The sequence below is a fragment of the Sander lucioperca genome, chromosome 18 (genome assembly GCF_008315115.2).
Source record: "Sander lucioperca isolate FBNREF2018 chromosome 18, SLUC_FBN_1.2, whole genome shotgun sequence".
NCBI lineage: Eukaryota > Metazoa > Chordata > Actinopteri > Perciformes > Percidae > Sander > Sander lucioperca.
The window spans coordinates 28,579,703-28,651,791 of record NC_050190.1 but is presented as its reverse complement, the minus strand read 5'-3'; the positions used below and the strand labels follow the sequence as shown (position 1 = coordinate 28,651,791).

General features: G+C 41.3%; 1 protein-coding gene and 2 long non-coding RNA genes across 3 annotated transcripts; all 3 read left to right on the top strand.

Annotated features, from left to right (window-relative positions):
* The first annotated feature begins 28,302 nt into the window (after positions 1 to 28,302).
* LOC116065822 lies at positions 28,303 to 30,658 on the top strand. The gene is made up of 3 exons (XR_004108824.2): positions 28,303 to 28,482; positions 28,964 to 29,126; positions 29,865 to 30,658. It is a non-coding gene; the product is annotated as an uncharacterized LOC116065822 (long non-coding RNA).
* A 3,197-nt stretch (positions 30,659 to 33,855) lies between these two features.
* si:dkey-87k14.1 (leucine-rich repeat transmembrane protein FLRT2) lies at positions 33,856 to 40,983 on the top strand. Its single transcript, XM_031321457.2, has 2 exons — positions 33,856 to 34,393; positions 37,492 to 40,983. Exon 2 carries the CDS (start codon positions 37,944 to 37,946, stop codon positions 39,963 to 39,965), a length of 2,022 nt encoding a protein of 673 aa, XP_031177317.1. The 5' UTR covers positions 33,856 to 34,393; positions 37,492 to 37,943; the 3' UTR covers positions 39,966 to 40,983.
* Positions 40,984 to 43,324: 2,341 nt separating this feature from the next.
* Positions 43,325 to 54,633, top strand: LOC118493787. The gene is made up of 3 exons (XR_004895797.1): positions 43,325 to 43,338; positions 48,511 to 48,512; positions 54,553 to 54,633. It is a non-coding gene; the product is annotated as an uncharacterized LOC118493787 (long non-coding RNA).
* The last annotated feature ends 17,456 nt before the right edge of the window (positions 54,634 to 72,089 follow it).

Below are 72,089 nucleotides of genomic sequence, written 5' to 3'. Positions count from 1 at the left end.
CTTCATTATAAGGAGCAAAATTTACTACAATATGTTCTTGTGTGAGCAGCAGTGTTAGACAGCAAGAATGTTAGCAGCAAGGTGTAGACATTAGGTGTTCCTACATAATGTGTTGTGCTGCTGTGGCTGGAAATAACATTAGCACCAAGACAGAGTGGGATGAGGTGAAAACAGGAATGAGACTAATTGCCTTTCTTCCCTGTGTGTCCCCTGTGTCTCTGGATCAGAATGGCAGGCAACTGGTGGGTTATGTATGAAAAGACGCTGCCAAGAAACAAAGCAAAAACAGTGGAAGCAGTGAGGTCTGCCAACGGCTGGGCTGCATCGGATCTTTAATGAAAGCTTAAGTTCCAATCAGCAAGGCTTTGCTTATGCCAGCTAAATTATTGTCCCTCTATTAGCAGCCTAGCAATCAGCTGCTACCTTAGATATAGATGCCAAAATAACTCTTTTATTATTCATCTGTGAAATAAAATGATGCAGAGACTTGTAAACAGCTCTTCCATTTGCTCGTTCCACTCAGCAAATGAATAAATAGCATTTTTTTGTCTCATAATTTACAGAAAATCAAAATGAGAAAGTTTAATTATCCTTCTGCATGAACAACGCTGACATTCTGGTAACCAGAGTTAGATGGTGATAGTAGTTGTACTTGCAAGTGTCACAGAGGGATTACTGAACAGGGCTACCCTTTACAAGCCCAGGAGAACCTGCACCAAAACCGCTGTATGAAGTCACCGTGAACATTTCTTCCATCAAGTCCATCAAACGACTACCAGGAAACACAAAATCACCATGAATAGGCGCAAAACCACGACAAAGAGACAAACCGACTACAAAGACACACAAAACGACAACAAATAGATGCAAAACCATCACAAAGAGACTCAAAACAAACCACAACAGACGCAGAACAACTACAAAGAAACGCTAAACGACTACAAAGAAACACTATATACGCAAAACCACCATATGAGACGTTAAGGGATTACAAGAGATGCAAAACCACCACAAAGAGACTACAAAGAAACACAAAACGACTACAAAGAAAGGCAAAACGACCACAAAGAGATGATCAAAACTACAATGACACAAAACCACCATAACGAAACACAAAATCACTTTAAAGAGACTCAAAGCCACCACAAAAGACGCAAAACTACCACCGCAAAACGACTACAAAGACAAAAAACAACTACATAGACACAAAACGACTACAAAGAAACGTAAAACGACTACAAAGACAAAACAACTACATAGAGACACAAAACGACTACAAAGACACAAAACAACTACATAGAGACACAAAACGACTACAAAGAAACAAAACGACTACAAAGGGACTAAAAACGAGTACAAAGAGACATGACTACAAAGAGACACAAAACGACTACAAAGAAATGCAAAACCACCACAATAATTGTTTGTAAGATTATTTCAACAATAATGTTAAATCTTTTATACCGGTACAATTTGAGATTGTGTAACTGTTTCATGTATTGGATGAATGTTCTATCTTCCACGGGACGCCATATGCATAGAGTAAAGATCTTAATTGTTGAGTAATAAAGAACCTAAAAAGGCTTTCCACCAATTCATAATTGTTGAACAGAGATAACTGACAATAATATCTTGATTGGCATTTTGTTATTTGGGTTTGACAGGTTGAACCAAATGTGATAGGGACATGAAATAAGTCTACAAATTTCAAAGTCCCAGGTGTGACATTTGTTACAGTTTAGTAGTTCACTGACAAAGTAAGGATGATGGTTGTTTTTTATACAGTAGGTCTAGTATAATACTGCAAAAATAAGACAAGACAAAAAAGTCAACAATTAAAATTTGCACCCTGGGGTTGACGGGTGTTGGGTCAAACTTTAAAACCCTGTCAGAGACTGAAGAACATACTTTATTGACTACAGTCATTATGCTGAAGGTCCTACACACAGTATAAACCAAGGGCACAGGTTGGGTTTCAACATTGGTCGGGGGGTCCTCCCTCATAAAATCTTGAGCGTCAAATACTTTTTTTTCTGCATTTTGGTGAATTTCTATGCATCAATTTACGGTGCAAATGTCTTTATTTATGTTTTTTTAACAAATGTATTTTCATATGGCAATATAAGCCTGAGTAATGTTTTAATGGATTTTTCCCAAATGTCATTATCTTTATATGTATGAGTTGTGTTTGATTGTCCATTGGCTTAAATAAAAGCCTAATACAGCCAAAGGACATTTCTTGAAGTCATTTTTATATTAAGCATTTTTCAGAGGGTTTTCATTTTGAAATGTACACATTTTAAATCATAAGCTTTAGCCATGTTATACTGTGAAGATCACATTCAGTAGTACTTTTAAAATGCATTTTACAGTAATAAGTAGATAATGGAGATAGGAACACTAAAATAGCAGTATAATGGCAAACAGATGACATCATCTTACCATAAAACTTTCTATTTATTCTATTTATGCAGCACAGTACCATAAAAAAATGTACAGTAATAAACTGTCATTATAATTGACAGTAGGTACACTGTAGAATTACAGTAAAGAGCAGGTAAATGTAGCTGGCAGTATTTTACTGTAAAGCTTATTTATACAGCACAGTACCGTAAAAGTTTTTACAGTAATAAACTTTTGTTATAAATTACAGTTTTGTTATAAGTTACACATGGATGCGTCATGGCTCCCAGCAACATTTGCAAATATAATTCTAGCTGTCAATTGCTTAAAATACTTAATCACAATGAATTGCATGATGGTCCATAGTTAACGTGCGATTGATCGCAAATTTACATTCACATTTTTTTTATCTGTTCTAAATGTACTTTAAAAAGGGATATTTTCCAAGTTTTAAATGCTGAAGTGGTATTTGAGACTCGACGTACACCGCACGTACAACTGAGTTCACATCGACAGTACATGCAACTTTAGTCTTTGGAAAGAACCATCTGGAAGGGCTTCAAAACTGAACTTGCCATTCAAAAGACCCTTTCCATTATCCATTTCTGCTCAAGGAGGTATGTTTCCTTTTACCAAATACTACTTTCTGTCCAAGTATAGTTTTAAAATTTTTTTTTTTTCCACGCAAAAACTACTTTCTGTCAAAGTACTTAGTTTTAAAAGGGGGTTTGCAACCAGACACTTCTCTGTCCTGCAATTCAACTTGGTTGCTAAAAATAAATAAATGTATATTGTTTTCCAGTGATTACCTGTCTCTGTGTTAGGGGTCAAATTAAGGTATGTCCAACAGGACAACACTGGTGTTTGATTGATGACAGCTCGTCACTCTGTGCTGCTGTCAGAGTGTTAGTAAGGGCCGCAGCCTCCTGACTTATGGCCACCATCTCCTGCTTTAATGGATATTGTTTTAGTGGCATATTTGCTTAAGAAGGCTTATACTGGCTTCTCCAGTTAATATGAGGAAGTGTGTGTGTGTGTGTGTGTGTGTGTGTGTGGTGGGGCTGACCTGGAGGATGTAGCAGAGCCTTGCCAACACAAACTGACTCACTTCTTGGAATCTTTCAATTTGCCGTAATAAATCAGAGCAAAGAGCAGAGGCCAGCCAATCAACTGAAACACCAGCCTGTGTGTGTGATAGTATATATTTATGTGTGTGTGTGTGTGTGTGTGTGTGTGTGTGTGTGTTTGTGTTCTTATTTGGTAAATTCACCATGTATACAGCACGCAGCTGCAGATACAGACTGTGTTTTGTAGCCTTGCTTTTAGCTTTATGGTTTGATTTAATATTTTCTGGGCTGCTGCCAGAAAGCTGCAGTAAATGTTTACTAGCATGTTTTGAGTCCCATTTTCATTGACTTTTATCTTACACTGCATCAAGCAGCTGGGTATTCAAGTACACAAGCACCAGCCAGCCAGCCTACGTCAGAAAAAGTACCTAAACAAGACAATATTTAGCCCTGACTAACATGGGGACAAGAAACCAGTAGTCTATATCGACGACGTTTCATTTCCGGCTTTCTTTGCTTTCTTTGTTTTGGCGTTCTAAACTCCGGTGGATTTATGAGGACTATGGTTAACTGCTCCTCAGATCTCAGTTTTCTCTCGCACAACTAAAACAACTTTTGAACGTACACGTTCCACCAAAACAAGTTCCTTCTCGAGGCTATTTTGCAGAGGCATCGTTGCTCCGTCCGGCACTTAGCACCACCCAAGACGATTGTGATTGGTTTAAAGAAATGCCAATAAACCAGAGCACGTTTTTCTCCCATCCCAGAATGCTGTGTGGACTAGCCAGACCCTCTTCCGCAGCGCTGTGGAGGAAGATCTGGCAATGTGAGACTAAGAAACCATTAATACAAAGAGTCAGTCCTCCCCCGAACAATGCTCCCAGATTGGGTGTTCAAGCAGCAGTTACGACTCAATGTTACATTTCTAGTGGCGGCGCCCTCTAGTGGCTGTAATAGTTATGACAGATGCAAAACAGGAAGTAAGGCGACGAAGTATAAGAGCGTCACATTTCTGCGTAAGGAGGCAGGTTGGAGTAGTGGATGGGTCAAACAAACAGAACTTTCACCGGGCAGAACAGCAACTCGACGTAGTATTTAGAGCTACGACGGAAGCAAGTAGTATAAAAGACCGAAAATCTGCGTAAGGATGTTGGTTGGGGTGGTGGATGGGCCAAACAACTCGGGGGTTTGTGTCCCGTTCTTGTCCCACTTGTCGAAGAAACGTACATATTGTAACCCCACCCACGATCTCTTTTTGTAAAACTAACTGGCCCGTTTTTGTCAGTTAAACATACATTATTTAACCCAGCACGTTGAAAGATTATGCCAAATCGGTCCCGACCCAGAGCGTCAAAGAGTGACACCAAAGGCACCTGACAAAGCATCTATTTTAACGCTCCGGGACTGAGAATGTGTTGGCGTAACATTCGGTAAGTAACATTTGCAACTGCTGGCCCAATATAGGGCTGTGTAGAATTTACAGAAAATCTGTCATACACACTGGAAAACATGTCTGGACATGGTCTGAAACAAAGACAGCAGTGAGTGTATACTGTGTCTGACAGGTCCCAGTGGAACAGGATTATTATCAGCAGTCCCAATATGGCAGAATGAGGGGAAACTCTCACATTATTATTACCTAGCTGAAGGCTACAGTTGCATGTTTTGGCTGCAGGCGGTGGGGGAGCTGGCCTCTGGCCTGGAAGCTACAAATTCCAAGTTACAAGCTGCTGTCAGTCATGTCCAGGTTCAGTAAAAGTCTGAAACCTGCGGGGAAATACTCCAACCTGCGTTTTACCACTAAAGGAAAGTGCTCCTGTTAATGACAGCTGGGAGCCTGTGGCTCTTTACACAAGTGGTGTGTGTGTGTGTGTGTGTGTGTGTGTGTGTGTGTGTGTAAGCCAACCGCTGTACACCAACAGAATGATGTACAGGTGTCATTGTGAGAAGGCCTCTCCCATTAACCAAGCTTTAATGGGTACATAACCTTGAGAAGGAGCTGAAACTGTATGGGAAGCATCCAGGTTTGTCCGCCACATGTTGGATGAGACAAACACAAATAGGGCTAGTATTAGATAGATTAATGAACTGGAATCCCTCGGAGTTACTTTGATATTAGTCTAAATTAACCGAAGTATATTTTCAGGATAATTTCCTGACATGTCGCTCAACTTCAGCTGTCTGTGTGTTGCCGTTCTCAAACTCTTCGGGAAACACCACAACCTTAGAGCTAACAAGCTACACGCTGAAAAGGCCATGTTTTGAAGAAAATTTGGATCATTCAACAAGGCAGGCCTGCTTGGTTCTTTCGGGGAATGATTGTAAAGATTTACAAAGAATATGTTCACGGCATTTCCTCTCTAAGTGGGACGTTTTGGGACCGATTGGTGGGATTGCTGTGGACGAAGTGCACACGGAGATACACTGGTAAGAGCTAATGAGGTTTAACCATGTATTCAGATCATTTAAATAGCTCACGTTACTGTATTGTGTGAACAGTTAACTTTATTTAATATTGTATGTGGCGTTTTCTTTTGCGGCGTGCAAATCTTCCACCAAAACAAGTTCCTTCCAGAGACTATTTTGCAGAGCCACCGTCGCTGCGTCCGGAGCTTAGCGCCGCCCAAGACAATTGTGATTGGTTTAAGGAAATGCAAACAACTGAGAGCGTTTCTTTTTCCTATCCCAGAATGTATGTGTGGAGTAGCCAGACCTTATACTCCACAGCGCTGTGGAGTATAAGGTCTGTATAAGGTCTGGCAATGCGAGACTATCTCAAGACAGATAGCGTATTTTATGTGTGTTTTACTTGACTCAAGTTTGCGTAATCCATAAAACATCAATAATGTAACCTTTACTGTATTTTTATTCCTTAAATGTTCTGTTTCCTTTTTGGAAGCTTCCTCTTTGAGCTCTTCAACCGTCAGAAGAATCAGTGAGTTGTGGTGGACTCCAGTTAGGAATCCAACAGCTAGCTTTACTCAGTAAACAACACAATAATCAGTCTTTTACCAAAGACTGGGCACACTCTATAACAGTCTGCATGTGCACTGAGTGTGGAAATCAGAGCAGTGTAATGTATGTGTGGAGCGGCAGGCGTGGTGTGTGGGTATTTTTTTTTCCGTGCTGTTTGCTTTAGAGTGGGTAATGTGGTCGTCAATCTCAGGGCCAGAGCAAAAACAAATGTAGGCCAATAAATTCTTTTTAAGAACTTCCTGGGCAGCAGGGACTGCAGACTCAGATTCTATTGAATGTGAATCATTTTAAGTCCATGCTTTTTGAAAGTCACTTCAACAGTGCATAAATGTTTTGAGCCTATGGCTTTTTTTTGAGAAGGTAACGTAGAATCACGGTATTCCAGACACTTACATATTTTTGCAAATTCTAGCAATAAATACTTAATTTTATGGGCAATATATACATATAGGTCATCCTTGTCTTCTCCGCTTTCAACTCTGACCAACCTCCAGTTTCCAGAGGCAATCATTTAGGTAAAATCAATGTGAGCGCCTATGAGCGTTCAGAAAATGGCGAGGGGAGGGTCTACAGCCAGGACGACAGGCCGAAGGGAAAGACCTAAGATTGCAAAGTACTGTTTTAAAGCATGATCACCCATTATGAAAATGACGGTCTTTATGAGTTACTCTTTGCAAATATTTTGAAGCGATACACACATTTACTGCGGTGCAGAGGAGGGTCTGGCTAGTCCACACAGCATTCCTGGATGGGAGAAATGGTTTATTGGCATTTCTTTAAATCAATCACAATCGTCTTGGACGGTGCTAAGCACTGGACAGAGCCACGGTGCCGCTGCAAAATAACCTCGGGAAGGAACTTGTTTTGGTGGAATGTGTACGTTTAAAGGTAGTTTTAGTCGTGCAACAGAAAACTCAGATTCGACAGATAGTCTAGCTAGCTGTCTGGATTTACCCTGCAGAGATCTGAGGAGTGGTTAAGCATAGTCCTCATAAATCCACCAGAGTTTAAAATTCTAACACAAAGAAAGCGGAAAGTAACTGACATCCGGCCATAAAGAGTGACATCCGGTGGAATTTCCAGCGGCAACAGACCAATCCCAGAAGTGAAACGTCGTGAATATAGACTACAGACAACCTAAGGGGTCTAGATGCCTCATAGGGAACTAATACATCTAATAAGATGTCATAAGATCTCTGAACTTTGCATCAAACCTTGTCTGCTGTAGTTCTTGATCATTACGAGTCAAGGGAGAAATGCAGCACACAGTTAATGGTCGAGGGAGCCACCTAACTCCTGACAGTGTTTATATGAACCCAAGCAGAGTGCAGATATGGAGGTGCAGGGCGTTGACAGCTGTCGGGTCCACAGGGCTTTCTGTGATAAGAGCACTCAGTGTGGGAAGGAGGGAGGACTGTACTGTACCAAGCACCGACAAGCGTGCACTGGAAGAACCTGAGGGGATTAGAAACCATTCAGTAGAGAGAGACTCTCAACCCACATGGAAAGCAACTATCTAGAGAGCAGGTTCTGGTGGTTTTTTTTCTTTTGAGGAGTTTTATTAATCAAGGATTTTTGAGCTTTCATTTTAGTTTGGAATATAATAATTCATGTGGCAAAATAGTCAGGAAAGTGCAATCACAAACATCGAAGAGTAACAGAACATCCATAAGGACATAAATGCTCAATTTGTCACTCCAATTCAGCTTTGTATTATGTCTGTGCAGTTATGTGTCAATGTATTGTATAAGCTCAACTGGAAATATATTGAAGAAGTATACACACACACAACTCATTAAACTAAAGGCAGACATGTTTGCTCCTTTTGACTCATTTATCCCATTCTGAATTACATAACCTCAAGTATTTTCAGCAAATCACAACAGTAGACAAAGAGGTAGTCTCTATCTTAGTAAACTAAACTCTTTAACTCACTCTACAAACTCTACAATGTTTCTCTATATTACAAGAACCAACAAATATCATAATTGGCGGAGACTTTCAGGCAGTATAGTTAACCCTGCAATAGATCGGTCCAGCACAGCTGGCCATTTAAGAAACTGGCATTCTATCGCTGCAACAACTAACTGTTAAACGTTAACTGTAGTGATGTGCAGTTTACTCCAACATTATCTCAAATCTGCAGTATAGGCTGTAGATGCAAAGCAAAGGAACAGTTTGTAGCCCTATTTGCACCGGTCTAGTATAACCTGGGGACCTCTAGTCATTTGTAATAATTGCGAAGGGTTGTCTGTGATCTAAATCCCATTTGCCATGTCTGTAATTTGTCAAGTAAAACTTTTAATATGTTGGTTTATTATTGTGACAACCAATGCAAAGCACTTTTCAAATATGTTATTTGTTATCTTGAGCTGAAATGGATTCAATATCTTCTTAACAAACAATACCTGACTTCCTGAAAGTCTTGTCATCACAGTGAGGTTTGTCTTGTGTGGTACCATTGGGCCTGTACAGAGACCAAAACCAAAACCCCAAAAGTTAAAGATAGAGGGGGCAAACCCCTCCCCCCCCTGCCCCAATCCTGACGCTAAGCAGGAAAGAACAGGCTGTATTATTCTTAATGTTGAATTTACCCACCCACCTATGATCCTAACGACTCCCGTGTGACACCACCTTGACTGGAAATGCCAACGACTCCCAACGACTCCCAAGGGCTCCTTACGTTTCTCAATGGCCCCTACGTCTTCCAAATGACCCTAGAACCCTCATGTGACTAACAACCCTCAGGTGACACAACCCACCAGATGTTAAATGCCTGGAACTCCCCAGAAATGAAGAAGTCTCTTGAATGAGAGATGAAATATCGTCAAGAAATTCTAGCAATCCATTGCCTTTGCTTATCACGGAGAACCACATCCAACCTCCTCATGTGTCCTCCACACCCCATCTGGCCTCCACGCACACACTCCGCACACACACACACACCCTTCATCCATCCATACACCATTCCCTCCTCCATTCTAATTTCTTACAATACAATACCTGGGCTTGTTTAAAGACTGTGGATTCCTGTGGGGAGAATAATAATAACAATAGGAGTATGCCAGCTCTTCCCCCGAAAAAGCCCCGAACTCAGGTCTGACTATGAAGGAGGCCAGACACACACGAAAGACAGCATAAAGTATAACAAATCTTTCTTTAATGCACTCTATCTGTGGGTCTGGACCAGAGCCAAGCCATGACCCTGCACAGAGAGGTTCTGCCTGCCGCTGGAATGTGGAATATGTGTATTCAGGTGTTTTATGTGTGTGTAGATGTGTGTGCACACATACAGCATACCTGCTCGTAGGGACACATACATATAATCCCGGTGGAGTTATTATGAGGATGTAGCTGGTAAAATGAAATAAATGACTTCTCGGTGGTGTTCATGCCTCTAAACATTCTTGCTGTTGTTATAAAAGCCATTCTAAATTAATCATTTGCCACATTTTCTCTTCTCTACGCCGAAGATGTTTTATGTGCTTAGACTGGCTGCGAAGCAAAGCTAAGCAGCACGACTGCATAAGGGAGTGAATGTAAATACATGAGTGGATGTGAACGATAGTGAATTCGTTTGGTTGATAATGTCAGTTTGTTTGCGCTACATGAAATGTCAGAGGATCACCAGTAGGATTCATAGTCTGATTGATTTAGTAGTTGTTGACATATTTCAGTCCGGACCAAAAGTGGTGGACCAACAGACTGACAGACATTGTCTCCAACTTCAACATGTTCAGTTAAAATCAGTAGTTGGGGGGCGCCTGGTTGGCTCACCTGGCGGAGCGTGACCCTCATGTGCAGAGGCTCAGTAGACAGACATTACAGTGCTTACTTTCAAAGGAATCTATAAATCCACAAAGACAGACAGCACTAGGAAATGTGTGTTTTTCTTCAGTTCTTACTTGGGATTTCTTCAGTTCTTACCCCCCCCCAAATAATCAAAACTGGGCTTTTTCACAAGTTTTTGTTCCTTTTAAATATTTTTGCCACATTTTTCAACGCAGACATGTCCCTGGACCTCCATAGATAGTTGGAGATGTCAACCCTCCCAGTGTTGAACCTAAAGTTACGCCCTTGTGTGTTTTGTATCTACCATAGTTATATCAGTGGATATCATCTGTGGATGAAATAAACTGCGCTGAAATCTGCCACACTGAATGCAGGGACCACATGATACAGCAGCATGTATTTCAAGACTGTAATATAATATATATGGTTTAGATTTGATGTGAGGGCTGGTGCATCCTGATGGATGGCACATCTGTGTGTGTGTGTGTGTGTGTGTGTGTGTGTGTGTGTGTGTGTGTGTGTGTATGTCAACGCTGATGCTTCATATCTCACAAACGTCATGAGCTCCTGCTATCATCTGCCTGTATTGTGAGTTACTGTTGTGCAAAAGACTTACTGTAATAACCCGTGACAGACAGCTCAGCGCTGCTGTCAGAATGCTGTGAATGTTTTCATATTGTCATCTTCAACAGGAGAAGATATATTTCAAAATAAAACATACATTGAATTGAATATGTACAGGGACACAAAGCAACATAAGTTCACCTTCAATTAATTCTTTTAAGAATAGGTTGGATGCATTTTGCCTGTCAAACGGTGTAATGTATAATTATAAAGCTTGTCAGTAATTTATGTAAGTTAGAAAATTTCAATCATGAAATGAATGTGTTTTATGAAAACATGTTAAACTGTGAATATACATATATATATATATATATTTGTTTTATGTTGCTTGAGTCTGGAATAAAGGATTTTATATCCTGTACCAGAAATCTTTTCAATAAATTTCATATGTATAAAAAATTGAATTTTTGTTGGTTTGGACATTAGTGCTCGGTGGCGTGATGTTGTTTCATGAGTTTATTCGTTGACATTTAATGCAATTTATTAGCATAAAGGTGAGTAGTATCATATCGCACACGATTAGATTACAATTTTCTGATTCATCTAAATCTGAAATTGTGAACCATGAAAAAAAGAGCTAACAAATGCTAACAAATGAAAGGAACATGCAAAGAATTGTACAACTTACAAATAATAATAACATAAAAAGTACATAGCGAAGGAAGTCCTCATGAAGTTGTAAAGCGCATTATGTGAAAACACATTTTGATACCTGCATTTCAACGTTTCTTATTCATTTCATTTTTCATTGAGTCTCGAGGCCAGGGCTTTTAAGCCCATGTTAAATGTTCTCCTCTGCTCCCTGGGCGTCATGCTTTATTCTGGGGGGCCGCGGGGGCATTTAGCCGGGGCAGATAAATGATCACAGAGGGGCTGATTTCCTAATGCTGATGTATGGCTGTGACGGGACAGGTGCTGGCTCCACAGCTTCCCGGCACCGCGTCAATTAATCTAATCTGTCATGTGATGAACCAGGCGTGAATTACTCAACACTTCCTCTGCAGCAGTCTATAAACTGCTGATTACACACACACACACACACACACAGGGCATGTATACGTCTGTCTCCTTCTGGCTGGATATAAGTTATATGAACTTTTTTTATTTCACCCCTGTGCATCCTGAGAAAACTGATGAACTGAGATTTTCCAGCAACTTTTTCTTCCACACCCACACAGTCTGAGACATTCAGACTGGAGGCTAAATAAAGGTAAAATACCATCATTTATCTGGGGCCATGGAAGGCAACTCTGCCTTGCTCAAGGGACCCCTTAAAGTTGTAAACACTAAAACCGCCATAGCCTACGCCATATACCATTTTTGATTAAATAAATTTAATTATTCCGCCATTTTTATGTTTCCCTCCTGCCCTGACGTTTTCTAACCTATTCTGTACATGCCGATAGGATAACTTTTTGAAAACCTAGTAGGTTTTTGGTGTTGTTTTGTACAAAAACACCCCCCATTTATATACATTTTTTTTTCTCTAACCTCTAGGATACCCCCCAAACATACTTATAACAGACAGAGCAGGTTTTGTGGCCCCCAGGTCAGACATTCCCTGGATTGTCTGAATGTCTTCTCAGATCCATATTCTTCATAGATGCTTGAACCAAATATGTTCATTCTGTTTCTCCATATTATAATTCTACTATTGTTATTTCTGTCTAGTCTGTACATCTGTTTCATCCTGGAGGAGGGATCCCTCTGTCACTCTTCCTGACGCTATGCTATTTTTCCTTCGAGGGTCTGACAACAGGGGGTGTAATATGCTGTACAGACTGCGAAGCCCTTAACCACCTGAGGACAAAAGGGTCACCGGCGAGTCCAAGTGATGTTTGACAACACTCATATTCAAAAAAGCGATATTACAACATTTTCATTTTAGACATTTTATGCATACATTACGCTACTTTTGTGAACCCAAGACTTTTGTAAATTCATTTCAAGCACCAAAACAATTGAGTGTAGGTTTTATTTTCACAAGAGATATTTCAAAAAGCAAACATCAACTTTTCAGCTTTAGGGCCAAATTATCTCTTTACACATTGTTCTGGAACAAATGTAGGCCTCACTATACAGAAAGCTGAGATTGTTCTGAACATTTTGATATGAAACACATGGGTAGAGTATAAAAATGCCCTTAGACCTCGGAGGGGTTAAAGGCAAATTTATAATTTGTGATTTTGGACTATGATATTTGGACATGACGAAGATAAAATGCTTCCACATTTTTTTCAGTTCTACGTGTTCAGTTTTAACCTTACACGCAAGGTCACCCCAGTGAGTGTGCAACAACATTTCCTGTGGTCCAAACTCTTCGCACTCTGCTTATCACTGCCGGACTACCTGATGCAAACCATATGTGATTCATCTGAGGGAGCAGAGCCTCCATTAATCCCGTTACTCGGCCTGGTGCCACCTTACGAAGAGTTATCTCGTCGGGTCCAACCCCCGCTAGTAAATAACTGGAGCAGAAAGTGATCCTACCTCATTAATACAGCTTGGATTAGCATCAGTCACTGGCCTACTTACTGTAGAAGCCATACAGCCTGGTGCGAGGCAGAGGTGGGGGAAATACAGGGACAGCTGCTGATGAGCTGGAGGTAAAGGTGAGCTGCAAAAGTGTAAGGGGAAAACATAGGAACATGTTATTCCAGAGCAAGAGAGCTTCACTCAGATTGCTATAAATTACAGTTTTTTATATGTATGGTCCCCAGAACATGATTATTAAATGATTTGGTGTACCCCTGAAAACTTTTTCCTTGTGCAACAATCAGGTCAAAACTTGAGCAAAACTTTAGTCTTTGACACGTAGAGATTTTGTATGAGTATCTAGAAAAAGTTAAATAACGTTTCCTATAGATATTCATGGTCCCCAGAGGATTGAAGCTTTGATTTGTAGTTCTGTGTTGAATATACAGCGTAGGTATGTACGTAGGTATGTACGTAGGTATGTACGTAGATACATGTGCTTAGGTACGCAAAGATACGGACCCTACGGCGTAGACTAGGATTGGGAATCGAGAACCGATTCCTACTTGGAATCGTTTTAAAATTACGATTCCAGTAGAATCGTTTCTTTATTGGAATCGTTTGGAATTGTTTAGAGGATTTGGTTTCAATTCCGATCATCGCTTCCCAATTTAATATGCGCAAGTTTTGGTTTCCGTAGCGGCCAGGCGCTTGTTGTGTTGCAGCCTTGGAGCACAGTAAGCAGCGCTCTAGAGGCGCAGACCTCAACAACTGTGATTGGTCCGCTTGGCCGTGGCTTGGTAGCGTCACATTTAATTAATATAATACATCCATGATTTCCCCCTACTCATTTTCCGGGTTCTACTTCGTTCTACTACTTCCGTGAATAACAGGAAATTGAGGAGAGGGTTAACTTTTCCTGCTACAGCTTTCCGACCGTGGTCAGAAAGCACAGGGGAGACACTTTGTTTCTCCGTCTCCACCACCGGAGTCGGCACTCGCTCCGAAGCAAACCCCTGTCACTCTCTCACTCGCTCTACCACACACTCCCCACGCACACACCAGCTCTGCTATTCTCTTAAAGCGATACGTTAGATCCACACAGATAAATCGTCACTACGGCGTAGGCCACTTACATAGGTAACGGCTTAGGCTCTGCGTAGAGCCTACATACTGTACAACTATAAATCAGCCTCAACCCTTTTCAGACAGTCCGTTTGCTTTCCTCTAGCACCAACACCAGGGCAAAACATTGCCACTAGACTCAAGATATCTCATAGAGGATGCATAACTTTAGTGTTTTGTTCTAGTGAGTCACATAAATCACATTCCTGATAATATTAAAGCGTATAGCGCACACAGGGACTCACGTGTCGGTACACCGATGCATTTCGGTTTATGCCGCTGTACAACAAGTGGCATACCATCAGTCACTTTTTGATCTCTGTGTCACTTCAACAAGTGCCAGCCTCCACCCACATGGATATGAAACAACAGAAGGTGTGCATAAAAAACCTGATTTTCTCTTAAGTTGTATATTGTTGTTTGCTGATGTGAGCAGAAAGGATATTTATTGGAGGAGAGTAAAATAATGCACTATTGCAGGGGTGTCAAACTCATTTTAGTTCATAGGCCACATACAGCCTAATTTGATCTCAAGTGGGCCAGACCAGTAAACCAATCCAGAAAGATCAGAAACTGTTGGCTACGACAGCAAGTTGCTTCTGCTACGACAGCATTCTAAGGCCATTGTAGGGGGAAAAAATGTTACGGAACCACAGGCTGTTAATATTAATGGACAAAGCATCCGGTTCGGCGAAGTGCTGCAAATGCGGAAGTGCCTTAAACCTGCATTCTATCTGAATTCCAGCAGGGGGCGACACGTGCAGTTGCAAAAGGAGGTCGGTTTCTGTAGAAGTCAATGGAAAGTGACCCACTTCTCACTTGATTTATTACCTCAGTAAACATTTTCATAATGAGTTTATGGTCTCAGTAGCTAGTTTTATGTCTTCTGCAATACAGCGTGATGTTCGAGTTTGAATTATTACTTTGTTGATTTTAAAATCGACGATAAAGCAGGGGGTGTTTTAGGGCGTGGCTATGATGTGATTGACAGTCCGCGGCCTGTCTTATATGTAATATAACTATGGGACAAAGATATATTTAAAACCTAGCGAAGCTAAATCTTACCTTGAATTATGTAGGCTAGCTTTCAGCAGCAGTTGCATCCAGATTGCCAGTGAAAGTGTGTAACGTAACGTAGAGTGTAAGCAGCGTTGCCAACTCTCAGCTAACGTCACAGTCAGATACCGCCCAACAGTCTGTGGCTCCTCCCTCACTCCTCCCTCTCGTCTAAAATCGTCACATCCGCAACCAGGATGGCTGCGCCCGTAACGGCAAACTCGACGACTCCTAGCAGATCTCCACAAACCAATGGGTGACGTCACACATGCTCTGTCCATTAATATTTACAGTCAATGTAAGAGGGGTAATATTCTAAGAAAAAAATCTGAATTTCTGAGAATAAAGTCGTAAATTAACAGATACAGAACGTGGATATTCTCTGAGATTAAAGTGGTAAATTTGGAACTGCAATTTTCACACTTGCAGAGTCAACCAGTGGGCCTGATTGGACCCTTTGGTGGGCCAGTTCTGGCCCATGGGCTGTATGTTTGACACCCCTGCACTATTGGGACAGTTGTAGCTCCTCTGTTTTCCTCACTCTTCCTGTTTCCTGGTGCTGGTTGCTCCAGCCCTCCCCCCTCAGAGTCTCCATCGGTCCATGCCTCTGGTTTGACTTTGTTCCCATCCTCTGTCTTCCTGCAGGAGGGATGGGTTATGGTAGCCATACTCTGAGGCTCTGCTGCCGGAGGCTAGATCAAGTTAGTGTGGGCTCCAGCCCTCAGGCTTTCTTCAGGCCAGGTCCTCCACTGCAGACCAGCATAGCGCTGTCAGGGTGGCCTCCTCTCACCCTCCCACCCTCCTTCATTGTTTATTAGGGCCCGAGCGCCAACAGCAGCGAAGGCCCTATTAAAACTGAAGGAATTATTATTCTTCCGGCAAATGAATCGCCTTGAGGGGCTTAACATACTCAAAAACTCCCCAAAATTGGTAGTCGCATCAAGCCTGGTGAAAATGTACGTATTTTAAGGGTTTTGGGAATAGGCGCAGAAAAAATGGCTCGCTTGCGCCCCCTACAATACATAAAAAATTGAGCCCCTGCAGTACGTTTGACGTAGACTAACGAAACGTGGTACACGTATGTAGCATGTCAAGACGTACAAAAAAGCTCATTGGAGCCATACCCTAAACCCAACAGGAAGTCTGCCATTTTGAATTAAAAGTTTGAAATTAGTGCGATTTTGGCCATTTCCACGTCTTACGAACTCCTCCTAGAGATTTCATCCGAATAACTTCAAATTTGGTCTGTTCCATCTTAAGACATTATTAAAAGTTAATAAGACATAACATGAGGATTTAGACCCATGCGGAAACCCTGAAAGGGGAAGGGTTTCCTCTTATGGGAGGGAGTGTTATGTGCTGTAGTGTTTTCTGTTTGGGTTTTGCAGTGTTTTCTTTTTGTGATTTTCTCCAGGTGTGTGGCTGTGATGCTCCCTCAGCTGAAGCCGCTCAGCCGATGAGGGCGAGGCATTAAGTGGCCAGTGTGTGCCACGCAGCGAGGAAGGGAGCCATAGAGAGACAGTTCGATTTTGTTAGTTTAACAATTAAACATTTGATTTAAAATGAACCGCTTTCGCCTGTCCATTGTCCATTGTTTTCCTACCGGATTTATTTTAATTGTTAGTCCTTCGCACCTAGACTCAATAGGGACATAAAAGCCTCCATTTCCACTTATTGATTTATCATTTTTATCCACATAAACAGCAGAATAATGAGTTAAATCTGACCAGTCTGTAGAGGAATGTGTGGTTATTCGGGGTCAGCCCTATGTTCCCACAGCCCTATGTTCCCACATTTCTAAGAATTTGTTTTTCACTGAAAATTAGACCCTACGTTCCCACAGCCCTATGTCCCACATTTCTAAGATTTTTCTTAAAATTAGGCCCTATGTTCCCACATTTCAAGGACATTTTCAAAATGTTCAGTGTGTAAGAGATGCGTATGCGGAGATCCGCTCTACAAGAGAAAAAATAGGACAGTATTCTAGTTATATTTTTACGCGAGGTGTGTGCGTCCCTTTTACCCAGATTTCTGTGTAATGATTGATTTCTGTGTAATGATGACAAAGTGTCTATATGTCTTTTAAACTAAACTACCGATGTACAGGCAACGACTTAATGACCGTCAGTGAGTGTATTGGCAGTTTCATTTTGAGAGTTTGTTTTTATTTCTTGTGTCCCGTCACCTGCGTCCTCTGATAACAGCTGACTGTAGATTAGCGTTTTCATAGCGCTGCGCCGGCTCCAAAAAACTGAAGAAACAACAACAATCCCAAAGCAAAAGCTCTCCGTCTCGCCTGTGACTCACACAATCCTACACCGTGTGTGCGCTGCAGGTGTAGCCAGTTAAAAGATACATTTAGTGGCACATACGCTCTGCGAACGGTCCGCATACATTACGCGTTCAATGTAGCCAAAGCGTGATGTGCCACGTTTCAATTCATAACTTTGCAGTTATTTGTTGGATGGAAAACTAGTCAAACTTTAGAATAACAGGAGGTCATAACAGGCTGTCTACAAGTGGGTTTTGTGAAACACTTTCAAGGATGGTTAGTGCATAAAACATATGAGCCACCCTCAAAGACACGGCCCTCAGTGGCCAATTTCACCCTCCGAAAACCATCCATCATGGTTACCCAGGTTCAGATAGCGCCATTGGCTTGTTGAAATATGCAGCAGACATGATATCACTCAGATTGGGGAATGACGGAGTTTGTATGCTACAGCGCACCCTGGGCTGAGCCTAAAGCTATGAGTAAATTGGCTCATCCTCCGACAGGTAACACTGCTGCTGTCTCCCAAACAATAGCATTAAGTTTAGTTTATTTTAAGGCAGCTGCAACGGTCATTAGTTTCATTTCCAAATTCAAAATTATGAAAAGGATAAGGCTGGAAATATGTTTTTGTTTTTATCAACAATGTGTTAGTCCGTCTCTCAATGCCTGACTTTCCTACCCTGTCTGTTGGGGTTAGGGTTAGGGTTTACTAGTTCCCACCAGGGCCAGAAGGTAATTCTTTTTGGCCGCGAGCCACTGCGGCACTAGCCACACAGGCTTTTTGTCAATGCCAGTTTTTTTTTCCTTTATAAAGGTGAATGCATGAGAATATATTTATTGATTTCCCCTGTCACAGACAGTTATCACATACATACTGCTCCTCTGAGTCCACAAAAGAGAAAACACATCCCGTTTCCTCAGCGGTCTGCTCCAGAAGAGCAGTCTTTGCTAGTTCACCACTTATCGTATGTAGGTGGCTTTTGGATGACTCGTGGTCCTTAATTGCTTTTTAATTTTAAGTTTTTAGGACAGATTATAAAAGGATTTAAATTTGCTTACCCTAAGCCGTACACACGACAGTCTGCAGCACGCCTGCAGTACATTTGTTCTGTACTGGTGTCGTAAATCAGCCACTTGCGAACCTTGCCAACTTTCTTTGAATCATCCTCATCTTTTTGTTGCTTGCTTGTTTCAGCCGGCCTCTTCATCCCAGTAATGTGTCGCCACATTGTTTTAGCTCAAATCCAAGGAAATGGCACACTCAGTGGTTGAAATGTGAAAGAACAGTGGCAAAAAAATACTAATGAATCACTCAATTATCATTGGCTACCCATCAACGTGGCAGATAAAATGACAGTTTCACCTGTCAATGGCAAAATGTACCCACGTTTGGCACGTGGCCGGGTGTTAATTCCAGGCCCCGGTTGCCACTGAAGACAGAGAATTAGAAACAGCTCGCCAATTTGTAGTTTCATTCTAAAAAAAAAAATTGAAAAGCACAATAATTTACTAAAACTGCTGGACAGTGTCCTCACACAGGAGGAAAAAGGATTGCATTTGTTGAGGACTCAATTATACCAATCCTCACTTTTTAAATCCCTACACTCACATAATTAATAATAATACTGTGCATGTGTGTTCCCATGGTTACCAAATTACCGACATAATTATTAGGGCTGTCAATCGATTAAAAAAATTAATCTAATTAATTACATACTCTGTGATTAATTAATCTAAATTAATCGCATACATAAGTTTTGCCCGGTGCCTTAACCGATACTTTTTAAGAAAGTTAAAAAGAAAAAAAAAAAAGGGTACTAAACAACAGTCGGCAACATTAAAGAAGGCTTGTTTATTGCTAAGGCCATATGGTCAAAATTAAATGATTTAATAATAATGTAATAACTATAACAATAACTTATTTCACTAGTAAATTGCTGTTGAATGAGAAAAACAACCACCAGATGGGAAAAGGGCATTTAACAACAACTTTGAATGCACCACGAGGCTGTAGGTTACCACTTTCATTGAACGCACCGTCTGTGTTTTTCTGACAACGGCAGCTGCAGATTGTTACATCCCGGTGTTGAATCCTCTACAGTGAAATACAGTCACACTTTACACCGTTAACGTTGCTGTCAGCATTGTAACTGTGTTTAATCCAGCTACTAGCTAGCGGTAGGCTAACGTTAGCTGCTGTTGAGTGTAGTGTTAACTAGCGTCACGTGCAGCGATGTTTCTGTTTCCTGTATCGTCTGTTTCAGAGCATCAGAGAGAAGTGCAGACGTATCAGAGGCACCGAAATGAGGCGCCGAAATCTGCGTTGCTATTCAGTCTGGTAGATACCGGTCGTGAAGGCACCGGTGCCGTATTAGCACTGGTTTTCAGTATCCAACCCTATTCAGGAAGAAGATTTTTATAAGTAAATGTTCCAATCAATGATTGAAGCAGCGCATTCTCGTCTCCCTCCTTCATTTTACAGTCGAATGGTGGCTAGAACGGCTCCGGGTCAAAGTTCAATATGGAATGGATTAATCTGCGTTATTTTTTCTCAGATTAATTAATCGAAATTAACGCGTTATTTTGACAGCCCTAATAATTATATAGATTGCTTATATACTGTAGATGGTTCAGAAGATCACTGACAACTGACAGTTGCAATAATTACCACATAGATCCGACTTTTAATAATGATTTAGCATTTTTGTTTAAAATAGCATACCTATACACAGTAGTACTCTGGTTGGTCCATTACATTTAGCTGATGCTTTGATCCACAGCGACTTTCAGTAAGTGTATTCCACAATGAAGGTACTTAAACCATCTCCTTATATCCAAGGTGCAGTCGGAAGAGATGGGTTTTTAGCCTGCGGCAGAAGATGTGTCGACTTTCAGCTCGTTCCACCATTTAGGAGCCAGGACATCAAACAGTCGGGATTTTGTTGAGTGATTAGGTGTCCCTCGCAGTGAGGGAGCAGCAAGCAGGTTGGCTGATGCAGAGCAGAGTGGATGGGCTGGAATGTAAAGATTTAACCATGTCCTGGATGTAAGTTGAGCCTGATCCATTTGCAGCACGGTACGCAAGTAGTAAGGGCATTTTCACACCTATAGCTTGTTTGCTTTGGTCCGAATCAGTCGATGAGTCAGTAAACTTGGAGCGGTTTTCCTCTTGGTTCGGTTTCATTTCACAGCTGGAAAAATCCAAGTGTACCAAAATGCGTCATTACAAACCACGCAAGAACGTTCACTCCTCTTATTGGTCGGATGTGTCTGGGGCGGGAGCGAGAAAGTAAATACAGGGAGAAGGTCATGTGTGGACTAGTGCATATTTCTTGGATCTCCATGGTCAAACCAGCTCATTTCATTTAAATAATCAGACATTGGAGAAGAATTTGCTCTGCTGTGCCGGTGTCTGTCTCCAGCTTTGACCACAGAGATGCGGAGATCCGTAACACTACAAGCTCTTACGTATGTAGTATGTTGTATGTTCTGTTCGGATCACGTTCTCACCACAAACGAACCGCTCCAGAGGTCGATTGAAAGCGTACCGAGACCTCATCATCAAACAGGTCTTGATAAGCTTATTTTGTCCGCTTTTGGTGCGCATCTGAGTTCGATTGCTGCGTTCTCACCTGCCCAAACCAACCGCACCAAGGGGGAGAACAAACTCTAGCGCGAATCAATCTAACTAAACGAGGCAGGTGTGAAAGGACCCTAAGTTTCTTGAAGCAAATGCGGGCAGCAACTGGTAACCAGTATAAAGAGCGGAGGAGCGGTGTAGTTTGGGAGAACTCGGGTAGGTTGAAGACCAGTCGAACTGCAGAGGTCGGATGGCACATGCAGGCAGACCAGCCAGGAGGGAGTTGCAGTAGTCTAGACGTGAGATGACAAAAGCCTGAACCAGAACCTGAGCCACCTTCTGGGTTCGATGGGGATGTATCCTTCTGATATTGTACAGCATGTGTCTACACGATCGGGTTGTTGTAGCAACGTTGGCAGTAAGGTAGACTTTGCATCCACACCACAAATGAACCTTGAGCCTTTGTCCAGTTGTTTGGCTCACAGTAGAGTTGGACTGACGGCTTTTTACACTGGTTGAGGTGTGAAAAATGTGAGACATGCGGTGCTGCATGTCACACATCTCACACAGCACAGTCCCTGAGCATCACATGAAATTCTGCTTTGGGTCTAAAAAATGAGGGACTGGCCTTGTTGATCAGGATAACACAGGTATCAAAGGAACACACACACACACACACACACACACACAGAGCACTGCATATGCTAATGCTTTCTACGTTACAGCATTAGTCCGTCCGCAGCCCTCTGGAGCAGATACGCAGAGCTTCTATTTTTGACAGACGACGGAGACTGTGCGGGACAGGAAGTCGAGCACAGAAACAAAATAAAACATCGGGTTACTTTTCAAAATAAAATACACCGTGCTCACGGCAGGTCATATCTCCCTGCACTACACCTTGAAAACACAGCTCAGAGTTGTTTCCCCTCTACTCCTCTGGATGGAAAAAACTGTTATTGGTTTTGTGGTTCTGTTTATAGAAACTACATCCTGTTATATCGCGCGAACATACATGAATTCGCGAGATCTCGTGGTCAGCTGGTCGCAGCCGTTACGCAACAAATCCGGACCTGGTGGGTATTGACGGACGGCGGAGCACGGAGCCGTTCCGCAGCGGAGCCGTTCCGCAGCGGAGCCGGTCCGCAGACGTACCGCATCCTGTGGAAATCCACGGTAATAAATACCCCCATGCACAGAGGTGAGCCTGATGTTAAACTGATCAAAAGGTAGATTTCCCACCAATGAATCCATATATAAGAGAATAAAAAGTTAGTGAGTGTAAATGAAAGCCTTGACAGAGTCATCTTCACTGAGCGTCTTCACTGATCATGGCAGGGAAGCCCCTTTGATGCCTGCTGAGGATGGAGAAATGATGAAAACAATATCAGCTCAAAGGCGCTGAAGATGGAATCGTAAAAGGAATGGCAGCTCAAATGTAAGGTATGATGCAATTTGATTTCAAATTTAAAAAAAGATTCCCAAAGGAGGGAGGCAAGCTGAGGAATGATGGTGTCATTTTAGATTTCATTTCAGCTGATGGGAGGAGGGGAATGAACCCTACAGACATAAAGATGGAGAGAGTACAATGCACTTTAAAAAAAGATAAGGAAGAAACAAAGAAGGTGTCGTGCATTATTATGGCCACTGTATTTGGTAGCTATAGTTACTTTACGTTGCAAATAAAATGCTCTGCACACCCACACAGGTTGTGTTTTCAATGACGCAAAGTATGATGGCTCTCCTTGTAAATTGTCTAACTATTTTTGGGATTTTTTTGGCAGTTAGGATTTTTTTTATTGTTGCATAGTTTGTGTTTAGTTAATTTTTAGAGTGCATTCTTTGATTATAAAAAGGTTATTCTCAATATTCTCGTACATTTTTAACTATTCTGAAAGTATTAAGACGTTATTCTAGAAATATTTTGACTTCTTAATTGTAAACCGTTGACTCTGTTTTGAACATCTGGTCCAACAGGTTTGACAAAAAAATCAAGAAAAATGAATTCCATTAGTCTGTTTTTGTCAACAAAATGACAGCGAAAAAGAAAACTTCACAGAAGAACGCAAATATATACGGAGGTATCTCATTCAGGTATTTAAGGACTTCCCAATCAAGTTGCAGAGAAACCTCAAGGACGTTGGAAGGGATTTCCGAGCTGCTTAAATGAATTTTTACTCTCAAGAATGGACTCAAAACATTTTTCTTTTGTTGGCATATTAACTGATGCTCAGGAGGTCAGTGTCTCAAATTTGATAATTCAATAATTTTAAACTCAGCCTGCAATAACAGAAAAAGTGGAACAATTTTCTCTGTCCCAGAAGAAATTACCCAAACAGATGGAAGATTTGGGGCTTTTCTTTCTTGCCTGATAATCCACCACTGAATGAGCCTTACCCTCATTAAAGAAACCCAACACTGATTGACCCCCCCCACCCCCCCCCCACCCCACACACACACAAGTCCTTACAAAAACCTCTTTGTTGTTGTCTCCCTTTCTCTCTGTCTGTCTGTCTATGATCGGCTCTTCTATAAATAGCAAAAGATGGGGGGGGGGGGGGGGCAGCGGCTGCATGCTTAAAGGTCGAGGAATAGCGGAGGAGTGGGCTCCGACGGATGCAGCAATACATACACACGTTAAGTCAATTATGAATATGCACCTAAAATGACAAATATATCAGGGTTGACACACTGTTTCCAGGCATTGTGCTATTTAAGTCATAACCTCGCCCGGGGTTTCAACAAAGCACTCATGTTTTAGGAATCCCCATTCAAAAGCAGAAATAGACAAAGGCTTCTTTGTGTGCCCCCCAGGGTCAGAGTGGTATTATTCTATATAGACAACGTTTCATTTCCGGGATTGTTCAGATGCCGCCGGAAATTCCGCCGGATGTCCCTAATTTTCAGCCGGATGTCCGTCACCTTTCACTTCGTTTGTGTTGCCATTTTAAATTCTGGTGGATTCCTGAGGACTATGGTTAACTGCTCCTCAGATCTCTGCAGGGTAAATCCAGACAGCTAGCTAGACTATCTGTCCAATCTGAGTTTTCTGTTGCACGACTAAAACAACTTTTGAACGTACACGTTCCACCAAAACAAGTTCTTTCCATCCATCCATCTTCGTCTGCTTATGGTTGGGTCGCGGGGGTAGCAGCTCCAGCGGGGACCCCAAACTTCTCTTTTCCGAGCCACATTAACCACCTCCGAATGGGGGATCCCGAGGCGTTCCCAGGCCAGGTTGGAGATATAATCCCTCCACCTAGTCCTGGGTCTTCCCTGAGGCCTCCTCCCAGCTGGACGTGCCTGGAACACCTCCCTAGGGAGGCGCCCAGGGGGCATCCTTACCAGATGCCCGAACCACCTCAACTGGCTCCTTTCGACGCGAAGGAGCAGCGGCTCTACTCCGAGCTCCTCCCGGATGACTGAGCTTCTCACCCTATCTCTAAGGGAGACGCCAGCCACCCTCCTGAGGAAACCCATTTCAGTCGCTTGTAAAACAAGTTCCTTCCCGAGGCTATTTTGCAGAGGCACCGTTGCTCCGTCCGGTGCTTAGCACCGCCCAAGACAATTGTGATTGGTTTAAAGAAATGCCAATAAACCAGAGCACGTTTTATAGTTAAAGTCGGAGGAGGAGTTCATGTATCTTCAGATCTTCAAATGTAGTCACTCATGCTTGGTTAAATCGGCAAAATGTTTTTTTTCTGTTGTCATTTTCAGCCGTAACTGTAATGTCTAAAGATATATAGTTAAATACGGAGTTCTGAAAGTTCGTACCAGTCTTTCCAGAATGTCTAACTTCATTCCACTACAAAAATGATTATGTTTATCTTTTCCTTTAACCGTTTTCTTTATGTAACTGTGTAACATCAAGAGTGGTCTTGGGAGAAAATTGGGCACATAAAATACAATGTACTTCTAAGACAAGTACATAATTGCCATTTTATTTCAGAACTAACAGTGTTGTAGAATGACTACGTAGAAGTACAACAACTGGATTTGCCCATTCATTTTCTGTTTTGTAAACAGATCCCGGTAATCTGATCACATATCCAGGTTATCCATTACACCCCAACCCCTGCACTAACCCCCCCCCCGAGCAGCTGTCCAGGTCACTGCATGCTTACACACACGTGCAGCCAGATTACAGTGACACGGCACAAACAAGCAGAGCTGAACCAACATCGTCATGCTAGCCACATGCAACGACTCCTACACCGTGGTGAGCTGCTGAGCGATTTAGTCGGCATTTTAATTTAATAGATTGGAGTGACAAAAGGCAGCAGCAGATGTGGTGTTTGGCATCAAGTGTTCAAACCCAGAGTGTTGTTTTACGTGTGTGTGTGTGTGTGTGTGTGTGTGTGTGTGTGTGTGTGTGTGTGTGTGTGTGTCTGAGGATGTTTGTCTGAAGGTGGAAAGGTCGGTCTCATCTGGGCAAAGCAGTGACAGTTCATGATAAATAATGTATTCTTCTAAGTCAAACAACACTGTAGGGAAGCCGTTCATACATCTCCGTTTTGTTTCATCGTCCTGCTTCAAAGTGTAAAAATGTCTCTCTGCCGCAGAAAATATACTGGGCCCTATCTTGCACCTGGCACAGCGCAGCACAAAGCCCAACGCAAGTGTCTTTGCAAGTTTAAGACCGACGCAGTTGTCAATTTCCCGTCCAGCGCCTGCGTCATTTAAATAGCAAATGCACCTGCGCCCATCTTTGCGCCCATGGGTGTGCTGGTCTTACAGGGAGGTGTGTTCAAGTGCATTCTGGGCGTATTGCTATCTTGATGCAGCGGAAAGTGATCGCGCCATTGACCAACAAAAACCTGGTCTAAAGTCAATAACGCAGCATTTCATTGTTATTTTCACAGTGAATTAGTAAAAATGAGCCTAGGCTCGTGCACAGCGTGCGCACACTGTGCTTGTTACACACACACAGCAGCACACAGACATGCAAAAGATTACAAATACAAATATTACAGGGCAAATCCGCCATCATATTAGCAATGTGCCAAGGTCCAAACGCGCCTGGCTTTTAAAGGGAATGGGAGATGATCTCTGATTGGTTTATTGCATGTTACGCTCTGTCAGGGACCAAGCAGTTAGGCAAGAGGAGTCACAAGAGGATTTCAAAAAAAGGGGTTTTTATTTTACCCACAAAATCATTACAGCAAAATAGAGATAAAGTTTGGGCCCTTAAAAGAGGTCAAACAAACAGACCGAACTTAAGCTCTGAACATAACAAACTCAAAAATACAACTGACCTCCTGTAAGAGAAACAAAAGGGACTTATATACTGGCTGATCAGACCAGGGGCCTGTTGCACAAAAGTAGAATAAAGAAATCCAGGATAACTGAAAAAGCGCAGCTTGACTTAGTGTGATCCGCTCATCGTTTTTGCCGAGCCAGGATGAGAAGGTGAAGCTATGTCAAGCCAGGTGTAGATAGCTGGGATAAGTGCATGTTCACAGCTTTCTTAAATAGACCACGGTATCGATCACAGATTTACTGATGCAGAAATGGAAAAGACGTGTGCGGCATATGTTTCACCTGCTGAGCAGCAGCTTTTAATGGAAAATTACGAGGAGGTGAAACATATAATATATTATATATATACTAGGCTATATAATATGCAAAAAGGGAAATACGGCTGTTATCAAACGGAGAGAAAAAGCCCGACACACAATAGCAGACCGACTGAATCCGTATGGATTTAAAAAAATCTACTTAGTCACTCCAAGTTTTTACAAAGTTGTACATGTCTGTTTTAATTGCTTTTAATATGCTTGCTTTATGTGTTGGTTTTATTGCTGTATCTGTTTTTATGTGCTAAATGTGCTGGTTTTACACTAAAGTGTCTTTGAGTAGCCTGTAAAGCACTATATCAATAAAATGTTTTATTATTTAGCCTACTTTGCCTTAAAAGTGAGCAGAAGGAATTCATGTTCCTCGGGAAATTTACCCTAAGGACCAGGCTTAATTTCAAACCCTTATTCATAATGCGAGAATATGTTTTACAACCATATGCACCAATCTCTATAAGCTATGTCTAATTCTAAATATCTTTCTACAATTAATGTTCATACAGAACAAACATGACTGGACAAAAACTAGAAAAAGAAGTAAGTGACTTCAATACACACTGTAAGCATATCTGTAAAACAATGTAGCCTATAATTCATATTTTTTTTCTCACTCCCAAGCTCGAAGATGACAAGTGACAGCACCAAAATAAAATGCTTAAGAAGCTTTGTGGCGTTCCAACACATTCTCACTCCCATCTCGTAAAATACGGATGTTTGGTCAGGTGCCATTGTCGTCGTTATTGACGTCATTATCCCCCTGCCTCCCCCCGCCTCTCCATGTTGCACGGGGCACATTTCACGGGAACAGCAGCGGAGGAAAAGCCCATTTCCTCCGCATCGTCCCACTTTATCTCCGGCGCATGTGCAACCATTTCTTACCATGTAAAGAACTGCAATAGTACGATTTAAATCAAACTTGTGACAGTAATAGTGACAAGTAATGCATGTTAATAAAAATAAAGCAGAACACATTCAGAAGACAACAGAATAACTGTTAAACACGTTTATTTCGGATCAGAGCAGCAGCTGATTTAACACATCAGACTCCAGGATTAATCTTAGCCTGGCTGTTAGCCTGCTCTGGAGCAGGCTAGCTGCAAAGAATACATCTCCATGGTTACTTGGCTGGGTTTAACTCAACCTGCTTTTGTGCAACCAAGTCAAAGCTAAATTCATCCAGGATAACCTGAATATCCCGGCTTAATCCCTTATCCTGGTTTTGTGCAACAGCCCCCTGGTTTGACACCCAGGGGAAGACTAACAATAACACTAATACATAAACTACAAATAACAAAAAAAAAAAACACTTATTCCAAAAGAAATCTTAATCAACATTAACTGAATAAATACTAAATACAACACAAATCAAAACTCAAATATCTTGGGAAAAAATAAAGCTACCCCCCCCAGACATAATAAGTAGTGGTAGATTCCAATTTGGCCACCACCTCTTTAAAACTGCTGTTGTTCCAGACGCCACCCCTTTGTCCCAGCAGCCTGCATGCCTCACTCCAGGGTGTGGAATCTGCAACACTGGTAAGCTCAAAAGAAAACCGCTATAGCAAAAAGACAATCCAAAACTAATAAAGTATATATGTAAACCAAATCCAGTGTCTTGTACATTATTTAAACTAAATAAATGTTTACAACAAAATGTATAATGTGTCTGAAAAGATATAGAAACCAATCTTAAGGAAAACAGCATGAACTAAGATAAATGTGAGTGTATGAGGTTAACGCCTTTAAGATGGCTGTGTGGCCACAGCTGTGGCCATCACATGCCCAAAACACACCTATGAATTATTGAAGACACTAAGGACAACCCTTTAGAACCATGCGCCCGGCGCACGGACCCTTTTTTCCGCCGTCAAACTAGCAAAAGTGGATTTGGACACGCCCTAAACGCACCTGCACCATGCGCTTCACGCCGTGCGCTTAGATCGTTAAAATAGGGCCCACAATGTACACAAACCGAAAACTGTTTGGATAAGATGGCGACTTGTCTCACTTGCTGCAGGAGCTGATGACGCAGTTCAGGAACTACAAATGAGAGCAGACTAAAGAGTTGAGCCAGGGAGGAGAACTATTAACCATGCACGGCGGCTGGATTTCCGCATTATCACGGGATCACCCATCACACGAAGATCCATCTTGTCAGGGGCATGTTCAAGCTCAAAACGGTATGCACCAGATTGCTACGTTTTCCGGTCAATACTTAAAAAAATAAATTAAGAAAATCACAATTATTTTGGTCATTATGGAAATCACGACTAACATGATTACTGATTGACTTTTGGAAAGATGTTGCATTTATTAAACTTAAAAAACAGTGATACAGTTGAACAAATCAACAGTGAAAACAACTTGAACTGTTAACCCTTGTGTTTTTTATATCAGAAATATAAAGGGTTTCTTTTAACCTATTGCCCAAAATAACATGGATGCATGGATGTACGTTGTTCAACATTATTTGCAGATGAAATTGATGATTACTTTCATTTAATTTTGGGTGTTTCATTCAATTTTATAGCATTTGAAAAACAATTTTAAAACAGTATCCTGACTCAAATTTGACATATACCCTCTGATCGTAACTATTAGTCAAAATAATTCATAATTTCTGCTTTTTTTAAGCAGTAATATGTCATATAAATTAGGTTTATTGACCATGGATGATAAAAAAAAAGTAATTTTTTATTTTATTTTGACCCAGAAAGACAAGTTTATGGTCAATGTGAAGACAACACAAGGGTTAAATTTCCCATTACTTTTTAAATTCCCCTTCAGAACACAAGTATGTGATAATAAGAGTTTACTGTCAAAATGTAACGTGCAAAATAATCGTTTTTTCTGGATTACATTGTTTTTGTGACCGTTAGGAGCCGAAATCGCGACATTAATTTTGATTAATTGCACAGCCCACATCTATAACAACCTTGACCCGGCTGGAACCGTTGCACGCATCGCCTTCAAGGGAGTGCACCAGCAGCAAAACAGCACGGGGGAGGTTCATGCAACAACTGGCGGAGGAGCTGAGAGCCGAGTTATGGAGAGAAAAAGGCCAACAGTACAAGGTCCGGGTCAGCAGCAGCAGCAGCAGCCAGGTTAGGAGAAGCTGCAATTAGAATTAACCACAGGAAACCAAACACGTCTGTGGACGTGGTAAGGCAAAGGCAAGGCAATGTATTTGTATAGCGCATTTCATACATGGCAGCAATGCAATGCACTTCACACAAAAACTATGATAAAAAAATTAATAAATAAAAATAATAAAAATATGCAACTACATACAATTCTAACAATAGTAGAAAAAGTAAAATGTATCTATAACAACAGCAAAGAATCCATTTAAAAATAAACAGATAAATAAATGCATAGATAAAAAGACTTATAAAGACCAATGTGCATTAATTGCAGAACACATCTGAGAAAAGCTGGGTCTTTAGCCTTGTTTTAAAAATGGTTAAAAATAGTTGGGGTGTTTTTTATATTCTCTGGAAGCTGATTCCAGAGATGGACGCCATAGTGGTTAAAAGCTTCCCCCTGTTTTGTTCTGACAGTAGGTTTCAGTAGTAGTTGCTTATGTTGTGATCTAAGGGGTCTTGGTTGAGAATATTGTTGGAACATGTCATGCAGGTAGTTTGGTCCCATCCCCTTCAGTGACTTAAAAACTAACAGAAGTGCCTTAAAATCAATTCTGTATCTAATTAATTACGAGATTGGTTTGAGAAGCAAGGTCACTTGGGTTGACTGTGAAGCTTGAGCGCTCCTAGATGTAGTTAGTTCATACAAAATGAGTATTTTATAATTGTTTCATGGTTCAATAGTCTAAACATTATCTTGGCTCTTTCTTTTGTTTTTAATTCTGCTAATTTCCAGCTTTTCTGTGTTATGAATGTGGTATAAATGTTCAAATAAAATGTTTCGTAATCAAATAAGATACTTTTAATCGTTATTTGCACGTTCAGAGTTATGTTGAATGAAGTTCTCTACGGAAAAATGCTGGTGTGAATGTTTGAAATAATGTATATGAATATCGATAAATGTAAACTACTCAAATGTATTATTAAACTTGTTAAAATGTACATTTCGGTGTTATACTGTATATATTTTGGTGTGCATACATCTCACAATTTTGGAGTTTATAGAGTTTGGAATCTAGTGTTAATACAAAAACAGCATTTTTGATAATTTTAGACCCCATCTCAAAAGCATTTGTCTAACTTATTATTAGATGTAAAATTTTAAAGTGTCAACGTGTTAAGCATGGTGTTGGGTATCACTGAGGCCCTAGTTGTTTCAAAATCTGGTTTTACCATTAATATTTCAGCAAGCATGCCTGTGGCAGGATGTTTCAGCACAGGAATACTTCTGGCTTCTGGGGCTTTAGCAAAACGTGTTGGGAGCCATTAAGGGTCTTTCTTGTAATGATCTGTACCTTCAATGTTGGTAGTTTTAAGCACAAGCCTGTATATATGACAAGGGACAATACATGTACATATCAACACATTCTCACTCGTAAAATACGGATGCTTGGTCAGGTGCCTTTGGCGTTGTTTTTGATAAGTTAAGACAAGCCTTTCTTGTCTCCTATAGGAGAAATTAGTCTTGGGTATTCGAGAGAAACAAAATGGCGACACATTGCACATAAACACACAATAAACATACAGTTAACCTACATAGAAACATAATCATGCATTATCTCATCAATTACTTCAATGAACATATAATAAACCTCACACAATACCTCCCTACATTTCCTCATAATCACAGAAGAACAGAAGAGAACCCACAACACATCCTCCCCCTCATATTGCACTTCATTTTGATAATGATTGCACATTTCCTGTTAAGTCATGCTGTGGTCAATAACTTCTGTATTGCACAATGCCCAATTGCACAATACCATATCAAATATAACATGGCATATATATAATCTATCTAAATGGACCATGAGTCTAATAATAAAGGCTATCTCTCTATCTATCTATCTATATTATAATAATAATATTGCACCAGTACCCTATCAGGCATTGCACATCCTATAACCATAATGGTCAGTACCACAAATATTATTTAGTAGTATTAGTCACAAATACATCACTGCAGCCAATGCACACACACACACATCTTATCTCTTATTATTCATTAATTTGATTGCACAAATGAGCTATTGCCGCTAAAAGTCTCCTTTAGCGTCATATCTAAACGTGCTTTATCTAAACGTGCTGGGTCGGGACTATTGGCATCACTTTTGACACAATTGGGTTTAGGAAAAGATGGTGGATAGGCTTATAAAAGGTATGTTTACGAGACACGCAGGACAAGAACGGAACAGTTGGGTTTAGGAAAAGATCGTGGGTGGGGTTAAAAAAATAAACGTCTCAGTGACACGCGGGACACAAACCCCGGTCTCCGGGGTGAGGTCCTGTGTTGTTTGACCCATCCACCAGCCCAACCACCCTCCCTACGCGAAATTTGGGCCTTTCATACTACTCACTACTGTTGTCCTTCTTAAAAAAAGTCTGGAAAAATACACATAACCTATTAATACACTAAATGCACTAAACCTTTTTATTTACACATTTAACAAACACAGACAACAATACAAAAGTACCACAAAACCCCCAAAACAAAGTATAACAAAATGAAATTAACTTACAGCAACACATCTTTAAAGATGATTTTTGAAGATGAAGTATTTTAAAGAGAAAAGCATACCTTCAAAGATCCCACACTTTTAAAGGCGCCCACATTCTGCATCTATAGTAGGCTATTGGTATGCATATAGCAGGCTGTTCGTATTTAAAACGTAAGCGGGCTCGAACCAGGCTTTTGAAAAATGAAACAGTCACATCTCTGGCCTCCATCCATCCTGTACCTCCTTTCTTAAAGTGCTCATATTATGCTCATTTTCAGGTTCATAGTTGTATTTAGAGGTTATATCAGAATAAGTTTACATGGTTTAATTTTCAAAAAACACCATATTTGTGTTGTACTGCACATTTCTGCAGCTCCTCTTTTCACCCTGTGTGTTGAGCTCTCTGTTTTAGCTACAGAGTGAGACCTCTCACTTCTGTTCCATCTTTGTTGGGAGTCGCACATGCTCAGTACCTAGGTAAGGACTACTAGCCAGTCAGAAGCAGAGTATGAGGGCGTGCCCTGACAGTACCTAGGTAAGGACTACTAGCCAGTCAGAAGCAGAGTATGAGGGTGTGCCCTGACAGTAGCTAGGTAAGGACTACTAGCCAGTCAGAAGCAGAGTATGAGGGCGTGCCATGCTAGTAGCTAGGTGAGCATTATAACGTGTGTTCCAAAGTGACCACGTTTGTCTCTGAAGTAAAGGCTGGACTACAATAGAGCTGTTTGGAGCAGTTTGTGAACAGTGTTTTCTGTTGGAGATGGTAAGTCCCTTTGGGGTGGACTTTGGGCTTTTTCACTTTGTAAACCTATAACATGCAACAACAAAAAAAAGATATATAACACAATAAAGGAAAGGGAAAAAGCCAAAAAGCATAATATGAGCACGTTAAATAAATAGCCATCTTGGCTTGACCCAAACAGGAAGTTCAGAAGCTTGCCTTTCTTCTTCTTTCTATAGGAAAAACCCAATAAACATATGCTTATTAAACTGAGAGATAGAGCATAAACCTTTGAAATAAGGGATTCAGTCGTGAACAGTCAACCAAAATAGTGAACTTAATTATGTGTAGTTCAAAATAATAATAGGGTAATTATTATTATTTTAAATTGGTCACAAAAGGTCTGGAAAAATACACGTAGCCTATTTTTACATACCTCCATGAAGTGAGAGAGAGGGGGAGGCTGCAGGAAAGAGAGGAATGGGGGTGTAGCGAGAGAGAGAGAGAGAGAGAGAGAGAGAGAGAGAGAGAGAGAGAGAGAGAGAGAGAGAGAGTGAGAGTGAGTCTCGGGGCTCCAAGAGGGACCAGGCAGTCCTGAAACAGTTTACCCAGGCTATGGACTTCATATTTGGGGCTGCCATCGGTGGAGCAGCGGGGGTCAGGCTGGGAGCCTCTATCTCTCCTCTCTTCTCTGCTTCATGTCCTCTTCTCTTTCTCTGAGGGCAGCGGAGGAACTTCACCGGCAGCTACGGAGTAGCGCGGCCAGCCGGGAGTATCAGTCTGTCTGTCGGGGTGTGTTTGAGAGAGGCGGGGGTGAAGATGCGGAGCAGACCGCTGGTGACCTGAACTTCCTTCCTTTCCTTCCTGGCTGCTTCAGGCGTCAGGACCTTGTCCATTCAGCATAATGCCACAGTTCTCCGCCACCAAAAAAGCAAGTAAGAACAGTCCAAAGCCGCGGCGGGAGCTGGGAGCGGACGCAGCGGGCACAATGCGGACTGTGAGCCCGGTCTGAGCGCAGCAGTCTGCGGAGAGACGAGCCTAACGGGGCTGGATGTGCAGCGGAAAGACTTTCTGCTTTACTGAAGGTGAGAAGATGGGAAATCAATGCAGTAGGCAATGGCCTTCTAATTGTGTATTTTGAACGAAGAATTTCATTTTAAATTTCCATGTTCACATAGGCTATTCAGGGAATTTTAATTTTCACATGAATTTAGGCTACTCCTGTCAAATTGTCAGAATTAGCAGTTACAGACAGAAATAAATGGAAGAACCTGTACTACTTTAGGATTTAGGCTACTCCATTGTAATGCTTTTATATGCTACATTTTTTTTCTTCTTTTATACAATTACCCACTTCATTTTCATAAATGCTAAAAAACACACACACACACACACACACACACACACACACCAGCAACAAAATAGGCAGATCCTCATATACCTGGCATGTACTGCTCTCTCTATCTCTCAGAGCAAAACAAAATAAACTACCCACCAGTTCATTCTCAAACTGGGGCAATGTTGCTGAATGAAAGCTGTCTTCTTTAATATAGTCTACTCTTTGCAGGATTCCATTAATATATATCCCAGGATTGATGCCAAAAGACCCTGATGATAGAAGACACGGTGAGGTCGGGTCACCATAATTGGACTCAGCTAGTTGCCTTGTTTGCCCCCCAAGGAACATTACATAACTGTTGAACTGCCTTGGCCACAAATCGATGCAATCTGTCAATTGGCTGCTGCAGCCTGCTGCCATTTTATTAATAATCACCACCACCCAGCTAACAACAACTTCTCATACATTTCCTTTGCTTGGACAGGGACTGTATTGGATTGTAAACTCTTAAGGCAGCAGTAAAAGGGAGTTTTATTGATATGTTTTCTTCTTTTTTCCCCAAAAAAATAATGAGGCTTTTGTTTGTGAGCCAACTAATACTGATGCTGTAAGAAATCTCCCCACTTTATTTAAATCCTACAACCTTGAGCGTGCAGTGGCACCTTCCGTCATTGTGAGAGGCCCACATCGATCTTAGTTTTTGTCCGCGTGCAAGAAATTTGTCTCATCTTATCTCTGCTGACAGGCTGCGTTCATCACCACCCAGCACTCCTCCTCTCCTACGGCACAGCTAAACCTAATGAATCAAGGCAGGAGAGGAATGCAACGTGTAATAATAATCAAACAGCAGATATTTGACTTTGTAGCAACACTTGTGGTGATACCGTATCTGCAACATCATCCAACACCCCCTGTTTAACCTCTTGATAATTCACCCTGTGAGGAGTCTTCCCTTGTGCTGTGGGGCAGGGCACCATCCTGGGTAACATACTCATGGTGATCATAGGGGTGTAACGATACATTGATCTGGATCGATATATTGATTCAATCCTCAACGATCCAATATTAATAATAATAACCATAAACTTTATTTCTGTAGCATTTTTATTAACAAGGTTACAAAGTGCTTTCCAGAAAAATAGAAGATAAAAACCAAGAACACAACCAACTACAATGAAGTAAAAAACAAAAAACAGAGGTGTCACATAACACCTAAGAAAATAAAAAAAAGTAAATGTATACATTCATATACACATATACATACATACATATATACACATACACACATAGTACATATGTGCACATGTACATGTACACATATTATTGATACCAAGTAAAAATCTGGATACATATTGTCATCTTTAAGATGCGCCTTTATTTTGTAATTCCCACTTTATATTCATTCTTTTTATTAAAAAAGTAGTTTGTTTTTAATTTAAATGTCTGGAAGAGGTCAGCAACGAAATGGTCAAATCATATTTTAGTTGCTTTTTGTAGATATACTGTATATAAAAGTAACTGATTATGTTAAATGGGCGTATCTATCGTCTCGTATTGGTCGCAGGCCCCTGAATTGAATTGAATTGAAAATCATATCGTGGCAGACTTTGTTGACATCAGTAAATATTTTATCGTAGGGCTGGGCCCTGGATATTATATCGATATATGAGACTAGATATTGTGTTACATTTTGGATATTGTAATATTGTGATATTATACAAGTGTCTTTTCCTGGTTTTAAAGCCTGCGTTTCAGTAAAGTGATGTCATCTTCTGAACTTACCAGACTGTTTTAGCTGTTTTATTATTTGCTAGGGGTGTGAATCTTCACTAGATTCAATATCACAATGCGTCACCTCCTATTATATTATATATTGCTACACATGGTTTTCATCGACAAATTCAAGCAGTCAGATTTATATGAAATCCCCTTTTTATTGTATCTGCTCTTAAAGAAGACACTTCCTGAATGCTGCGTAGTCTGAACACAGCAAACAAAAGGCAAAAAACAAAAAGCAGAGTGGCCGGAAAATCAATCAAGTAACATCAGTAAGCAATAATCGATTATGGTCTGTCACCGCATCGATGCAGAATCGTCTAGTTCCGCATCGCGACGCGTCAATGCAATGATTCATTTCAACGCCCCTATTATTTGCCTTTACCCACTTAACATTATATCAACATTACTGATGATTATAGGTCAAAAATCTCATTGTGTAAATATTTTGTGAAAGCACCAATAGTCAACACTGCAATATCGACATTGATGTATTTGGTCAAAAATATCGTGATATGTGATTTTCTCACCCAGCTCTATATTATCGTTGTCCTAAGATTCGGTATAATATGTCGTAATAAAATGTATGATTTACACCCCTAGGTGCTCATCAGCGAGCCAGTTGTCTCCCTCACTAGCTCACCTCACACCCCCTTGCTTGCATTGTGCTTTTGGCTGCCATGTTTTGATGTTTTGATCCTTTGAATTTTGTCGTTTTTTTAAATGCTCTTTTTTATCAGTTTGTACACGTTCATGGTTATCAACTGGCGAAGGAAAAGAAAAAAGTTTGAAGCCGCTTAGTGTATGTTTTCGTTTTAGATTAAGGCTCAAGTTAATAATCTTTTTTGTTTCCCCCAAACCTTTGCCCTCAGTATCTTTTCAAATCCATTTTTCCACTAGCTGTTTGTCTGAGTCATTTGTATACACACTGCTCTGCTCTCCCAATTTACAATGATTTGCATTTGTGGGATAGGAAAGGAAAATAAATCCTTTGGTCTTTGGTAGAAAGCATGCATTTTAAGGAGATAAAAACGGACTGATTTTCACATTATTGTTATTTTGCAACAGGTTTCTGGATCCAAATGTCAAGTCAGAGAGAAGCTTTATCGTTGTGCAACCACCAGTGTGTGACGTGAAAGGAAAGGAAGCGAGGAAGAGGACGTCCGATGATAATCCTCCGGTGTGTTGTACATGGCTCTGTCAGCCTCGAGTGCCGTGAAGAGAGCTCTACCCAGTGGTAAAAAAGAAGAGAGGGTGAAAATGTGATGAACTTTACTAATGTTTCCCAGCTCAGTTATGGACAGTGGCTGGTGAAGGACTCATATTGCTAAATGAGACCGTTGCTATTGTGTTGGGGAGCTTAGGACAACTAATTACCAAGGGATTACTCAAGACCTTCTTCAGCACCAGGCTGGACATGCTGGTGTTATTAAGCAACATCCGAAATCCAATGACAGTTCTGTTGGATTTTTTTGAATCATAATTTCTTCTCATTTCTTTTTTTTTCTGATCCGTTTGAAATGGAGATACAGTGGCGTTTGTGGAGTAAGGACTGGGTCTCCTTTATACGGCCATGGATACCTATACTGTTAGGCCTTCACCTCCAGTTCTCCCGGGCCTCCAACTGTCCCGAGGAGTGCCGCTGTGATCGCACTTTTGTTTACTGCAATGAGCGGAGCCTGACCTCAGTGCCTCTGGGAATTGGTGAGGGTTATAAGACCCTTTACCTCCACAACAACCAAATCAATAATGCTGGTTTTCCCTTGGAGCTCCATCACGTGGCTTCAGTGGAAACTGTGTTTCTCTATGGCAACCAGCTGGATGAGTTCCCCATCAACCTGCCCAAAAATGTAAGGGTTCTCCATCTGCAGGAGAACAACATTCAGACCATCTCCAGAGCAGCTCTGGCTCAGCTTCTTTGGCTGGAAGAGCTACATTTGGATGATAACTCCATTTCTACTGTAGGGGTGGAGGAAGGGGCCTTCCGTGAGGCCGTAAGCCTGAAGATGCTCTTTCTCACCAAAAACCACATGAGCAGTGTGCCTATTGGTCTTCCAGATGATCTAAAAGAGTTGCGATTGGACGAGAACCGGATTGCGGTTATCGCAGAGGAAGCATTTAGTAATGTCACCCGCCTGCAGCGCCTTCTGTTGGACGGGAACCTGTTGACGGATGAAGGGATTGCACCAGGGACCTTTCAGAACCTGGTCACCCTTAGGGAGCTGTCCCTGGCCCGCAACTCGCTCACATACCCTCCCCCGTTCCTCCCAGGGGAGGTGCTCGTCAAATTAAACTTTCAGGAAAATCAGATAAACGGGATCCCTGCCAGAGCATTCGCAGGGTTGCACAAGCTGGAGCGGCTGGATATTTCTAACAACCAGCTGCAGTCGTTGACCGAGGGGGTCTTCGATGGCCTTGTCAGTCTCAGACAGCTCACTGTTCGGAACAACCTTTGGCTGTGCGACTGCAGCATCCAATGGGTGGTGTCATGGCTTAAATCTCTGCCGGCCTCGCTCAATGTGCGCGGCTTCATGTGCCATAAACCTGAAAAGTTCCGGGGCATGGTGATCAGAGAGCTGAGTGCCGAGCTGGTCCAGTGCCCGCGGAGCACAGCGACGCCAACGCTGTCCACTTCACCGGCTGACACTGCTTTGATCCCATCCCTGCCATCCTCCTCAGACTCCCCCCTGGTCACTCAGTTTGTTTCCTCCTCCTCCTCCAGGCAACCCTTCCCCACATTTCCAACCCTCTACCCTGTCTACTCAACCAGAGAGGGGGGGTTGAGGACTAAGCAACCTCTGGACCCCAGGAGGGAAACTTTGCAGGTCACGTTTGCCATACTGAATGGCTCGGCTATCCACGTCAGCTGGGTGGCTGCCTTTCCAGTCACTGCCTACAAAGTGACCTGGGCCAGGATGGGCCCCAGTCTGACAGGGGACACCGTCAGGGAGAGGATGGTGGGTGGGAAACACCGGGGGATCCGACTGGCTAACCTTGAGCCAAAGTCCACCTATCGGATCTGTGTCATTCCCTTGGATGCGTTCAATAATTACCGGCCCAAAGATGATACTGTGTGCACGGAGGCCATGACTACAGCGGCCTCTTTCAGCCCCGACAACAACAAAAGACCATCTGGGCCGGAGCAGGCCACACAACAGGAACCCAGCTCGCCTTTCTTGCTCGCTGGACTGATTGGCGGGGCCGTGATTCTGGTGCTGGTGGTACTCCTCAGCATCTTCTGCTGGCACATGCACAAGAAGAGCCGCTCCAAGTCCTCCACCAAGTGGAAATACAACCGGGGTCGGAGAAAAGATGACTATTGCGAAGCAGGCACCAAGAAAGATAATTCCATCCTGGAAATGACTGAGACTAGCTTCCAGGTAGTCTCACTTAACAACGAACAGCTCCTCAAGGGAGATTTCCACATTCAGCCTATTTACACCCCTAATGGGGGCATCGGCTTCCGAGACTGCCCCCTGGAGAATAACAGCACAGTTTACTGCAAGAACAATGTTCAGGATGCAGACTTTTGTGGCACATGATGATTTTGGAGAGCATCAGGAGCATTTTTACTGACAATTACACACACTTTACTAGACACTGTACAGTGTTAATAGTATTTGAAAACCCTGTGTCTTTAAGAAATGTAATTTATACAACTAACTGGACAGTACTTTTTTATAAAATAACATTGGATTTATAAGTTATTGGTTTGGGGAGTTGTGCTGTTTGAGTTATGTGCACACAGACATGTACAATCAGGATTCATTTATTCCCAAGTATTATGGCTGGGTTTCAGTTGGATTTTCAGTAATAGTGAATGATTTTGAAGTCATTGTATACTGTAACCACGGCAGACACAGAATCTACGAAACCAGCTGGTCGAATTCTGTATGAGAGAAGGAGAAAAGAGACAGGCACAAATCAGCCACATTCACCACTAGAGGGTATAGTTTTCTGGAAACCATACAGACCACCACACTCTTCCTGTGACTGTTTTCAATCAAGTCACCACAGTTATATGGCACATTTATTTAATTGCCGCTACAGTCAATAGAGATGCAAATTATTAGATTCCTGCTCAAGAGAACACATTTTTATGCAAATGGAATCTGTCTCGCTTCAAAAGGAAAGGTAAAGGTCACACTCATTAAACATTCACAGAAAGGGGCAGGGCGCTGTGCTTTCGGCTGCTTTCCAAGATTAATACATTACCACAGTTAAGGGGTCATGTTGTTTGATGGTGGGTGTCACAGAGTGAGCACCAAAGAAGCACATCTGCCATCTACTGTAAGTTTAACCCATTAAGAACCAACTTTTTTCCCTTTGTTCAGCAAAAATAATGCTATGGTAAAACAGTATATATATATATATATATATATATATATGTGTGTGTGCCTTGAAGTTATCAGCTTACAATGTCTTTTGAATCCATGTTTTTTGCACAAAAGGTGTACTGTATATATACATTCAATTGAATTGTTGTTGAGGAAATCTCTTGTACCTGATTATTTATTTACCTGGTTACACATTTAATTAAAACATATCTTCAAAAGTGAAAAGTTATCCCTCATGATCTGTCCCAGAATGATCACTGACTCAAACTGGTAATAGTGTACTCGTGTGGGAGAGCTCAGCGATTGTAGCACAGGTCTGTGAAGAGAAGGAAGGGTACTTTGAGGATGACGAGTGCAAGCTCAAAAGTCACAAAGAGATTGCACATAAAGTCTACTTAACATAAAACCATAAATTATTAAAGCATCCTCAGTGCTGAGCTGTGTGCAGCTGTGGTCATGCGCATGAGTCTGAGTTTGGGGCATATTAGGTTATTTTGTACCTAGATGAGGAATGCAAGGAGTCAGTGACCTGTAAAGTGTTGAAAGTCACAGCTTCAATCTGTCATTGCTTAGAACCATTACATCTGTACTCTAAAGCTGTTGAATAGGCCTTTTGCACTACAGGAAATTAATGACCTGTAGTCTAGATCAACAGAAGTACATTTCCAGGATAATTGCCTGACTTGCGTGGGATGTCCCTCACCTTCCGCACTGTGTGTTGCCGTTCTCAAATTCTGTTCGCTTCGGGAAATAACAACAATCTTCGAGCTAACAAACACTGAAAATAGCAAGTTTTGAAGAAAATTTGGATTGACAAGGCAGGCCTGCTTGGTTCTTTCGGGGAATGATTGTTTTACAAAGAATATGTTTACGGCATTTCCTCTCTAACTGGGACATTTTGGGACTGATTGGTGGGATTGCTGTGGACGAAGTACACACGGAGATACACTGGTAAGAGCCAATGAGGTTTAACCATGTATCCAGCTAATTTAAATAGCTCACGTTACTGTATTGTGTCAACAATTAACTTCATTTAATGTTGTATGTGGCGTTTTCTTTTGCGGGGTGCAAATACTCCACCAAAACAAGTTCATTCCCGAGACTATTTTGCTGAGCCACCGTCGCTGCGTCCGGACGATTGTGATTGGTTTAAAGAAATGCAAAACAACCCAGAGCGTTTTTTTTCCTCCTATCCAGAATGCATCTGTGGTGTAGCCAAAGCTTACTCTACAGCGCTCTGGAGATAGAGCTGGTAATGACTAAATGACCTGTAACCTGGAGCTTCCCATACCGAACCTGTAAGAACCCTGTAAGGTCTAGGTTTGGCCTTGTTTCCCACTATGTTTTACAAACCAGAATGTTTCGGATATATGTAATTGAAAAGGTAACACTATATTGCAACACTCAAAAGGCCCAAACAAACATTGTCAGTTTTATGTCCTTATTACCGTCTGTATGTTGCAACACAATTCCTTGCTTAAACACATGTCCTGCATTATTAATTATGTTTGTCATGTTGCAAACCAGCTGTTGCCTTCCTCTCCCCCGAGATTACCTGGAACTTGGATTTAGTATCACCTGTTGAGCAGTGCCCTAATTTACGGCAAAGCATGAGGCGTAGAGTGGAAACAAAAGTAGACCCTGTAACAATGGGCTACACCTTAAAGGTCCCATATCATGCTCATTTTCAGGTTCATACTTGTATTTTCGTTTTCTACTAGGAAATGTATACATGCTTTAATGTTCAAAAAACACGTCTCATAATGATCATCTTAATATACCTGTATTCACCCTCTGTCTGCACCGTCATTGCAGCCGGGAAATTACTGTAACGGCACTGTAGCAGCTTACTAGAGCTACTCGATTATGAAACAAATCTTAATCAGAATTTTTTTTTTTAATAATGAATACAGGATTATTAAACACGATTCCTTATTGACTTTTGGAAAGACGTTGCATTTAAAAAACTGAAACAAATTAACTGTGAATACACCTTGTGAACTGTGAAATTTCCCTCAATACTTATCCTTCCTTTCTGAAATAATAAAAAATAAAAACATTATTGAAATATTGAAAGTATTGTAAAAAGATAACACAAAATAGAATCAACTGTACTGCACTTTCACAATCTTTTGAAAATGAGTAATAAATAAAATACAAACAAAAACAAAAATAACTCAGATCAAAATACATTTGTCATAAATCCGTGGCATTCAGAACAAAAGACAAAATAAGAGTTCACTTGCAAAATGTAATATGCAAAATAATTGTTTTTGTTGATTACATTGTTTTTGGGAACGTTAGGAGCCAAAATCAAAATTTGATTAATTGCACAGCCTTACTTTCTAATTATATATAGAATAGTTGTGACATCACAACCGTACGGACGTCCTGACAGCTCGTTTAAAGGCACAGTTTCTGTGTGGGCTGTGTGCATTTTTCCTGTGGATTGACCGTTGAATATTTGGAATGAAAGTCTGAATAGATGGAATGAAATATGACATAATCAAGGCTCTTGTATTTTTGATGTGATTAATCTATACAGATGTTGCTGCAACAAGTGTGACACTATGAGTGAGTCAGCACGAAATCCAGGTTCTCTTGAAATGGCGAAGATTGTAGACGGGCTGTTTTTATGGGGAACTGTGAGGTTAGAGGCGTATTTATTTCTGTATTATCGATAGCCTGATCAGCTGGAACTGTCTGGCTTGTGAAGTTCACTGCACTCAGTATTCCACAATGGAACAGTAAATACATTTCTTCATCGGTAGAACGGTATTAAAAACAGGGACCAATATTATTTTGGTTGATACATGCATTTGCCTAGCCTGGAAATCCAGACCCAAATCCAAAAGATTAAGGGTCTGGCATTGAGTAATGAAAACGGCCCAACTCGAGGGGCGGCACCAAGCATGCATTTGAAAATCTCACTGCACGCAATTGGATAACACTACGACCAATCACAACAATACTGCCCTACAAAGGCAAAACACCGTAACATCATGTTTGGTCAAAAATGAGTTAATGTCATTTTTGGGTTATTTGAGACCTCCTTTATCATGTGAATAAATATCGTGAGTCAATTTGATTGTTTTAACGAGAAAATAAAGGGCTATGACAACCGTAACATCCAAAACGATACGAGAAACCACAGCAGAACGCCGTAACAGCCGTTACGGCTCTTTGCCTTTGTTCCGGCACGCTGAAGTTGAGTTACGGTGTTCTGACTTTGTTTAGCCAGGCATCAAGAGAGATGTTACTGTGCCGCCGTGATGTTACTGTACTCTGGCTTTGTCATACTGTCAAAGTTTGCCACTTTTAATTGTCACCAAACCACGTAACATACAAACGACACATCTTTGAAATAAAGTGCCGATGGTTCAGATCTGTCAACGTCAGTGACAGCCCGGAGCTAGCTAAATTTAATCTGTGTCACGTAGCGCTAACGGTGATGCTGACACACCTCCTCACTTGGCGGAGCCTCACATCAGACGCCGAAAACCAATTATTAAATACACAGGCATCCTACCTTTCCATGCAATCCGATATAATCCATGGAAGATATAATCCATAGCAATGCACGTCATCTGCTGTATCCACAACAATCCATACGTGTTTGAACCATATTTCCTTCTTGCAGGTGTTCATGTCAGATGTTACACAAGTCCATAATAGCACTAAGATAGTTATCGCTAACGTCCGTACAAAGTAGGCTAACCTAAATGGTCGGTCAACTCTGTCTATGTTATCTCAGAATTAAAAAGTAGTAATCCAAGTCCAGTTTGTTGACTGTGCATCGTGAGCAGTTTGGTGGCCCTTAACCCTTAACCAGGGGCGGTTCTAGGACCAGACCTTTAGGGGGGCTCAGCCCCTAATGAGAATATGACACGGATACAGTGCCTTGCAAAAGTGTTAAACATAATATATTTATTGTTAAACAATAAATATACCTTTGTATTCAATTATAATTAAATTATCTTTATTGAGAAAATATTTCTTGTATTTATTCATATTGTATACTGTACTGCAAAGTAACTTATCTGTCATACTGTTTAACTGTGCCGCACTATCCTGATCATTATAGCACTAAATAGGAACAACCAAAGGTCTCCTATGTAATTTAAAACTAATACCATGATGACTAGACCTTGGTTAGGTGTTCTTATAATGGATGTAAGTATGGTGAACAGCAAGCAAATATTGATGTCAGTTACTGCTTTTTGCCTTTGCATGACTCCTTGTTTTTGGCACATGATACAAAGGCAGAGTACAGTAACTGCCAAACAAGGGTCAAAGGTAAATTTTTTGCATACAAACATTTCTTCATTATAACAACTAGTTGTCAAATTTTGGGAGTCCTACCTATAATACTTTTGTCTGGACAAAACAGAAACTTTAAAGTCATTTTTCTCAGTTTCACACTCTAGCGAGTTAAGTTCTTTTGCCTTTGCAGGGCAGAATACACGGGGTGACGTATCCAGAGCCCCATATGCTTAGCTACCAGAGGAGCGAACTGGTAGATTAAACTCTTAGCTACCAGAGGAGCTAACTGGTAGATTAAACTCTTAGCTACCAGCGGAGCGAACTGGTAGATTAAACTTAGCTACAGAGGAGCTAACTGGTAGATTAAACTCTTAGCTACCAGAGGAGCTAACTGGTAGGTTAAACTCTTAGCTACCAGAGGAGCTAACTGGTAGATTAAACTCTTAGCTACCAGCGGAGCTAACTGGTAGATTAAACTCTTAGCTACCAGAGGAGCTAACTGGTAGATTAAACTCTTAGCTACCAGCGGAGCTAACTGGTAGATTAAACTGTCGTCATCTGTTTAGCTCGCCTCTGGCCCGCCTATATCAGATACACCGATGTGATTGGTGCAGCTCGGCTACAAAGGCATAGTTAATGAGCATCATTACTGAATGCCAGAGTGACTCGCTGACCAAATTCAAATTGTGTTCTTGCGAGAACTCTGGATTTCCATGGTAGCATTTTCCAGGGTGTTAATTATTTCTTCATTACTTCAGATTGCTGGTACTAGATTTCGTGCTGACTCACTCTTAGTGTCACACTTGTTGCAGCAACATCCGTATGGAATAATTACATCGAAGAAAATCACAGGATGTATTATATATATATATATATATATATATATATATATAAATAATAATTAACAGAACGTCATCATACAATACAGCTCTTACAGTCTTCTTGAAATTGTCGCACATTGCATTTAAAGATCTTTATCTTTCTTTGAAGATCTTTCTTTTTTCTTCATGTGTACAGTAACTTCAGAAGACTTAAACCACCTGATTCCACATTTTCCATTGTAAAACGATACCCCCCTCTTTCTTTTTATCCTCTCTAATTAGAGTTGAAAGTGTATCCTTAAAATTACAGGAACAGTATAAATGATGAATCAGTTGTGAGACAGGATACTGTACTTCCTTTGTTGAAGTGCCTCAGGGACATAAGGATCTTATTACTCTGACTTCTTTATTCTGTATAAACGGTGTTAGACAGTATTTAATCTTTCTGAGGGCCACAGATCCATATTTTTTTGCCAGCTAAGCAGACATTGGATCCTTCTAATAAGTCTTAGTAGATACGCACAGAGGCAGGAACAAAAGACAGCAGAGATGGCTGCACAGTTCGGTAGCTTTCCTTCAATAAAACCATATTTTTAGATCTTCAGCGAGCCAAATCTTACTTGGGTATTTTAGTCGTGTAGGCCTACCTTCCTATCAGTAATAATAACATTGCACTCACCATGTTAATTTCTGAGATCAGAAAAAAACACCCAAGCAGTACAAATCATCAGACGGGTTGTAAAGAAAACCCCAGGTTTACCAAACTTACGGTGAAAGTGAACCGTAAAATGATTACCTAAAATGTCTGTTGTAAACATCCATTAGCCTACAGTTTACAGACCCACTTCCTGCTTCAACTTTGACCAAAACCTAAGAGCATCTGTTCCTTTTGTTATCTCTGATCGGCCATTAACTCATCTTCCCTCTCCATCTATACAGCGCTCTATAGCAGCAAGGACACACACAGCCCACATACACTATTCACAGCCAGATAGCTTATCTAACATATTAAACGCATTCAAAAACTGGGCATTGAACAGTAAAATGCTGCTGATGACGGTCATGTGCGCTGTATGTCGTTAAGTTCAGTACACACAAAGTCCCGGAGGTTATTGTGAGCAACTCGCACAAAAAAAAAACGTAAAAAAATCACATCTATTTGGATTCATCTGATGTTGTCAACAAGTCCTTCAAACCATATGACGATATCGGTCCTTTGTTCCAACCCTCTGATACCACCTACAAGAGCGTTTCATAAAACATAGTCTTGCTTCCTCCACAACGCTGCCGAGGAGGGTCTGGCTAGTCCACACAGCATTCTGGGATGGGAGAAAAATGTGCTCTGGTTTATTGCCATTTCTTTAAACCAATCACAATCGTCATGGACGGTGCTAAGCGCTGGACGGAGCACTGGTGCCTCTGCAAAACAGCCTCAGGAAGGAGCTTGTTTTGGTGGAACGTGTACGTTCAAAAGTTGTTTTAGTCATGCAACAGAAAACTCAGATTGGACAGATGACAACAAAACTATCTGCACGTCCACATGATACAAGCCTTCCGTGATTGCGCCCCTCCTCCATGCAGTTGCTAGTAGCCAAGGAGGACACGGAGGATTAATAAACACGATGGACTCTTCAGAAGAGGTCATTATCTTCACTCGAGTTTCTGTGTGTGAAAGTCGCTGGACGACACAATCTTCTGAACATAGTCATACTGAGAAATCCAGAGAGAGTTGTGTGGAGCTGATAGTCTTAATTAGCTTTGTAGCAACTCATTTGGCAACGGCTTGAATGTAACGGACTTTCATTAATATCAAAAAGTTACACACTAAAGCTTTAAATGTAATTTGCTCTCACCAGTGTATCTCCGTGTGTACTTCGTCCACAGCAATCCCACCAATCAGTCCCAAAACATCCCATATAGAGAGGAAATGCCGTAAACATATTCTTTGTAAATCTTTACAATCATTCCCCAAAAAAACCATGCAGGCCTGCCTTGTTGCACGGTTTGCTAGCACAAAGTTTGTTGTTGTTTCCCGAAACGAACGGAGTTTGAGAACGGCAACACACAGCGAGCTGAAAGTGAGGGACATCCGGCGGTGCGTAAGGAAATGCTTATCCTGGAAATGTACTTCTGTTGATCCAGATTAATGTTATTTAAACATAATTGAGATCACATCCCGGTTTTTGTTTAAAGGCAGGGTTGCATCGGTGTTTCACATACTGTAAACAGGTAAGCCACATGAAAAACAGAAGCTTCCTAATTTTACAGAGAAATGTTTGAAATAATGCACCAGGGTCGGCTTTTTCACAGTTGATAGCAATAGTACCTAAACAAAACTAATGTACTTTCCCAAAAGAAGGTATTCCGTCTTGTATAATGTTGTAAATGGTTTTAAACCAACAGCGGTGGTGAAGTAAATCAAGTGTCTTTTTCTATTGAATTCATAGTGGATGGATGAAATAGCCCTCTGATTCTCAGGAACGTTTGGCTTTCATTTCTCCTGGTCATTACTGTGGTCAGCTTGCATTAAATTGCATTAGAGAGCCACTAACAGCCTCCATTCCCTCTCTTTCTCTCACTCACACACACACACACACACACACACACACACACACACACACACACACACACACACACACACACACACACACCCACTCTACACACAGAAGTATTGATCTCTGGAGCTCCACTGGATTATGAAAAATGGCTACCAGCCTTAATGACACTTCACCTGAGATAGACTGCCTCTCCCTACTGCTTTGGTAGTTAGGTGAAAATGCGTGCACAGGGAAATCAGTGGTAAAATGATGTCCCAGTTTGTCGCTGTATCTTCTTGCATTGATTAACTGTTGAAACTGAGAAATAAAGAAATAATTTATTCGTGAAATAATGGATGGATTGCATAGTGGAGGGTCATTTGTTGTTGCAGGCTCACATCGGGGCTCAGTGGTTTCATCAAAGTTAGAGCAAATGTTTGCACTTCAGTGTGGATAATCTTTCATTTGTACAGCAACATTATATTTATGTTAGCCCTTGAATTTCATCAGCGTCACTTTAGTACAGTGCGAGTGAGCTATGTGCATAGAAAGCCATGTTCTATAAATTGATGAGTTATTATATTTACACATGTATGTTCCTGAAAATCCAATAATATGCTATGAAAACTTGCCATTGAGCATTCCAGGGTCCACGCACCGGACGCCAATTTGGAACCACATCGATCAGGGCGATTGGGAAGCAAAGCTTTTTTTGTTGAAATTTTGTGGAGCTACAATAGAGCTCACCAGTGACCGCACACTTCATTAACGACTCTGGTTCCAGAAGTGATTTTCCCCGTTCAATATCTCCATTTGACGTTTCATTAAATGCTTATATTTTAGTTTAGAGTCTGGAACCAACCCAACCAGCTACGAGATGAATCGTGTCCATTAAAAATATTTGATTTGGTACAAAAGAACATTTTGAAAATTGCAAAAAAAAAAAAATGCCAACGTACAAGACTGTATAAATCATAGACTTCAATGGTAGCAGCGTGCACTAGCCGCTCGTCGGTTCGCGGGTGCGGTAAACATTCCCATTGTAACCAATTAGAGATGTTGTAGTTACGCTTAGGATTGTGGGTAGTGTAATGTTTCTCCGTAAGATAGCAAATAAAACATGTTTTTCTTGAATTCATATGGACTTTTGGCTTCTAGAGGAGCATAAACCTTCATTTCACAACCTCGGAGCTCATGGTCAGTCTACCTTGGATGGTTGATAAACTAAATCCTCATGGAGCAAATTAATGGGATTTTTACTTCTGGAACCAAACTGTTGAACTCTATAGATCTCAGCATTAATGCCTACCAAATTTGGTTAAATTTGAACAATGTAATCCTGAGAAAATAGTTAATCATATCTATGTTGTTGGTATGTTGTATTTTCACAAAATTGGTGAGGTAGTGTCACGCCCAGATTCCGCTCTTTCACTTCCTGTTTTATTTTGATACTCACCGTTTGTCTCTGTTTCAGGTCGCTTTCCTTCCGGTCTTTGTCTGCCTTCCCGCCTTGCGTGTTGCAACCCAGTCTCACGGCAGTTAGTGAAATGGTCACGTTATTTAATCGTGATTGATTTGATTTGTGTTCACGGGGACGTTTTTCTCGTTTTTTTGTGGTGGCCTGCACGAAAATGTAAAGTAATGTGTAATGGGAAGCATATTTCGTGATCACAGCACGAATACGGTAGGGAGTAGTATGAAAAGCCGGAAATCCGCGTAGGGAGGTTGGTCGGGGTGGTGGATGGGTCAAACAATACAGGACTTTCACCCGGGAGACCGGGGATCGCGTCCTGCGTGTGGTGTTTTGTTTCCCCGTTGTCTTCCTAATCACAACCGTCCCGTTATTATCGCGCGTCCCTCGCGGCCGTCTCCCGGCGTGTGAGGCGTCCTTTCCCCTTTGTGTTTTTCCTAAACCCAACCTCTGAATAGACGGTTCCCATTTCGTGCTGGCCACCACAAAAAAAAAAAACGAGATAAACGTGTTGTACACGAATCAATATATTAAAAATAACGTGACAATTACACAAACTGCTGTGAGACCGTGTTGCGTGATCACCTGCCCCGCCCTAATGTTCTGCACACGTGTCTAATTGCCTCCCCTCCTTCTTCATGTGTATATATACACTTATTTGTGCTTTCTTCACTATAAGATTGTCTTGCATTCCAGCTATTTCCTTGTGTTCCTAGTGTCTTTTAAGACCATTCTGCCTGTTTTTGACCAAAGTCTCTGCCTATTGTTTTTGGATACCGTCACCACATTTACCTTTACAACCACTGCCTGTTTTTTTATTTAAAAAAAATCCCCTCTTACTGCATGTCTGAGTTCTGCATTGAGTCCCCTGTATACCCTAGTCCGACAGATATCTGAAGCATGTTACAGGTTGGTACCAAATTTGATGTAATTTTATTCATTAAATAAGGCATAGCTAGCAGAGTATAATACTAATATTAAATAGTATCAATAAAAGAATCTCCAAAAGAATATTTTGACACCAACTTTACATCTTGTTCGAAAAACCAGTCTAGTTCGCAGAACTGAGTTTTGCATATTTTGCTATGTTAAGGCAAATATGGGTGCAGAATACACCACTAGATACTTCCTTGTGTAAACAAAGCATGAATACAAAGTGCTTAAAAATGCCTGGACACTTAAAATCATAACATCTGTCTCACTATTGTTGAACTTCTGTTGTAAAGCAGTTCAAAAAGGTCTATCCTGTGCCAGCAATGAAGAGGAAGACTGTGCTGAGCAAATCCCAACAGCTGTTAAAAGTTGGTGGTCGGACTTACTTTGTTTCTACTTCATTCAACCTTGACACAGCTCTGTAGAGTCCAGTTCACTTCTCTAATCAGCCTGCAGCTTCAGCCTTTTGTGTGTGTGTGTGTGTGTGTGTGTGTGTGTGTGTGTGTGTGTGTGAGTCCTGGTGTGGACAAAAGGTTAGTTATAGGATATCTGGCTCACACAGTGTGTCCTATTATCACCAACATATTGGACCGGTAGGCTACATTTCTCACAGTGTTGGCACCACACCAACAACTCGGCTCTCTTTCATCAACGACTGCAATACTGCAGTTTTTTTGCGTGATAACAGACTGAGAGTATTGAGAAAAGACTAAGTCAGTCAGCCCTGTCTGCTGTGCACCGTCCATCAACAATGGGTTCAGATTGCGCAACAGAGCCTTGAGATTTAAGAAGGGGACAAACCACCATTTAGTCCTCTCTTCATTGTCAGCTTTTTCTGTATTTACATTACATCAGACTATAAAGATTAGCTGCCAAATAAAAAAAAAACTGTTCAGCCTCACATTACATGTAGCACATACTGTTTTCTTTTTTCTACTGTAGATCAGTGTTGTAGTCGAGTCACCAACTGTCCAAAGGTGCTTCTCATGTCGCTTAAATTGCCTCCTTGACTCCTCCACGTGCCTCCCTTCCTCGTGCCTTAGTCCCTCCCGCGAGGAGGCACGGGAGTGATGCGAGACAGAATCAACGAGAAAATGTGTTTTAGAGGGATGAGACGTCCTTTCCTCTGAAGCGTCACATGAATTCATCAGCTGTTTGGGCAGAGTTAGCAACTCCTTCAGCTGCACGGCTTCCGGGAACGCTGCTCTCGTGTTTTCTCGCCTATAGCTCCTCGATGATCCCTCCTCAATGTTCGCTCCTCGCTCCTCGGGGCAGGAACAAGAGCTCTGAGACGGCCTTCACCGAGGAGGGACAGAACAACTTCCGGTCCAGCCGAGGAGTGGAGGAGCTATCAAATAAGTGACATGAGATGCAGCTCTCGTCAAGTCTCGAGTCCCCAGTGTTTGAGTCTGAATCGAGTCACCACTACCTGAGTTTGAGTCTGACTTGAGTAGGTACCTGATCACTGGCCCCTGCATGAAACAGTTACAGACTAAATATACATCAATATCTTATCTATATTTTATGACCTATTACACATAAAGGTAGTCAGAAACGTTATCCAACTTCCAAGTCCTATTTCATGAATGCTCAAGTCCGATTTCATAAATCCAGAGAGTCCAAGTCATCAGTTTGCGAGTCCAGGGAATCCAGAGAATAGCGACTGTTCTGGAGTCAGAGTCCAGAACTCAAGTCAGACTTGAGTCCGAGTCCAGGACTCAAATACTCCCATCAATGCTGAAGATCCTGATATCTCAATGGGTGTGTTTCCATCCACCTGTTATTTGCACATTTTCAATTGAAATGGTGGGAATGCCTGAATGAAAACAAGAAATATGACCAAAAAGTCATCTGGATTATTGTGGATAAAACCAGGGAAAGAGAAAACAAGTCAATCCTTGAGAGAATCAGAATATCACTGGCATGTTTTTTGGGGTAATGATAAATTGTTATGCTGGTCGGCATATTTCCTACAGTGGCTTTGAATCCTGGCTTCCAAATGTGAACGGTGAAGTACGAGTTATTTTTTGAGTTAAGCTGAAATTAAAATTTAGGAGAAACAAGTTAGTGTCTGCCCATATTCTAATGGTTTTACCATAAGTGAGGTGGAGAGTGTCACAAACTGGACGAAAAAACTCAACACAAATTAGATTGGAGAATGAATGTGTTTATTTCTTGTCCTATCACTAAACCCTTTCCAAGCAAAGAGACACGCTGACAAGTGTGATACAGATATATTTTACGATGGAAATGGCCAGAGAGTGTCTGCTTGCCATCCACACACATCAGGGACAAACTGCTGTTTGAGCACCAATCAATTCCTAATCCAATGGCTGCTCCCCAGCATACACACTCTCATGTATAGACAGACAGCCATGATAGATGAGTAGTTTCTGAATCATTTGACGAGAATCTAGCATTAACTCCATCCGAGGTGTAGGGATCGCTGGAGTTGCTTTGATGTTTATCTGTTTATCCCTCTCTCAGCTGACACTTCTTTATTGCCTAATGCCAACTCACAGACGCCCGAGAGAGATCCTCACAATTTAGCCTATTGACACTGAGAAAAGAGATATCTATTTTCCTCTCTTTGCTCGTCAATAAAACAACTGATTGTTGCATAGTGCCTTGTTTACTAGCTGTTGCAGCGGGGGCAGTTTTTTTTTTTTGCACAGATGTTGATTTGTTCTAAGCAAAAAAGACAGTGAGTTGTTTTTTTTCACTAGTGTTGAGTTTAAGGGCCTTATCTTGCACCCACACGCGCAGCGCAGCACAAAGCCCGACGCAAGTGTCTTTGCTAGTTTAAGACCGACGCAATTGTCAATTTCCCGTCCAGCGCCCACATCGTTTAAATAGCAAATACACCTGCGCCCATCTGTGCGCCCATGGGCGTGCTGGTCTTACAGGGAGGTGTGTTCAGGTGCATTCTTGGCGTATTGCTATCTTGAGGCAGCGGGAAGTGACCGCGACACTGACCAACAAAAACCTGGTCTAAAGTCAATAATGCAGCATTTCATTGTTATTTAAAAGCGCATTAGTGCCTAGGCTCGTGCACAGCGCCCACATTATGCTTGTTACACACACAGGGACGTGCAGCAGCACACACACATGCAAAAGATTAAAAATAAAAATATTAAGCAGCGAATCCTCCATCACAATAGCAATGTGCCAAGGTACAAACGCGCCTGGCTTTTAAAGGGAATGGGAGATGATCTCTGATTGGTTTATTGCACGTTACACCCAAAACACACCTATGAATTAATGAAGACATTAAATACAACCCTTTTGAACAATGCGCCTGGCGCACAGACCCTTTTTCTCGCCGTTAAACTAGCAACAGTGGATTCATACACACATTAATCGCACCTGCGCCAGGCGCTTCACGCCGTGCGCTTAGATCGTTAAAATAGGGCCCTAAATGTACTCATAACTCATATACCCCTTGATCGATTCCCAATGTATGATCCAAATGTATAACACTATTCATTATGTAAAAGTGGATATTGTTACTTTTTTTATCCAATTGTACGGTCAATATTTAGGTTGGTTTGGTCAGCAATCCTACTACTATTACTTGGAGTGAAGCTGAATGTTTAAAGCTTTAGTGCATAACTTTTCGATGTTAATGAACGTCCGTTACATTCAAGCCATCGCCAAATGAGTTGCTACAAAGCTAATTAAGACTATCAGCTCCACACAACTCTCTCTGGATTTCTCAGTATGACTATGTTCAGAAGATTGTGTCGTCTGGCGACTTTCACGCTCAGAAACTCGAGTGAAGATAATTAACTCTTCTGAAGAGTCCATCATGTTTTTTTAATCCTCCGTATCCTCCTTGACTACTAGCTAAGCGCTAAGCTCTGCACGGTGCCTGCAAAATAGCTTCAGGAAGGAACTTGTTTTGGTGGAACATGTGTACGTTCAAAAGTAGTTTTAGTCGTGCAACAGAAAACTCAGATTGGACAGATAGTCTAGCTAGCTGTCTGGATTTACCCTGCAGAGATCTGAGGAGCAGTTAACCATAGTCCTCAGAAATCCACCGGAGTTTAGAACGCCAACACAAAGAAAGGGGAAAGAAAATGGACATTGGCGAAAAGGCATGCATCCGGCGGAATTTCCTGCGGCAACGGAGCAATCCCGGAAGTGAAACATCGTGGATATAGACTACAACAGAGATGACATGTTCAGTATTTTATCTTTAAAATATTCTAACCCTGAATGAAAGGGACATTATTTCTATGGAAGTTTCTGCAATTATATTTTAGGATTTTGGTGCTGGGTTTTGCTCGTCTCATTCTCTACTGTGCAGTAATAAAAGATAAGACATGCAGCTGCTCAACGTGGAAGAAAGACAGTGACGTTTAGCAGGGGAGGCGTGAAACACATCTCATTCACTGCCGAGAGAGAACAAGAGTTGCAGTATAGACGAGTGACTCAGCCTCGGCGATAGAAAATCCCAGCACATCTCTCATTCCTCGAACTCGGCCCGCCCTCTCTTCTCCCATCTCTCTCATTCCCTCTCTCTTATAGAATGAGATTCTTCCCTCGAATATTCGCGAAAGACCTCACGTCCTTTCAAATCAGCTGCTCGGCATGACCTCGCCTCCCCCCTCCACCCCCTTCAATCCAGCCTCTGTTGCCTGCATATCATTTATCACTGCCGGGACACTTAATGAGAAACCTTAGCAGGGCAGAATCACAAGGAAAGTCATTAAGATTCAATCAATACTCAATAAAGATATTAGAACATGTGCCGTTTTCGCCGTGATGTAATCCGGTGCAATAAGGGATGTGGTTACTGTTAATGTACACACGGTTAGATTAATACATCTAGTTAAGGAAAAAGAAAAGATATTTGGCTTACGGACAGGTAATCAGTTGAGGGACATATTAACCTTTATGTTGTCTTAGGGTCAATTTTGACCCATTTTCAAAATGTCTATATCAGAAATATGGACGCGCTTAGCAAGTACAACAAATGCTCGGATCTCTACTTTCATTGAATTTTGGATGTTTCAAAACAGTATCCCGACTGTACGTTGACATATACCAGTCTGTGATTATCCTTCTTTTAATATTAGTCTAAATAATTCATCATTTCTGCTTTTTTAACTCAATAATTAGGTGTTATTTCCTATAAATGAGGTTTATCGACCATGTGTAAAACTAGTGGTAATAAGTTGGTTAGTGGTGTTCATACAATATACAGGCAAGAAAGAAATATTTTTCACAGACTATGAAATGAAAGTTTCCTGTGTTATGCTCTAGTGCAGAGATCTTCAACAGGGGGTCCGGGACCCTTAGGGGGTCCTCAGAGTTACTGCAGGGGGAGCCACCAAATTATTGTTAATTATTTGTTTATTATTTATTTTATTATTATTTATTTAATTTAATTTAAGTTTCCAAGAAAATGAAAATGTGTTAACATGAATCCAACATATTATTAGCAAACACAAATCAGCCTATTTATAAAAAAAACCCATTAATGATAAGCGTACTGGCCTATAGGTAAGTCACTTAGATAGCCATCCACAGATACAGTTCATCCTGAGGAGTCACTGTTCCACATGTATGTTTAACATTAAAACATGATTTATGAAATCTTGCCAGCGATTTTTATTTAGAATAGCGTAGTATTCTAAGCAAAAAAAGGTATGTATAAAGGCTTTAGGCCGCCCTACATGTTATTGTAAGCCCAGTTTAATATGCAACTTTATTTTTATACAATTTAATACATATTTTTGTGATGTAGAAGGAGGTCCCTGTTCTGTCTCTCTTTCAGTTAAGGGGTCCTTTGCTTAACCCTCCTGTTGTCCTCGGGTCAAGACCCATTTTCAAAAAGTTTCTATATCAGAAATTTGGGTTTCTTTCAACCAAATTTTCAAAAGAAATAATGTGGATGCCTCCCTACAACGCTCTTCACAAGTTTTATTCAATTTCATAACATTTGAAAATTTTGAAAAAAGTCCACACGGCATTCCTGGATGAGAGAAAAACGTCCTCTGGTTTATTGGCATTTCTTTAAACCAATTGCAATTGTCTTGGGCGGTGCTAAGCGCCAGACGGAGCAACGGTGCCTCTGCAAAATAGCCTTGGGAAGGAACGTGCTTTGGTGGAACGTGTATGTTCAAAAGTAGTTTTAGTCGTGCAACAGAAAACTCAGATTGGACAGATAGTCTAGCAGATACAGTTCATCCTGAGGAGTCACTGTTCCACATGTATGTTTAACATTAAAACATGATTTATGAAATCTTGCCAGCGATTTTTATTTAGAATAGCGTAGTATTCTAAGCAAAAAAAGGTATGTATAAAGGCTTTAGGCCGCCCTACATGTTATTGTAAGCCCAGTTTAATATGCAACTTTATTTTTATACAATTTAATACATATTTTTGTGATGTAGAAGGAGGTCCCTGTTCTGTCTCTCTTTCAGTTAAGGGGTCCTTTGCTTAACCCTCCTGTTGTCCTCGGGTCAAGACCCATTTTCAAAAAGTTTCTATATCAGAAATTTGGGTTTCTTTCAACCAAATTTTCAAAAGAAATAATGTGGATGGCTCCCTACAACGCTCTTCACAAGTTTTATTCAATTTCATAACATTTGAAAATTTTGAAAAAAGTGACAAAAATGTTGGGGAAAAAAAACACACAAAAACGTCAAAAGGTGCAGAAAAAAACGTTGGGAAAAGTGACAACGTTGAAAAAAGTGACAAAAACATTGGTGGAAAAGCAACAAAAGTGTCGAAAAAGACGTCCAAAATGTTGATAAAAAGTTTAAATTTTGACCCAGAAAAACTAAAAGTTGCATGGTCGACGGGAAGACAACACAAGGGTTCAAACGCGTTAAATGCTGTTAAAATGCTCTAGTGACTAGGCATCGACCGATACTGTTTTTTCACAGCCGATACTAATTATTAGTAGTTAATGAAACCGATAACCGATATTTGGAACCAATATGCATTTACAGTGAAATTGAAAATCTTTCAGTCAAAGAACCATAGATATAACCATAAGATTTTGGAATGTTACAAACTCCAACACAACACTTTGTTTAAATGCTTTAAGCAATTATTTAATGATTTTAGAAACTTTGAACATAATACCCAGTAACAGAGAGTCAGATAGTGTTGTGGGCGGGACATTAAGTCAGACTCAGTGGGGAGTGAAACAGGAGCAGAGGGACAGACACAGAGCTGTAGCCGAGCCAAAGTAGAACACTTTTTAATTCATTCACTTTATCGGTTATCAGGTATATGAAATGCTGATACAGATCATCTGCAAACTGCCAAAAAAAACAGGCCGATAATTGGTCTATCCCTACTAGTGACCACGTACCATTGCCTTTTTCTTTCTTGTTTTTTTTCTGCATTGAATATCTTACAGACAGATGTGTCGCATCGTTAACTCTGTTTGTGAAAGAACCAAAATGTCATGGTAATCCATTTAAAAGTTGTTGAAACATTTTGCTTAAAAACTAAAATGTCAACCCCACTGTGAGTTTACTTGACAAGCAAAATTAAGAGAAGGGAGTCACTTTAGAATATATTTTAGAGAATGGTAATAGAGACATTTTCAAACATATCCTTAGTTTTTTTTAGTACCAAATGATACCATAATCTGCGATAAGATATCGGCCAGTATACAAAACAACCTGGAAACTTTCAGTCATGCTAGTACTTATTGATGTTCAGTTCAGTCACTTTATTATCCCAAATGGGAAACTTGATATGCAGTCAGGAGTGCAACATAAAAAAGAAACGCATTCAGACAACATACAAATAAACAACACAACAATACAAAGACATGAGTACAAAAATGTTTCCTGTATGTAATACACACAACACAATTTATCACCAATGGAGCAATCTCTAAAAAATTCTACATGACGTGCAAATTAAGCCGAGTTATTGCACATGGGACAAAGGAGTTTTTACTCCTATAGCTCTTGAACTGGGGTAGTCTAAATCTGCGACCTAAGGGGAGTGTTACGAACTCAGAGTGAAGGGGGTGTTTGTGCAGTCTAATATAGACCGGGCCTTGCGGAGTACTTGCTGGTCAAAGATAGCCATCAAGGGGGACTCATGGGTAGTTAAATCTAAAACAATGCATCGTATTTTATTGGCTGAAAGTAAAATTTTAAATGTTGAACTGTAAAGTGGCTTGTAACAATAGCTGGCAATAGCTTCCGAGGAAAAGTACATTGTTGTCGGCAGTGGCAGGCGACGAAGGCGGCGAGGATGCCGGTCGGGCCTGCAGCTAGCAGGCCGAGCTAGCTACTGGCAAGATCAGACAGTGCAAACTTTGAATTTAAACGATTTCTTCACAATGTCTGAGTTGAAAACGCATCTTATTGTCACGTAAGGGCCCTGTTCATGTTGCACAGACATTTTTGTGTCTGTTAAGAGGCACAAAGGCACTCTAGAACATGCCCCCACAACTGCCATTATAGCTAACTGGGAGCTCTGGCCATTAGCTGCAGCAACTCCAGTTTGCTAGCACCGATTTTGGTTGTTTGGTCGTTCGGAGATATCGAACGATCAAGATTCAGATAAAAATCGGCCAGAGTTCTCCTTTAAGAGGCTGAGGTAGTGTTTGCCATGATCAGTTAACTTCATGTTTTTCACAACGATCAAAGCAATGTGTCAATGTAAGAGTTTGTTATTTCTGTTGTGAGTCGACTTTTCTCTAAGTTGCAGTATGTACAGCTGCGTCCATTTCATCTACTCGTGTCGCTTTTGGCAATTGTTGCTCGACACCAGGCCTATTTGAATCCCTGAAAAAATTGGAGATGTGAGCAGTTATTCGGAGGTCTGGAACCAGGAAGTAGAAGTATAAAGTAGAATGAAATGGAAATACTAGAAGCTGTGTGCGGTACCTGAGTGAACCTGCTTAGTTACATCTAGTCTCGCATGTCCAGACCCTCCTCCACAGCGCTGCGGAGGAGGGTCTGGCTAGTCCACACGGCATTCCTGGATGAGAGAAAAACGTCCTCTGGTTTATTGGCATTTCTTTAAACCAATTGCAATTGTCTTGGGCGGTGCTAAGCGCCAGACGGAGCAACGGTGCCTCTGCAAAATAGCCTTGGGAAGGAACGTGCTTTGGTGGAACGTGTATGTTCAAAAGTAGTTTTAGTCGTGCAACAGAAAACTCAGATTGGACAGATAGTCTAGCTAGCTGTCTGGATTTACCCTGCAGAGATCTGAGGAGCAGTTAACCATAGTTCTCAGAAATCCACCGGAGTTTAAAATTACAACACAAAGAAAGAGGAATGTAACGGACATCCGGCTGAAAACAGGGACATCCGACGGAATTTGAGCAGTCCCGGAAGTGAAACATCGTCGATATAGACTAAGTTACATCCAACACTGGAGGAACTGGGGATAATTAATAGACAAAATGTCTGTACATGTCCCTGTTGCTATAGATTTGGATACTTGGACATAAGCTCAGTCTTCAGATTATGTGGATGAAGAGTACATTTATCACTACATCAGTGAGACAGATCTGACAGCAGTTAATGAGGCCACTAAGACGGTACTTTTAACACTCCACAACAGAATGCAATATCTTTCATGTATCCAATTGATTCTCACATCACAGATCTCTGAGTGTTTGTTGATTTCTTCGTGCACTGCAGACTGCTCGTTGGGTGAAGTGAGAGGGTGGGAGAGCTGTAACCAATGCAGAAACAGAATCAGTCCATGTCTGTACATATCAATGCCTCTGAGACATTAGCCCCACTGCTCCTCAGCGATAATGTAGCTCCAGGTCCTCCTCCCAGCCTAATCAACATGTTTAATAGATGACGCACTTAATGAAAAAAAAGACAAAGAGCCTCTGATTGGACGATCAGAGGTAAATAATAACTCCATCTCTTTGCACTCAGGAGCAGAGGGGGGGACGTAGATGTGCTTTGTCTCCACCAAAGTGCAAATGTTCCATTTCGACTATACCCCACTGAGTCCACACTCATACTTTTCTTTTATATTATCAAACTAATTAAGGCCACAGGCCTAGTTTCCATTTATTGTGTGAGGCTTGTAAAACATTATCATCAACTAATGACATCTTTCATCTTTCACCGCGAATAATAAAGCCCTCCATAAAGAATGCACGGCTACAAAAAAAAGTAGCCCAAGAGTGTAGCTTGATAGTTCTCATAATCTATTTTATCCAGCCAACTTTAGGGAGTCAGAAAAGGGCAGAGGATTAATTTAAACGATGGCTATTGATTAAAACATTAGACCTGTCTGAGAGGAATTAAACTGTTTGGGTGTGTGCCTAAAATACCAAGTGGGTTTCTGCAGCGGGGCACAGAGAGGGAAGGAAAGGAGGGTGGTAGTGGTACATTAACGCTTCGGAAAGGTAAACTGGACCTCCCAATTGGACACCTGAAGCGATGCCACGGCTCACAGTTCACACAGCAGCTAAATCACTGGCAAAATAGCCAGAGGAGAGGCAAGGAGCTTTTCCTGCTGGGAGACCCACAGGAGGCTTGGATGTGGGATGTACAGTATGTTAGTTTGATGTTGAGGACATGCTCCTGTTATTGCATACCATTTTGTCCAAGTTGATAACATTGATATGATGACAGTGTGCAGAACCTGAATCCTGTATGTTGGAGTATAATTGTTTACGTCTTTATTGAAAGGGGCAACCAGCTGCATCAAGTATTTCTTAAAGGTATAGTTACTAACTTTGTAGTCTATATCCTTGACGTTCCACTTCCGGGATTGCTCCGGTGCCGCAGGAAATTCCGCCTGGATGCATGTCTTTTTGCCGATGTCTGTTCCTTAAACTTTGGTGGATTTCTGAGGACTATGGTTAACTGGTCCTCAGATCCCTGCAGGGTAAATCCAGACAGCTAGCTAGACTATCTGTCCAATCTGAGATTTCTGTTGTGCGACTAAAACAACTTTTGAACGTACATCAAAACAAGTTCCTTCTCGAGGCTATTTTGCACGTAGAACGCCGCGGATATAGACTACTAATGTAGGTAGTTAGTTTGGTAACACCACCCTTCAAACTATTTTTAAAACAGATTATCATTATAACTACAGCCCCATGCGCAAAGCGTTGACATGTGGAAAAAAATCCAAAGCTTGACAAATGTCCCATGCCTGTTAAGGCTGCCAAGCTACGATTGAATAATCACTGTTCGGGGGGAGGAGTTAAGTGAATGGTCAATTAGTATGTGTGAGCTGCTGAATGAACCAAATTGTCTTGAAAATCTGGAAGATGACCACATCGGATAAAGTCTGCTTCTACCACTTGAGTGGAGGACAAATTGAACACATTATGGATTTGTTTAAGTATTTAGAAGAACCTCGGGGGGCTTATTATAATAAAAAGCTCAACATCAAAGTGTAATAAAGCTTTTAAATGGGGATAAACACATATCCAGTGAACAGTATGATTACCATGTCAGACAAGCTCTTGTGGGTCAAGTCAGCATCGAGCAAGCGCTTTCCTCCCAGCGCATGCATACATTCATGCCTCGCCTTGCATGCATAACAGCCATTTCAATGCCGCTGTGACCTTTCGTTTTCCCCGAGGCCCGTAAGGGAAGTGCCAAAAAGGCAAAAACCTGCAGATTAATCACAACGCCTCCCTGACACAGAGCTTTGATATCACCCTGAATGAAAAAAAAAAACAGAATGGAAGAGCGTTCCTGCAATACTACCAGTCGGATTAAGTATCCTCCTGTCCACGAAATGTGCAGCTCGGAGATCAAAGTGTGAAGATTGCCTAAGCTCGGCTTCAGCACAGCTTCCTGCTGCCTCCCTGATAAAAAATGCCTCTCTCATCTGCTCGGTGTCCTGTGTGTGTCGTTACATGCATGCATTCCCTTTGATTGCAAAGAAAGTCAATACCTTCAAGAACATTCCATAAAGCCACCAGTAATGATGTTCAAATTATATTGAGCCAAGATGACATTTCTTTGTAGTTTCACTCAGCATGTCAGCCATGGCTCCGACTATGTTATTCCGACATAACCTTGTCAAAACACAACCGAGCGCGTGTCTGGACCAAAGCCTGTGGCCTTACACTGCTCAGCTCATTTACATGGAGGAAAGGTCAACTGCAGGCTCGTCTTGCTAGACGAAGCCTCTGTGGAAGATTTTAATTATTTACACTTCATTCGCCACTCTCAGGACAATGGGCAAGGTGCTATTTTACAGAAACAATCACATTAATATAAACAACGAAATTGAGGAAATTCCAAGAGAGATTTTTTTTTTTTCTCCTTCTGCTACTATTTTACCCGAGGGACAATCAGGCCATAATTAAAGGTTAAAAAGAGAAGGACATTTTAAAATAGGATATTTGATATTAAAAAAATAAACTACTTAATATTGTGGTTTATTTATTTCCATTTTAAACAGAACTTTTCAATCTAAACTCGTTTACACTTTTTTATTTTATTATTTTCCATATTTTTTTTATCCATTTGCCATTGAAGCAATGCTGTGTGTGTATGTGTGTGTGTGTGTGTGTGTGTGTGTGTGTGTGTGTGATATGCAGTATTGGGAAGGATACTTTCAAAACGTATTCAGTTACAGAATACAGAATACATGCCCACAAATGTAATTTGTAATTAATTAATTAGTAATAAAATTAATTTGTGGAGTAATTTGGACGCTGAAAGGAGGTTGGTTGCTGGCAAGCAGAGGTTGCACTGCACAGTTATATTTCGTTCTCCCTGTTCTTTCTTTAATGTGAAATGCTGTTTGAATTTCTAAGATAGAAACGCATTCCTGCCCTGGCTCTGTTGTGCCGGTTCCGGCTCCATCTATCAGTGATCATGCAAATAGCTCATTTTTTTCATTTTCATATTGGGGCTTCTAGGAAATGCATAGGGTTGCCTTAATTTATTCAGAGAGTGAATAAAGTAAAGAGTAAACTCGTGAAACAGAGAAGTATCGTCATGTAATCCATTGATTTCAACAATGTAACTGTATTCTAAATACCAACTATTTAAATTGTGACTGTAACGGAATACAGTTACTCATAATTTGTATTCTGAATACGTAACGCCGGTACATGTATTCCGTTACTCCCCAACACTGGTGGTATGGGATACATTATAAGAAACTATATGTTGGAAAAATGAATCAGAGATAAAGTTTATCAGTGATGACTGACGGACTGTAGGCCTTCCTGTTTTTTTATGTAGGAGTGTGGCTGTTGGAACGAATTTCGAAAGTCGAATATAATTCAAATAGTTAAAAAAAAAATCAATAATAACCGAATGCTGAAATTACTTTTCAAATGTGTATTTTGTATAAATGTGTTGGCTAATCTTAGCGATTCTTCACCTTTTTTACCTTGGCCTTACCCGCATGTGAAACAGAAATGCTTTTGTCACGTTTATATCCATTCTTATAAATGGATATAAGTGAATATTCTGACCAATTCTATTTGCATCTATTGTGATTAATCAGATGATCAGCTGTGATAGAAGAAGGTGGTGGGACTGAGTATCTTGAATCTTCATGAATGAAAGTAGGAAACCTCCGCAGACGGAGCATCTCTGTTGCGCAACAATTGGCTGACTCGCCAATCCATGTGCGGCACATTATATTTACGTTACATATTCACACAAAGCACTTTGCCACTGTCACGCGGCACGCCCAGCTCCCGCTCCTAGGTCATGTTTTTAGTATTCCTTCACATTCATCATCTTACTTAGCTCACTTCCCGTTTTATTTTCATACTCACCGTTTGTTTCTGTTGCAGGTCGCTTTCCTTCCGGTCTTTGTCTGCCTTCCCGCCTTGTGTGATCACCTGCCCCGCCCTAATGTCCTGCACCTGTGTCCAATTGTCTCCCCTCCTCTTTCATGTGTATATATACACTCCTCTGCTCTTTGTTCACTGCCAGATCGTCTTGTACCCTTGTGTCTTGTGGTTTGTTTGCGTTTTCTAGTCTCTGCCTAGTGTTTTTTCTTTTTTCATACTGTTGCCAGATTTACCTTTTTGAACCGCTGCCTGTTTTTTGTCCCAGCCTCTGCCCTGTGTTTGTTGCCTGATCCTTGTACCGCTTTTGTACAATGAACCCCTCTTTGGTGTCTTTTACTGTGTGTCTGAGCCCTGCATTCTGAGTCCCCTGTTCGCACCCAGTCTGACACTGTCTACTCTGTCCATCAATGTTTCAGCAACGAGCGCTACATACTTCTAACAGTGCTAGATACTTTCAGTTTCAGTTGTGATGGCAACTGCTACCAGGTTAATTGCTCCCATTGAAATATCAAACAACCGTTTCACAATTAGCATGTGGCTGGTTGGTATTCAAACATCATGAAAAAAAATGCTTTGTCTTTGTGGAGTACATTTCAATTAAATCTGGTCTGCACAAAGATTATTTTAGTGAACACAGAGTGAAAATCCAGAATACATGTAGAAGCCCACAGAGATCAAAGAGAGTACAAACAGCAGTGAGAAAGTCATCCAAAGGTAGACGTGTTCCCCTGCTCTCTGTTTCTATTTCATTTCTGATTATCGCAGAGATATGTGATGTGATTATTACAGAGCGACACCAAATGCCTATCGCCCTATTTGCTCAGGGCTCCTATCCTTGGCAAGACAATCACTGATGAATATTTAAAGCTCTCACTAACAGAAATAGATTGGCAGGGTCGTGTGAGGTGTCTGCACAGAGTGTTCCCCATCCTGTTTTTCGATGGCCACATTCAAGGAACGCTCAAAAGCTCATCAAAAATCTGAAGGTTGACATGCTGATCTGAGGCCAGCTCGAACGGGAAACAAATTATTTTTCACAGCAATGCAGCTGTAACACTCTGAGCAACATCATCAACAAGTCTGTGGAAGTCCATTTATTCCCTACAGAGTAAAGTGACTAAGGCCACTCAGCCGGGTGTGGACACTGTAAAAGATGATTTTACTTCAACAGGCAAACAAGCAATAGATTGCACTACTGAAGTGGTAGCCAGTGGTAAATTAGTCAGTAAGTTCTTTCTGACATTTAATACTAGTTTGTGTAAGACTAGTGAAACCAGACTAAGAACCAGGGCCTGTGTTTATCAAACTGCTAAAAATGACAGAAACAAACTTTTACTCATACTCACAAACTTAAAGCTTTAGTGCGTAACTTTTTTGATATTAATGAACGTCCGTTTCATTCAAGCCGTTGCCAAATGAGTTGTTATAAAGCTAATCTACTAACAGCTCCACACAACTCTCTCTGGATTTCTCAGTATGACGTTTTCTCATGGCGACTTTCTAGCGCAGAAGCTCGAGTGAAGATAATGACCTCTTCTGAAGAGTCCATCATGTTTGTTTTTTTAATCCTCCGTGTCCTCCTTGGCTACTAGCAACTGCGTGGAGGAGGGTGGGGGTGCTGCAGGATCACAGAAGGCTTGTATCATGTGGACGCGCCGACAGTTCTGTTGTCATTACTTAGAATTCCTCATGGGGGGTGACAGAAACTACGCACTATAGCTTTAAAAATAAATGTATACACATTTGGATTTGGTTGAAATAAACACAGTTTACCGATTTTACATGTGAAAATAGGTTGGCTATATATAAGCTAAAAGTATTGGGTTTTTTTATGCAGTCTGGTGGGTTAAGCGCTAGCGATCTCAAGCTTTTTCTGGTTAAACAGAAGGTCTTTTAGAGGTTTGAGAAATGCCTATCTCTGTAGGGATCCTTTCCATAATGTTGGCAGACACTTAGAATAATCTGAGCCTGTGGCAAAAACAGCACTCTTAGTGGATGAAATTGACGATGCACATTTGCCCTTTAGGATTACATTTTATCCCGGTCTGCGGCTGCTGGTCACTGCTTTCTCTCTTAATACTGGACCAGTTTCAAAGATTGTTGTTCCCATCAGTCACTTACACAAAAGCATAGGAACAAATGGGTCCAGGTTGAAAAAAAAACAAAATGGCCCTTTAATAATCTACCAAAAAGTGTCCCAAATTACTTGACTTCAACCACATGGATGACTTTTTTCCCCCCACATTCACTCACTCCCAAAGTAGAGAAACCATCCGCCAAGTAGTGAACACACCTGCAGGCTTAGCATACAAGCTGTCAAACAACTGCGGGAGAAGCGATTGCATCACCTTGACAACAGGGTCTTTATCGTTGCTTTTCAAAGTGGCTTGAGGAGCCGCCGTGGTGCGGCCCACTCTGTCTGAGGATAAATCAGGTTAGCAGTGGATTAAACTCAGGCACCTTGTTTGTGTAATGTACTTTATTTTCCTCAGAAAGCCTTCACCGGTGTCAGGAGGCATTACTGCAAAATTGTCAATCTTCCTCTCTCTCTCTCTCCTGCAGCTGCTATTGCTCGCTTTTTCCTCTGTCAGACTTTCTCCTTGGAGATTTGGTGAGGATGCGGGATGATAGTTACTTCAAGTGTATATCTCAGCTTTTGAGAGCTAATACGGCGGGGAAAGGAATGCTGCGAGAGGGAGGGAATCTTTGATCGACTTAACGTGTCATAATCCCGACTGTAAGGTCCTGGCTCTGACAAATAGTCAACTGCTAATCATGTCATCAGGGCAGACTGATGGAAAAAGCAGCTCTTTTCACCTTGAGCTAGATGTCTGCATTACGCAGAAAACATGTTTCTGTGTTTTTCAAAGCCTCTGGGAATTTAAAAGACATGGATTCATTCGACAAAGGCAATGAATCCACCAAAGGACCTGAAGGCTTCTGTGTTATTTGCCCGCCCTTTTTATTTGAGAAGCATTTCATATTTTTTCATCTATCCGTTTTAGAGAGAATGTGATGATGTGAGGCCATTCCAAAACTGGAACGGATATAAACTGAGTGTGCTGGCTCAGATGCTGTTTATCTAATGAATTCATGTAATGCAGAAATTATTCTTTTTATGCCAAAGCAACTGTCAGTGTACGCCGACACAACCATAAAAGTTACTTTCCTTCAAATCCTGCTCCAGCATCATCGAGGTCATTTTACACAGATGTTTGCTTAAGTCAGAAATAGCTGTGAAATCATTTGCAATTACAGCACATAATGTGGCTCTGAAATGGCTGGGTAAGTGAAAATCCATCCACTATGCACTTCATTTCCCCCCGTTACTTTGAAACCATTTACTGTCACTGGAATAACGTCTTTCTGGGTACTTCCCAGGTCCTTAAATTGCATCCATGTTTCAGAAGAATCAGAATAATTTATTTGTCATTGTAAAACATTGTCACAATGAAATTGAAGTGCTACTCCTTCTGGTGCCTAGTATACATTCATACACACACGGCATACCCTTCCACAAACCATACCCTCACATACACATAATGGAACAGGTGCTTCTAGTGCATAGTAGTATACATTCATACACTTACTCATGCATACTCCCAAACCAAAAATCTTTTTTTTTTTTTTAAAAGATCACAGTACTGGAAAAGTGCAAATGCACTGCAAAACAGGCAAGGTAATCATTCAGCATGATGAAGTCCTATTTCTGTAACTGAATGTTTAGAGTTGTGATGGCTGTGGAGAAAAAGCTGTCTCTGAACCTGGATGTGCGGGTTTCCTTCAACTTGCTACCCTTCCTCGCATCTTAGTCCGTCCCACCGAGGAAGCATGGGAGCGACGCAAGGAAATCATGCGAGGACATAGGAAAAAAGGAAATGTGTTTTTAGATGGATGAGACGTCCTTTCCTCTGAAGCGTCACGTGAATTCATTGGCTGTATGGGCAGAGTCAGCAACGGCTTTCAGCTGCACAGCCTCCAGGAAGGCTGCTCTCAGGTATCCTCACTCATAGCTCCTCAGAGATCCATCCTCACTCATAGCTCCTCAGAGATCCATCCTCCATCCTTCCAGCAGGAATAAGAGCTTTGAGATGGCCTCATAAGAGACATGGGATCCACTCCAAAAAAACAAAAAACGATGGACAACTCTACTTCCTTCCACTGTACAAAAGTGAAGCCAAAATATCCTGGATACGTGTTTCTTGTATTTTTGGTGCCAGAGTCTGTGCGGTTAACAAAATAGAAAATTCTCATGTTGAGATATGTGAACTTATCTGAATTCGAACACCACTACAAATCGTAAACACACTATATATATATATATATGTGTGCACTATTTCCGTGATAGAGAATGGTCTCGAACACACCTATAGAATGGATAAATGTGTGAAAATAAGCAAAGAGTTGATATTTGAAGTCTAGATTCTGACTTGTCACTCTCTAAACGCAAACATTAAGTTAAGCACAGCAGAGAGTGGGGAGTGACGGTAACAAGTAGAGTCCGAGCCAACAGGCTTTCAGGTGAGCCGTGTGGCAGCACGACTGGCCTTAAAAGAGCACTGACAGCTTAAGTACACCACCATAAACCAACGGTATTGAATATACAGTATGTTACAGTGAGAGGAGTATGGTAGCATGAACTTACTCTCTCGGTGGTCCATTTCACGGAAAAACCAGGACCATAAGAGAGTGATGATGTGATACAAGGTGTACATTCGCCATTTAAGATGACATGCAGCAAAGGGCCGCAGGTCAGAATTGAACCTGCGGTCGTTGCGGCAAGGACTGAGCCTCTGTACATGGGGCGCACCGTTTTGATATAATGAGGAGGAGATGAAACTGCACTTCTTCTTTACTGTTTGTCTCATTGACAGATCTAATGAAGCTAAGCGTAAATTCTTTCAGGAAGACTTCTAATACTTCAATCAACTCTTCCTAAAACTATTCAGCTGTTTAGAGGCGTTCACTTTTCAGTAACCAACCAGAATTGACCACGAAATTCATGATCCAATCACAGTGTTACTCTCTGCTGCCGTTAGCTGTCATTTCAGGCAAAGCGTGCAGCCCTCCTCCCCTTCCACCTCCAGTCACCATCACCTGAGGCACCCTGGGATTTCCACCGGCAGAACGCTCCGTCGACTCCTTCGGTCTCGTCTTCGGGCTCCTTCGCCGCCACCACCAGTGTCTAGACTCCATCGGGGGATATGTTTTGTTTCTCTCCCCCCCTAAAAAAAATTATGATGCAGTCTAATCTCCAAAGACAAAAGACTGTATATTTCATAGGTATATGGTCAATACACCTTTGCATATCTGCAACGAAGTCTCTCCTGATTGAAATAAATGGTGAAGCGGACACAAGTATCGATATGCAAACGGTTGTTTCAGGGCGTTTCTACATCCATTTATGTCTAACTGTAGGAGTGAAAATGAGACCCGTGCCATTGTGTCCACAATCATTGAGATTTATAAATAAGAAACAGACAAAGTGCAGCTTTTTAAATCTGATGAAAAGAGATACAGGTAAAGGTTTACGTGAACTGACTTTAAGTTGGACCACTGTTGTTTAATAATGTAAAGGAAAATGTCAGTGACCAATGCCTTTGCTTCTTCTAGAACAGGATTATGAATCACCGGTGTGTGGTGACACAGCGTGTAGTCTGTTAGCTGCAGGACTGCATCCAGCTGAGCTGAATAAATGAAATGAGATCTAACCTACGGTGAATTCTGGATACATTGGAGTGGATCTCCAGGCAGGACGACAGGCGATGTCATCAGACAGCTTGACAGCTTCTTGGTGTGGTGGTCGGTGTTTGCATTGAGACTCAGTGAGAGAGGAGGGAATGTTATAAATACGTTGCTGTTCATAGCGTGGAGAGGGTGTCAACCACGTTCACAGTCTGAAGCATGGAATCGAGATACATTTGCCAAGTTCATGAGCCATGTCAGCTCAAAATGGTGATTATGATAATATGGTTCAGAAAGGTTAATACTATGTTTAATGATTTCTTGCATATACTGTATATTTAAAGACACAAATTATATTACACGGCTAAAAGTATTGCATTGCCAGTCTGGCTACACCACTGATACGTCCTGGGATAGGAAAAAAAACACTCTGTGTTTGCATTTCTTCAAACCAATCACAATCGCTGTGGGCGGCGCTAAGCTCCGGATGCAGCAACGGTGGCTCTGCAAAATGTTCTCGGGAAGAAACTTGTTTTGGTGGAACATTTGCACCCCGAAAAACAAAACGCCACATACAATATTAAAGTTAACTGTTCACACAATACAGTAACGTGAGCTATTTAAATTAGCTGGATACATGGTTAAATGTCATTAGCTCTTACCAGTGTATCGCCGTCTGTACTTCGTCAACAGCAATCCCACCAATCGGTCCCAAAACGTCCCAGCTAGAGAGGAAATGCCGTTAACATTTTCTTTGCAAATCTTTACAATCATTCCCCAAAAGAACCAAGCAGGCCTGCCTTGTTGAACGATCCAAATATTCCCCAAAATTTGACCATTTCAGCGTGTAGCTTGCTAGCTCAATGTTTGTTGTTTGAGTTTGAGAACGGCAACACATGACTACAAGACTAGTAACACTGGCAGTACCAGTGAGCCTAGTGGTCATCACTAAAACAAAAAACAAAAATGTTTGATGGAATTCATAAGTAATAATGGTATTAATGTATTGCAGTTTAATCCTGACCTATTGCTACTGAAGCTGCCTCCAAAACTCCAAACACTTCTGAAACTAGCCTTGCATTAAAAGTCAAGTTGCCACACACCAACCATTCACATGATTTAAGATTTTTATATCGATAACACTGTTTCTGTGCAGCACCCAACTCAAGGCAACAAAAATGATTGATGTTTTCAATCAAGCTATTGTGGATACTTTTTTTTGGCTGTTGGCAATGATGCTGTCAAAGTGGATGGCGGATGTGTTTGCGAGGCCTCCAGAGGCTGGCGGAGATTTCCCTGGGACTGAGAGATGCTGGCTGCTTGACAAGGACGGGGAAGGCTCCCCGGAGAGTGCACAGGAAATGAAATATGGATCGACCAAATCTATTTACTGTCAGTACACTTTAACAAAAAGAGATATCAAAGCAGTGGGGCGCCTCCTAATAGTCTGGTCGAGAACATGATGTTCGGATTGGCACTAGTCACAGGCCGTGACAGAGCCGTAACTTCACTGGTCTCAAGGTTTGAGCGTATTGATGGGTGTTAAAGAGCTCCCTGAATAAGCGTTGGGTGGAGTTGGCAGAGTGTGAAGCGATTAAGCATTGATCTGTTTGCCTTTCATAAATCCATTGTCCTCTGGTGTCCATGGGTGTAGAGAGTTGACTTCACCCCCTGCAATGTGTATGAAGACTATTTCGACTTTTTCTCTCACCTAAAACTTTTTTTGTGCTCTATTGTTTGCTGACATTAGGGTAGCAGTAGTCTCGCTTTGCCAGACCATGCACGCGCTGCGGAGCGGAGGAGGGTCTGGCTAGTCCACACAGCATTCCGGGACAGGAGAAAAACGTGCTCTGGTTTATTGGCATTTCTTTAAAACAATCACAA

Coding starts and splice junctions, on each gene's coding strand:
- si:dkey-87k14.1 (XM_031321457.2), top strand. CDS start 37,944: ATGGAGATACAGTGGCGTTTGTGGAGTAAGGACTGGGTCTCCTTTATA.